Source organism: Eschrichtius robustus, chromosome 6 (assembly GCF_028021215.1).
Source record: "Eschrichtius robustus isolate mEscRob2 chromosome 6, mEscRob2.pri, whole genome shotgun sequence".
Taxonomy (NCBI): Eukaryota; Metazoa; Chordata; class Mammalia; order Artiodactyla; family Eschrichtiidae; genus Eschrichtius; species Eschrichtius robustus.
Genome location: NC_090829.1, coordinates 141,479,747 through 141,551,835, shown reverse-complemented (window position 1 = coordinate 141,551,835; position 72,089 = coordinate 141,479,747). Strand labels below are relative to the sequence as shown.

The window sequence follows — 72,089 nt, the reverse complement described above, 5'->3', positions numbered from 1 at the left end:
GGTTTATCTCTGGGCTTTCTATCCTGTTCCATTGATCTATATTTCTGTTTTTGTGCCAGTACCAAACTGTCTTGATTACTGAAGCTTTGTAATATAGTCTGAAGTCAGGAAGCCTGATTCCCCCAGCTCCATTTTTCGTTCTCAACATTGCTTTGGCTATTCGGGGTCTTTTGTGTTTCCATACAAATTGTGAAATTTTTTGTTCTAGTTCTGTGAAAAATGCCAGTGGTAGTTTGATAGGGATTGCATTGAATCTGTAGATTGCTTTGGGTAGTAGAGTCATTTTCACAATGTTGATTCTTCCAATCCAGGAACATGGTATATCTCTCCATCTATTTGTATCATCTTTAATTTCTTTCATCAGTGTCTTATAATTTTCTGCATACAGGTCTTTTGTCTCCTTAGGTAGGTTTATTCCTAGATATTTTATTCTTTTTGTTGCAATGGTAAATGGGAGTGTTTTCTTAATTTCACTTTCAGATTTTTCGTCATTAGTGTATAGAAATGCAAGAGATTTCTGTGCATTAATTTTGTATCCTGCTACTTTACCAAATTCATTGATTAGCTCTAGGAGTTTTCTGGTAGCATCTTTAGGATTCTCTATGTATAGTATCATGTCATCTGCAAATAGTGACAGCTTTACTTCTTCTTTTCCGATTTGGATTCCTTTTATTTCTTTGTCTTCTCTGATTGCTGTGGCTAACACTTCCAAAACTATGTTGAATAATAGTGGTGAGAGTGGGCAACCTTGTCTTGTTCCTGATCTTAGTGGAAATGGTTTCAGTTTTTCACCATTGAGGACAATGTTGGCTGTGGGTTTGTCATATATGGCCTTTATTATGTTGAGGAAAGTTCCATCTATGCCTACTTTCTGCAGGGCTTTTATCATAAATGGGTGTTGAATTTTGTTGAAAGCTTTCTCTGCTTCTATTGAGATGATCATATGGTTTTTCTCCTTCAATTTGTTAATATGGTGTATCACATTGATTGATTTGCGTATATTGAAGAATCCTTGCCTTCCTGGGATAAACCCCACTTGATCATGGTGTATGATCCTTTTAATGTGCTGTTGGATTCTGTTTGCTAGTATTTTGTTGAGGATTTTTGCATCTATGTTCATCAGTGATATTGGCCTGTAGTTTTCTTTCTTTGTGACATCTTTGTCTGGTTTTGGTATCAGGGTGATGGTGGCCTCGTAGAATGAGTTTGGGAGTGTTCCTCCCTCTGCAATATTTTGGAAGAGTTTGAGAAGGATAGGTGTTAGCTCGTCTCTAAATGTTTGATAGAATTCACCTGTGAAGCCATCTGGTCCTGGGCTTTTGTTTGTTGGAAGGTTTTTAATCACAATTTCAATTTCAGTGCTTGTGATTGGTCTGTTCATATTTTCTATTTCTTCCTGGTTCAGTCTCAGCAGTTTGTGCATTTCTAAGAATCTGTCCATTTCTTCCAGGTTGTCCATTTTATTGGCATAGAGTTGCTTGTAGTAATCTCTCATGATCTTTTGTATTTCTGCAGTGTCAGTGGTTACTTCTCCTTTTTCATTTCTAATTCTATTGATCTGAGTCTTCTCCCTTTTTCTCTTGATGAGTCTGGCTAATGGTTTATCAATTTTGTTTATCTTCTCAAAGAACCAGCTTTTAGTTTCATTGATTTTTGCTATTGTTTCCTTCATTTCTTTTTCATTTATTTCTGACCTGATCTTTATAATTTCTTTCCTTCTGCTGGCTTTGGGGTTTTTTTGTTCTTCTTTCTCTAATTGCTTCAGGTGCAAGGTTAGGTTGTTTATTCGAGATGTTTCCTGTTTCTTGAGGTAGGCTTGTATTGCTATAAACTTCCCTCTTAGCACTGCTTTTGCTGCGTCCCATAGGTTTTGGGTCGTCGTATCTCCATTGTCATTTGTTTCTAGGTATTTTTTGATTTCCCCTTTGATTTCTTCAGTAATCACTTCGTTATTAAGTAGTGTATTGTGTAGCCTCCATGTGTTTGTATTTTTTACAGATCTTTTCCTGTAATTGATATCTAGTCTCATAGCGTTGTGGTCGGAAAAGATACTTGATACAATTTCAATTTTCTTAAATTTACCAAGGCTTGATTTATGACCCAAGATATGAGCAAGATCCTTTTTGACCCAGCTCCTAGAGAAACGGAGATAAAAACAAAAATAAACAAATGGGACCTAATGAAACTTACAAGCTTTTGCACAGCAAAGGAAACCATAAACAAGACCAAAAGACAACCCTCAAAATGTGAGAAAATATTTGCAAATGAAGCAACTGACAAAGGATTAATCTCCAAGATTTACAAGCAGCTCATGCAGCTCAATAACAAAAAAACAAACAACCCAATCCAAAAATGAGCAGAAGACCTAAATAGACATTTCTCCAAAGAAGATATACAGATTGCCAACAAACACATGAAAGAATGCTCAACATCATTAATCATTAGAGAAATGCAAATCAAAACTACAATGAGACATCATCTCACACCAGTCAGAATGGCCATCATCAAAAAATCTAGAAATAACAAATGCTGGAGAGGGTGTGGAGAAAAGGGAACACTCTTGAACTGTTGGTGGCAATGTAAATTGATACAGCCACTATGGAGAACAGTATGGATGTTCCTTAAAAAACTACAAATAGAACTACCATACGACCCAGCAATCCCAATACTGGGCATATACCCTGAGAAAACCATAATTCATAAAGAGTCATGTACCAAAATGTTCATTGCAGCTCTATTTACAATAGCCAGGACATGGAAGCAACCTAAGTGTCCATCATCGGATGAATGGATAAAGAAGATGTGGCACATATATACAATGGAATATTACTCAGCCATAAAAAGAAACAAAATTGAGATATTTGTAGTGAGGTGGATGGACCTAGAGTTTGTCATACAGAGTGAAGTAAGTCAGAAAGAGAAAAACAAATACCATATGCTAACACATATATAGAATCTACAAAAAAAGAAAATGGTTCTGAAGAACCTAGGGGCAAGACAGGAATAAAGACGCAGACATAGAGAATGGACTTGAGGACACAGGGAGGGGGAAGGGTGAGCTGGGACAAAGTGAGAGAGTGGCATGGACATATATACACTACCAAATGTAAAATAGATAGCTAGTGGGAAGCAGCCGCATAGCACAGGGAGATCAGCTCGGTGGTTTGCGACCACCTAGAGGGGTAGGATAGGAAGGGTGGGAGGGAGGGAGATGCAAGAATGAAGAGATATGGGAACATATGTATATGTATAACTGATTCACTTTGTTATAAAGCAGAAACTAACACACCATTGTAAAGCAATTATACTCCAATAAAGATGTTAAAAAAAAATGAAGCTGTCTGACCCCAAAATCAGTGCTTGTACTGCTGTGTTATAATGTCTGCTTGTGCTTTGGCACAGCCAGAAAAACTTGGAAATAGACTTTAACCAATTGTTTATGCCTAAAGCACATGCATGCATCATGAAGGGATAAAACAACAGGTTGCTGGGTTTTTTAATAATGAAAAGTGGGGTAAAAATATGATTGACCCAATGCCTGTACATTTCTGTTTTGAAAATGACTTTTAGCCAGGAGTTATATTCTAACTTCTTAACAATTTCATGTCATGGGGCCAACCGGTGGGAATGGACAGTGGCCAGGACTTTGGAACAGGGTCCTGGGGGCCCCCTGTGGAAACGGGTGCTAACCCTTTAATTGCTGGATTGAGGGACAGTGGAGAGGAGGGTGTCCCAGGGGAGGAGCCAGAGCAGTATGCTATTTACCTACGGCTGCAGAAGTGTTTCACCATTTTGTTCATCAATAGGAGCAAACCAGTGCATCCCAGCAAGGTCAGCTCCATTTCCAGCCCACCTGTCCTTATCCTGGCCCTGTGCGCCACACTGAGCTCTGGTAGCAACTGCCTTCCTATATTTCACGCCCACTTGAAGGAGATGGATGGATATAAAATCTTGAACCCTGGATCCCACAAAGATCTCTTTTTTCCTCCAAAAGATTCCCACGGCTCAAGAAAAAGGCTCCAGAATACAGAATAGCCAATGAACATGGTGGAAGTGTTATTTATTGTGAATCAACATGTGAAGAGCCAGATAATTAAATTTCCACAAGATGGCAATGGAGAATTCGTTTAATAGCCAAACATTGATAACATGGACAATGCAGGCAAAACTGTTAAACCCAACTGATGATTCTCTTATTTTTAACCGTATATCATTTACAACAGTAAATGATACAGCATCCCAGGGTTATGGGCTAACCTTTAGAGGCCATCGCAGCAGGATCTGACTTGTGTCTGTGGCCAGAGAGGCTCCACTGATCCCACAGAGGCTCTCTGGAGAATTTAAGGATTTTCCCACAAATTAAACTGCCTTAGCTGTTTGAGGAGGGACCAAAAATAGTAGGAACAAATAAACCTGCCCTTTGGAGTCAAAGAGGGTTTGAATCCTAGTTCTACAACTTCCTAGCTGTGTGCTCCAGGGTTGACCACTTAACTTTTCTGAGCCTCCATTTCCCCAGCTGGAAATAAAATTCTGTAAAAATAACACTTAGGTCTTACAGTCATTGGAAGGATTAAGTAAGGCAATCAATGAAAAATCCTTTAAAGAGTATCTGACACCTAGCAAACATTCATTAGGTATTAGTTCTCTTTTCTGACCAAGAAATTCACATAACGCTTGGGCTCAAGGCGCTGTGCTCTGGGTCACAAAGGTGAATGACAGATGCATTCTATAATGCATCTACAACCGAAACCTACAATCGAAACTCCCTTACTTGGTATTTCCTCAAGAGAAATAAAAAACATTTGTGTACAAAACAGACTTGTCTGTAAATGTTCATGGCAGCTTTCTTCAAAATAGCCAGAAACTGGAAATGACTCAAATGTCCATCAACAGATGTATAAATAAACAAACTCTGGTAATCCCATACTCAGCAGTAGAAGGGTACAAACTGAAATGAGAGGCAAGGGGGCAGGGCACAACCATCAAAAGAATGACATAGGGACTTGCCTGGTAGTGCAGTGGTTAAGAATCTGGCTGCCAATGCAGGGGACACAGGTTCGATCCCTGGCCTGGGAAGATCCCACATGCTATAGAGCAACTAAGCCCGTGCGCCACAACTACTGAGCCCAAGTGCCACAACTACTGAAGCCCATGCACCTAGAGCCTGTGCTCTGTGGCAAGAGAAGCCACCACAATGAGAAGCCCGTGCACTGCAACGAAGAGTAGCCCCCAGTTGCTGCAACTAGAGAAAGCCTGTGCGCAGCAATGAAGACCCAACGCAGCCAAAAACAAAACACAAAAAATATGACATAGCCATAGGACATGACAAAAACTGGTTAGAACCAACTAGGTCCAAGATGGCAGAAGTGTTGACTTCCAGTGGACATTGAGCCTCATACACTCACTGTAATACATTAAAATAAGCTAAATGGCACACCCACCAGCAGCATGACAGTTCTGAGGCCGACCATCATAGATCAAAAAGAGGGCAGTGGCCCAATTCCTGGAAATCTCTGCCCCTCCCCCAAAATAGCTGGAATAATCCTCCCGCTCATTAGCCTATGAAATTACCCAGCCCATAAAAACTAACCACCCCATATTTCAGGGCCTCTCGCCTTCTGAGATGGCCCACACTCTATCTGCGGAGGGTATTTCTCTCTAAATAAATCCACTTCTTACCTATCACATTGTCTCTCACTGAATTCTTTCTGCAACGAGACATCAAGAACCTGAGCTTCATTAAATCCTGAGACCAGGTGTGTGATCTTAATTAAAAGACAGTGGGACTTCCCTGGTGGTGCAGTGGTTAAGAATCCACCTGCCAATGCAGGGCACATGGGTTCAATCCCTGGTCTGGGAAGATCCCACATGCCGCGGAGCAACTAAGCCCGTGCACCACAACTACTGAACCTGCACTCTAGAGCCCACGAGCCACAACTACTGAGTCCGTGTGCCACAACTACTGAAGCCCGTGTGCCTAGAGCCCGTGCTCCGCAACAAAGAGAAGCCACCACAATGAGAAGCCCATGCACCACAACAAAGAGTAGCCCCCGCTTGCCACAACTAGAGAAAGCACACGTGCAGCAACGAAGACACAATGCAGCCAAAAATTAATTAATTAATTAAAATAAAAAAAGAAAAGACCATGGGTTCAAGTCCCAGTCTGGGTTGCACGGTTTCTAAACTACTGATTCAAGCACCAACATGGATGAATCTCCGAAACATTTTGAAGAGGGAAAGAAACCAGACAAAAAAGAGTAAAGAGTTGTTTTACTCATTGATATGAAGCTCTAGAAAGGGAAATCTATAGTGCCAGAGAGCAGTGTCCTGGTTGCCTGGGGATGGGCTGGAAGGGAGGGATTAGCCGCGAAGGAGCACAAGGGAATTCAACCAGGTGATAGAAAGGTTCTGTATCTTGATAGGGGTGTTAGTTACACGGATATGCACATTTGTCAGAACTCATCAAACTGTGCCCTTAAAATGGGTGCTGTGGTATAATATGAAATATTTCTGGTCTTTGTCTCCAGTTCCTGGCACAGGGCTCCTAAAACCCTTGGAATTTCCTTAGTGATAAAAGTGGATCAAAAGAGCCCCTTTGAATCATGAGGTGACTCATTGAGGAGTTGGGGGGGGTGTCTAGATGGCTTCAAGATGGGAGCTGATGGACAAGAAAACCAACCATGTGATTAGAAGGTTAGAACGCTCATTGCTCCCCACCCTACCTCCCAGGAACCGAGAGGAGATGGAGATTGAATTCAGTCACCAGTGGCAATGGTTTAATCAACTGTGCCTACATAAGGAAACCTTAATTTTTCTATTTTATTTATTTATGTTTAATTTTATTGGAGTATAGTTGATTTACAATGTTGTGTTAGTTTCAGGTGTACAGCAAAGTGATTCCATTGTACATATACGTATATTCATTCTTTTTCAGATTCTTTTCTCATATAGGTTGTCACAGAATATTGAGCAGGGTTCCCTGTGCTGTACAGTAGGTCCTTGTTGGTTCTCTATCTTATATATAGTAGTGTGTGTATGTTAAGAAAAAACAACAACTCAGATAAGTTTCGGGAAGCTTCCTGGTTGCTGAACACGGTGATGTACTTGGAAGTGGTGCTGCCCTACTCCTTAGGGACAGAGGTTCCTGTACTCAGGACCCTTCTGGACCTAGCCCCATATACCATTTACCGAATAAAGTTTGTGTGCCCAACACACAGTGAGGCCAAATAAACTGAAACATCGGAGTTTGGAGCAGAAAAAGGTTTACTGCAGGGCCAAGCAAGGAGAACAGGTGCTCAAAAAAAACCCTGAACCCCCCGATGGTTTGGGGGGAAAAGTTTTTCTAGGCAAAATTTGGGGTGAGGGCTGCAGGGTGTGTGGCTGTTTTCTGATTGGCTGGTGAGGTAACAGGGCGGGGCTCCAAGGGAATCTTACCCTCGGCCTGAAGTTACCATCCTCCACCCGGGTGGGAGCTCTGGTTCTACAGAAGATCTCAGAGATATTATTATTTATATTGTATCCCTTGAGGAGGAGCCAGGACCCTGCCCCAAGGCTGCACTATTGCTCCTTGACTGCTCCTCCCTTGTCTCCCCATCCCCTCCCTTCCCTGATTAGCAACTGTTTGAATCTAACCCTTTGGAACTCAGGGAAGGTCAAGGAGGCTGAATGAAACCTATTTCCTACAAACAAGAAACAGGGGACACGGAAGGCTTTTGTGACCAGGAGCCCCACAGGGTCCTGCAAACATTTTTTATAACAGACCACAGAGAAAAGTGACCTGCTACAAAACAAGCAAACTAAAATTCATGTCCTGGGACTAAGGTATACTTTACCTCATTAAGTCATTCTAGGAGCCTGAAGGAACCATCCCCTCAGCTACAACTACCGTGAGGGTTTGGCTGCTATGGGCGCATCACTGGACGGTGGTTGACGGGTAAGCCCCAGAGGACTTCTGGGCACTCCTTCAGCATCAGTGAGTGGAGTGTACCCAAGGACAACCAGACTGGAAAAGACAGATGACAATTTTTAGTTTTTCTCTCTGCAACCTAAGACTTGGGGTCTAAAGCCACCAATCAATTTCTAGAGTATTGTCAGCTGTCGGTGGTTCAAATCCCTCTAAAACTGGGGCTGGCATTGGTGGCCACAGTGAGCAGCCCAAGAACTTGAGAACGAGGGGAATGGAATTACCCTCTAATGTTTTTTTCTGTTTGTTTTGGGGGGTTTTTTGTTTGTTGGTTGGTTTCGGCCGCTCGGATTGCGGGATCTTAGTTCCCCGACCAGGGATCGAACCCGGCCCCGGCAGTGAAAGCACCGAGTCCTAACTACTGGACCACCAGGGGATTCCCATTTTATCTTATTTTATTTTATTTTTTTGATGGTTTAGCTAAAAACCAGCACACAGTGGATCACAGCCAACAAGTACGACTCACCTTGCTCCGGGGCCTGGCACTGAGTCTAAAGACAGAACACGTGGACCAGAGGAGGCCAGGGAAGGAGGAGCTCTGCGGGCAAGGCCCCACTGCCCACCGCCTGGCCAGGGGCGTGGCAGTGGTCAAGGGCAGAGAGGAAAGTGTTTGTTGGGAGGCTGGTCCTGGCCTTGGATCAGAACACACATAGACCTCTGTCCCAGCGTGGCCGTTCTCAGGCTGTGTAACCTCACACAAGGACTGGACGTCCCCGTGCCTCAGTTTCCTCATCCGTGAAATGGGTACTGTGTCCACCTCACCAGGTTACTGCAGGGATCACGTGGAGCCCTTGATACAGAGCCCGACTCACAGCGGGCACCCCATAAATGTCAGCAAGTAAAAATACTATGAAACACAATATCCAGCAGCCTAATTTTAATCCTAAACGGTGAGTTTGCTTCCCGTGAGTCGGTGAGGAAAGGCGTCACCCTCCTGAGCTGACAAGATGCGTCTGCTGGACTTGACCGAGTTCCCCCCGCGTTCTTCCCTGACCCCCGCACCCTCCACGCTACTCACACCCACCTGGCGGAGCCCTTTCCCAATTTGAATCTTCCACCCCTGAGAGCATTACTACATCTGTAACAATCTCCAGATGTCTGGTTCTGGAAGACCTGTCCGACCGACTGATGTGTTTTAGAGATTTCACAACTCATTTTTTTCTACTTACGAGAAAGTCCTTCCAAAACAAATAGTCAAAAAGCCGAGTATCTCAGGCACCCGTGAAACGAAGGCTTTTGCAAGGATCATGAGTCTACTTCCAAACATTTGGAAATATGTTGTATTAGGATTAAAAGGCTTAATTAAAACAGGAGAAGACAATCAGCCATTTGGTCAATCGGGGTTCTGTTTACAGTTCAGTGAGGAGCTAGAGCCATTTACAGGCTAAAGGACAATCCTGTATCTTGATCAAAATTGTCAGTAGGCAATCAGTTGTTGACCGACTTTAGACTCCTTCTATGTAACGCAAGGGTGTGAAATTCAAACAATCAATGACTGGTTTTAATGGCTTTTAAGAATGCACAACATTTTGCCCAAAATTAATTGTCTTGGATAAAAGCATTATAAACAATATACTGATTAATTGGCCAATGGGTTTGGAGGGGTTTTGTTTGTTTTTCTTCTGTCTGGTGGACAAATACTTTATGCCCACCTTCTTTTGTGTGTGTGTGTGTGTGTGTGTGTGTGTGTTTGCTTTAATCCAATAACTTTATTCCTTGGCATGTATTATAAGAAAATACTCCATTATCAAATGCTTTACATACAGAGACGTTTGTCATAAAATTATTTGTAAGTGTAATGATGTATGCCCACCTTCTGATCTCAACAGTACACTGACCCGCACGCGTGGCCAGCGGGGCTCCAGGACAGCGATGCTGTATCAAGGAGCTTGTCTTTTATCACCACCTAGTGGTCCTTCTCTGTTATTACAACTCACTAGGGTCGTCTTACCCTCACCACCCTTGCACAGGTTTGACACTTAACATTGTTTTTTAAAGAAAACTTTTCTAGATATTCCTCAAGGAACTTTGTAGGCAAAACATTCCACTCCCTTTCTACACCTCTCACATTTAATCTAGAAAAGTCGATGACAACGATAAACCCTCCTTATTGCATACCTTGGATCCTTGTACCAAAGGAAGATTACAATCCAAAGAAATGCAAGGAAACCCCAAAGGGGAAATGTGGAGAAGGAAGTATTTACTGTTCAGTGGTTTAAAAATGCACTCAAATTTTTGTGTACTTGCTTTTCAAATTAAAGAATAAAAAAGAAACAGTTACTTTGAATGTTCAGGCCCTCTGTAGACTAATCAACTCTTTGAAACTCTATTAGCTTCAGATCACCATAGAATTGCTCCATGTCTCTGGTCTTTTCTCTTTTTTTGCAGACGGATTTTGCTTATTCACTTGGGTTTTTCTTTTGAGTTATTCTTTTTTGCATATTTATAATGCTGTTTAGTTTCTAGAAACTTCCTATATTGATAAAGCATGTGGATTTTTTAAACTATATTTTGATATCCACAGCCCATATTTGTCACTGTGCCACTGGACCCACTAGCCACTGGAGGTTATAGGTGAAGCCAAATCTGGAAGAGAACTGATACTAGTTACATGGTATTATTGACCTCAGTGATTTTTGCATTTTAATAATATTTAATAGAAAATGAAATGTGAGTGACCAAATAATATTTACTAGAATATCAATTTCCTAACTACAGAAAGACAACATAAGAAAAAATTAATTCAATTTAAATAAGTGGTCTACTCTGCTTATTATTAGCGCAAATATTTATCTTCATTTAAAAATATGAGAAATAGGAGGGAAATTGGCACCTAGCTAAATAAATCTATCTCCATCCTACTCTACCACAAGGGCTAAGAGTCAGCCCAAGCAACAGCAAAAACTTAAAGCCTATTTGGGTGTGGAGGTGCTATAAAATTGTGATGCTTTTTAGACAGGATATAATTTAGTGCAACGAAGTACAAAATAGGAACTAATTTTTAATTATATGAATTTCCATCCCACTGCAGTCTCTCACCTTATTTTTAACTAGGGAGAAATGTCTTCAAAGTAGTCTACTTCAACAATTTGGAATAAAATCATCTTCATTCTCTTCAAAATGCCTCTTTTTGTTACTAGGGTAACAAGAAAAGAGCTGTTTGCCAGAGTTCCTGTGAGCCACGCGACTTCTGCCACCAGAGACTACATTCCCCAAAGACACCAACAGGCTTAGCTGCAAAATCAATAGGCAGATTCAGAAGGAGGAAAAGATTATGGCCACTCCAAGCTGATGGCCATCATTGTCCTTAATTAGGAAAACAGCACGGGGAAGGGCCCTTCTGAGAGTACAGAAGCAACGTCACGTCGGCTGCAAGAAAAATACACGGAGCAGCACATACGCAGATAGGGGAGAGATGTCAGCAACATCTTACCATAAAGAAAAACATAGCTATCAGACACTGAGATGGGGCAGGTGAGCAGAGAATCGCTTCAGACCTACCTGGTGAACAAGTCATGGGGCCGGACCAGCTCTTGCTGAACAGACACTCAGCGTCAAGAGGCAAAATTACAGTCACGGGCTTTGCACGTAGCAGCCACGACTGCAAATCAACCAACGCAAGAGAAGCAGAAGCAGCCACTCCCTCCAGCGTAGAAACGAGCAAAGGGCACTGGGGTGGCTAATTTATTTGTCTGCATCATGACCCCCACACATGTGGACGGTAGTGACATTTAAACAAGGCTTCGGAGACAATGTATGCAGCCGTGTGAATAATATAAAATACGACATAACAAGACATAACATTTGAAATCATGGACCAAATAATCAGTGCAACAAAAAGGATCCATCCCAATGGAGACAGAAAAGTTCTGCTGAGCATTCAGACTCTGCAAGAGACAGATTGAGTTCAGGTTGTACACAGAGAGACTAGAAATGAAGAAATCTCCTCCTTGGGACAAGATATTTGCTATTGATCTTTATTAGTATGATTGTTCTCTATGAATCTCTTCATTTTCAAAGCTAATTCTGAGAAAAGTAGCATAAGGCACATACAAAGAAATACTTTTGTCATATCACAAAGAGAAGTTCTATATTTTGAAATTTTTTTCAGGGTATTAGAAGGTCTATTCATGCAGAGCAAAAAAAAAAAAATTAAGCAAAGGCCACAAATGTCAGGCCCATGAAGGTAGGCATGTGTTGTCTTCACATTTGATTTCATGTTGTATGATTAAGCAGGTATATGCATGGAGATATAACCGTGTCGGATCATACAATTCCTCGGTGAACCCTGGATGTACTGACAGACGTGTGCTAGCTTCGGGCCAAAGCATTTTGTTGAATTTGGTTTGTGGGAAGAGAGTTGAAATGGTGCTTCGTGGCTTGGGTTTCCTAAAAGAAAGGGGAAATATTAGGGAGAAGACTGTTAAAGAGAGACAGAGAATGTTTATCAAAAACTGAACTCTTCAACATACAATCAAGGGAAGTATTGCTTTTTATTCTAGAAACCACTACTCATCAAGTGCAAAGAAAGGAAATTAAATTTTTCTCATGGAAAACCAAATGATGTTTATATCCTTTCTCTGTGCTAAACTATCAAACATAGAAGGAAGTTGATATCTTCCACAGACGTAGAGAACAAACTTATGGTTACCGAGGAGGGAAGGGGGGGCTGGGACTAATTGGGAGACTGGAATTGACATATATACGCTACTATATATAAAATAGATAACTAATGAGAACCTACGGTATAGCACAGGGAACCCTACTCAATGATCTGTGGTGACCTACCTGGGAAGGAAATCCAAAAAAGAGGGGATATATGTATACGTATAGCTGATTCACTTTGCTGTACAGCAGAAACTAACACAACATTGTAAAGCAACTATACTCCAATAAAAATTGATAAAAAATTTAAAACTTTTTCAATGCAGAAGGAATTGAGAATGATTAAAAGGGAAGTGTTAAGTAAATACTAAGCAGATATTATCGTAAAAGGGACGTAGACATTGTCTCCTAATACTGGTAGGAATGTCTGTGGGCCGTTTCTCTTATAATTTTGAAATTAAATAGTCATAAAATACCATTGCTTAAGGCAAGAAAATGTAAGAATGTAAAAATAAAGACATAACAGCCTTTGGAAATAAATTGGATTTATTGGATTTCAACATTAAAAAAAAAAGAAGGAAGTTGACATCTTCAATTATAGTTTCCCCGCTGCATTTTCATAGAAAATGGAGAGGCCGAATTTACAGCTTAGTCCTGGGGGAAGAAATTGAAATGGTCCACAGCTAGACTAGAGGTCAGTATTAAGCATCAGCCTGTTAGGAGACAGAACTCAGTCTCAGACTATACACTGCTTCTCCTGGGGCATCAACTTAGCATCAGTTTCAAACACAGGAAATGAGAAATGTTTCATAGTTCCATTCATTGCCACAGTCCTAGAACCATCTTTTCCAATAAAATGTCTGGCAGATCCGTGAGCCATGAGATGGGTTTGTCTTTAGACACTGAATGGTCTGCCCAATGAAATGCATGACTGCACTGCCATGTTGCATTTTCAAGAAGGACATTGGCTCTCTCCGGGGGTCGGGAGTGGGATTTAGGAAGCTGTCTGATTCCCTCCTTCACTGTCAGGCATTTTGACCTCATGGCAAATATAGTAATTCCAAACTAGAAGCCATCAGAGAAACAGTCAAAATGGGCTGGCCACAGCGATATTTGCCTTTCTTTTTTCCATAATCAGCCTATAAAGCCATCTGGCTACATGAAGGATTCCCTCTCAGCTGTGTCATTTCACAATCATTATTTTTTTATAAGTACATTAAAACTGAATAATTTTAAAAGAACATTACAAACGGAGTGAATGGAAATGAATTTAAACAGTACTTATGAGTCTTTTACTGTTGGGGGAGTTGGTATAATGATAAATATTGGCATATTTTCCTTTCCCATCATTCTTCAGATAAAATTTCTAAAAGTAAACTCGCCACTTTTCTTTTTTTCCAAAACTGAGCCCCTATTCATTCCTTAGAAATGGGATTAGGGACACTAATCAGACTGACAACAGACTGCTCAATAGTAATGTTTTATTTTCTTTTATTTAGAAGAAAATAAAAAATAAAGAAAGGAAATGGGATCACTTCCAAAAAGACAATCATTTGGCCCTAAAATCGATGTCTATGTGTCCACAACTTGAAAGAAACCACCTGGGAAAACATCAAATGATGGGCTGGGTTTGTTTTGTAATTTGAATAAAGGAGTGATGAAACTTTCATGGTCCGATAATACAATGTGATGGTTACTCCCACCAGCTACAAGATTTCCTAAAAATATATTCATTTTTTAATAGTAGTATTTTATGTATAAGTGTAAGTAAATTAAGAGGGGAGATTCATAATATTCAAATTGGTCTTTGGTACATAGAGCAGAGCTGTTTGTTAGCCGATATTTACAAGCACTGGGGATTTCTTTTTCCTTATCCAGTTGAACCCTTTTGTCCGCCCTTCACTAGACAGGCTCCAAGTGTGACCGCAGACCTTAACTGAAGACCTGCTGTGTGTCCAGGGCTCACTCCCTCATTCTCCTCTTCTTCCTGCTCCCCTGATATCAACAGCCCCCAAATCTATCTTACATGTTTCAGCAGAGGCATAATATGGACAGAAAGGAGACTAAAATTTTTTTTATTTTAAATTAACAAGAACACTTATGGCACCAGAGCAAACTGTAAGCCTCACTGCCCCCTAGAGAATAAACAGCTGCCTTGGTTGCAAGGTCAAATAATGTCAATAAAAACATAACATTTACATGGGTATTTGCTAACTGTCTGTTAAACCAGATATTTTTATAGCTCTTAATGATCTTTCGATGTTTTCATACCTACCGTCTTATCTGAATGGCCCACAATATTTGAGCATTTCCCCTGTGATCTCAATATCCACTATCATTATCTTATTAATATATTTATGTGGCACTCACCAGACTATTAAGAAGTACATAATTCTTTTTCATCGTCAGTATAAGTTTAAAATTACAAGGCAGCACTATGGAGAACAGTATGGAGGTTCCTTAAAAAACTAAAACTAGAACTACCATACGACCCAGCAATCCCACTACTGGGCATATACCCTGAGAAAACCATAATTCAGAAAGAGTCATGTACCACAAGGTTCATTGCAGCTCTATTTACAATAGCCAGGACATGGAAGCAACCTAAGTGTCCATCATCGGATGAATGGATAAAGAAGATGTGGCACATATATACAATGGAATATTACTCAGTGATAAAAAGAAACAAAATTGAGTTATTTGTAGTGAGGTGGATGGACCTAGAGTCTGTCATACAGGGTGAAGTAAGTCAGAAAGAGAAAAACAAATACCGTATGCTAACACATATATATGGAATCTAAAAAAAAAAAAGGTTATGAAGAACCTAGGGGCAGGACAGAAATAAAGACGCAGATGTAGAGAATGGACTTGAGGACACGGGGAGGGGGAAGGGTAAGCTGGGACGAAGTGAGAGAGTGGCATGGACATATATACACTACCGAATGTAAAATAGATAGCTAGTGGGAAGCAGCCACATAGCACAGGGAGATCAGCTCGGTGCTTTATGACCACCTGGAGGGGTGGCACAGGGAGGGTGGGAGGGAGATGCAAGAGGGAGGAGATATATGTATATGTATAGCTGATTCACTTTGTTATAAAGCAGAAACTAACACACCATTGTAAAGCAAGTATATTCCAATAAAGATGTTAAAAAAAAAAAAATTACAAGGCAGCAAGTGTACTTGTCAAAGTTACCTCAAGTGACTTCACCATATTCCAAAGTGTTTCTACGTGAGTGTTTGGGCTAATATTGAATAAATGAATATTTTGATATAAATCAATGAATATAATTGATTAAATGTAATATCAAGCACTTATCGTTGAATCTCTAGTAGCAATATCTTTTTTCATGAGCAGCCAGCTTTGTGGTATTTTTAGGTTGTAATTTCTTGCCATCATTATGAACATCGATTGTAAACTCTCCTATGGATACGTAAGTATGTTGGTCAGTAAAGGAGTCCATGTGATAGAACGCTGATAACAGAACACGTCCTGTGCTTTCACTTAAATAAAGAGGAAGAGGAGGGAGTAAGTACAAAACAAACTCTTCCTCACCTCAAAGTTATGCTTTTTCCTAGAAATCATACCAACCACAGGCCTTCCTCGCCCTAGCGCCCAAGAAACGGGTCCGGTAGAGCTCACCAGCCCTGCGGCTCCAGGAAGGGGCAGCCCAGGGCCTCGGGAAGACAGACAAATAGATCGAATTGAAATCCACTTCTATCACCAAGTGAAATGTGGTCTACATGGCAGACGGTAATAAACAAACCTTCAACCCCAGAGCGATGTGGCTACCTGGACAAGTGGAAGAATAAAGCATGAAAAGGCCTAAGAATCTTCCTCCTCTTCTCCTTCTTCTTCTTCTCCTGGCCCCTCCTCTTCTCCTTTCTCAGCTTCCTCTTCCTCTGCTTCCCCTTCTGCACCCTCCGCGGTTATTTCTTCCGTCTTATTTTAACAAAAATTACATTATTATTGAAAAGTGTAAGGGTCAACAGATACAGTGAGGAAAAGAGTGTAAAACATCAGACTAGAGTTGAGGGCCTCCTACACACCCCACCCAACACACACACACACTGCACACATACAACACACACACACACACACACACACACACACACACACACAGACATCATCTTCCTAAACACAGACCCCACAATCTGGGATGGTTCTGCAGGGCAAAACATTAATTCTAACAAGTGTCATGACACCTCTTAAGCATAGAGTCTTTACTCATATTAACAGATTGCTCTCATCTTGTTGCCTTTAAAAATTCAGAAGGCAGTTGGAAGAATAAAATACAAAAAGAATCTCAGCAAATAGAATTTTGTCAGAAAGGATGAAGGTTTTAAATGTATAAGCTGGTTATATTTGTTATAGCGAGCTAATTTCTTGAAGCCAAAGTTATCAGCAACCTACATATATAATCTGAAACTACTTTCAAATTAATAATACGTTTGTCTTATTTTTATATACAAAAATGGGATTTTAAAAAATGGAAGCTTGTCTAGTAAGAGAGAAACTAAAGAAATTATTATTGGAAAGACATATAGATAATGAAAAGTCGCTGTATGGAATAGGCTAAAAATAACTTTTAGGTCTAAGAATAGGGATTAGTTTGATAAAATAATATTAAAAATAATGAAGCAGATCTATATTTACCATCCCCCCATAAATATATAGATTAATTACATGAACAAAAGTAGATTACAGAAGCGTATTCATCAAAGTTTGATAAATATGTGTATGTGTATGTGAGTATGTAGCTAGTGGTTCTCTCTGGGTAACGGGGTTATAAGATATTTTTATTTTCTGTTTTTATCTGTATTTTCTAAATTTTCTATAAAGATTATGAATTTTTTGTAATTTCAAAAATCAACAAAAGTTTTGGGAAGGAGTTTCTTTTGACATTTGGGACCTTCTTTAATGTTGATGACCTTCCACTGAAATACCTAGACAATACACGTGACTTTTGGTAAATATTCTCTCTGTCCTTGAGTTTTCATTTTTAATTTAGCCCTCTGATTAGCATTTTTAAATGATTAACCCAAAAATGTTCAAAAACAATATTCTTAAAAGTCTTGATTACAATAAAGGTCACTGAGATTTGGCTAACATGAGAGGATGGAATAGAAGTAGGGAGAATCCGAGAATGTCACTTTGGACCTGCCCCCAGAATCCACTAACGTCCTCGGAAAAGATTCATCCACACATTGACACGATGCCGTCCCTGTTAGGGGTTAAAGTTAAAACTCCCCAACGTCCAGATAATAAAGTGCAGATTCGACAGGCAAGCCAACTTGAGGCTCCCACACAGTGGGGAAATGGCAAATGTCACCTCTGAGGTACTGCCTTGGGTCTGGGCACAATCATTGGAATTCTTCGGAGCATGGTTAAATGCACACATCCTGTCATGAAAGCTACTGGGCTTCATCGCTTCGTATCCAACTTCATCCAGTCCTGAGGCTGCTGACACTTGACACGGGGAGCCATTTATTTAGTGCAGGGTGCCCATATGCATTTTGAGCGAAGAAGCAAGGCCTGGGGGTTGGGGTAGGGGGACGGGGTGGGAGCCAGTACTGAGTGCCTGCAGCATCTCCTATGTCTTCACTATTCAGAATTTGTAACTAAAATATTTAAAGAAACTGATTTTAAATGCAAATTAAAGGGCAAATGCTCCCAAACAGGGTTAAAAAAAAAAAAATTCTTCTCAAGTCGTTAGTGCTCCCTTGTGGGAAGGGATGAATTAGGAGCTCAGGATCGACATATACACACTACTATGTATAAAACAGATAACCAACAAGGACCTACTGTATAGCAAGGAAACTATACTCAATAGTTTATAATAACCTATAAGGGAAAAGAATCTGAAAAAGAATATATATATTCTATATATAGAACATACTGAATATAGATATGGATATATATATTCTATATATAGAATATATAGAATATATAGAATATAGATATGGATATATTTTTTTCTATATATAGAATATATAGAATACAGATATGGATATATATATTCTATACATAGAGAATATATATATATTCTATGTATAGAATATTTAGAATATATATATATATTCTATGTATAGACTATATAGAACATATGGATATATATTCTATGTCTGGAATACATAGAATATATATATGCATATATATATATTCTACATACAGAATATATAGGATATATATGGATATATATTCTACACGTAGAATATATATTCTATATATAGAATATGTACAATATATATATTCTATGTGTAGAATATATAGAATATATATGATATATATATTCTATATATACAATATATAGAATATATATGGATATATATTCTATATATACAATATATAGAATATATATGGATATATATATTCTATGTATAGAATATATATATGGACATATATATTCTATGTATAGAATATATATGGATATATAGAGAATATATATATCTCTCTATATATATATATCACTTTGTTGTACATCTAAAACTAACACAACATTGTAAATCAACGCTACTCCAAAAAAAAAAAAAAAAAGCCCCCCCCCCCACACACATACAAATAATAATGCTCCCCCTGGGTAGATCCCCACTAGAAATCCTGGAACCATGTGGTTACCTAATGTCAAATATCTTCCAGATGCTAAGCGATGAGCTGCATGTTTAAACCTCATGGTGTCTAAGGTACACACCTGTGGTGCAAGACCTAAAATTAAGACTCAGTATCATCTGCTGCCTTAACATCTGGTAAAATAGGGAAGACTTAAAATGGCCTGACCACTGGTTCACCTCCCCTTCTGCTTCCACAGATTGGGTCTCCCACCTGAGCAGCCCTCCTTATCAAGGGACCAGACACAGTGCCTGCTTATCCCCCAGAATTATGCAAACAGGCCAATCACATCCTCCATGTGGACCAGGGGACACCCCACCCTGTTGATACTACAAAGCCTGCCTCCTACTGCCCCCAATTGTTCACTCTGGTCCCAAGTGACCCCCCCTGTGGGGCCCTGCATGCGTGGATAGCCTCATCCCTTGGGCTTGGAGAACGTGTGACTAATAAACCACTGTCCATCTCACCTGTCCAGTGGCAGGTGTTGTGCCATTCCTGTAACCAGAGGGAGAGAATCCCTCCCTCGCCAACAAAGTGAATAGGAGGCAATCAAACAACACCAGTAAGCACCATGCAAGCTGCATAAAGTGTGTGCTACTCAATGGGGTGGGAAGAAAAAATAGAGAAGAAATCTCCACTGAAGGACTTGGTCCAGCCTGGCCTGACTTCACTGACGACATCTTCACCACAGGAGGCTCAGCAAAGAGTCCAAAGCCACACCCTGTTTCCCCATCAATCTCCCTTTGATAAATGTATCTCCATCTTATTTTATTTCTCTTCTTGGCAGGCTAAAGGAGGACTTTCTGGGAGTGTGGGTTGCATCCGCTTCTCTGTATCGTGAAGAACAAGGAGAATGTGGCTAAAGCTGCAACTCTCTCACCTAAAAGATGCTTTTATTAAGTACAACATGACTGTGAAATATGCTACTGTACCTCTTCTGTTGCTGTCTCTCCCTCTTCTTCCTTAAGTCCATAAACAGAAATGAAAGAAAAATATAAATTCGCCTAAGTTTTTAAGTTGAATCTAAAAATTAAGCAAACTGTATAGCCAATATTTTGTAATAACTGTAAATTAAAAGTGACCTTTGAAAATTGTATGAAAATAAAAAAATTAAAACACATAAAAATTTTTTAATTTAAAAAATAAATGAAAATTAAGCAAACTATAATAAAATGCATGTTTCTCAAAATGAAAGGCATCTATTTATTGAGAAAACATATCAATAGCAAAGATATGATAACTGAGCAATGCCTCCTTATTTCATGCATTAGATTTCAAGCCCTTGGAATATTATGAAATTAAAGACATATTTTCATCACTCTTACTCCTGAGAAAATATAACTAATTAGTAATACTGCTTAATTATATGTTTGATTCTGTATCTCTATCTAAAGCATATTGCAGACCTATAGAGCTATCAGGGAAATTTCAAACCATATACATCAGCAATTCGAAAATTTGAGCAAAATTGTGGCTTTTTGGCTTCTATGTCCTTATAAGCATGCCTTTACTTCAGTTCTGAACCAATTAATAAAAACAGATCAAAAGCTTTTTCAGCATCAGAACAAAATGATAACATTTCTGAACCATGTAATATTTAAACACTGATTTCTGGTTAAAGAAAGAAACTTTAAGGTAAGAAAGAGTGAGGCCATCCTGGGCTCAAACAGGTCTCCACTCTGCCAACCGACTGGAATTTCTATTTCCCCCAGATCAAAGTGGGAGAACCAGGCGATATCTCCTAAAATTGCAAAGAAATAAGAACCTTCCCATCCCTGAGCTCATGGAATTTTGGACTCAGGGAGTTGAAAGCAATCTCATATTTGCTTACATCCTCTTACCCAGTCCCTTCTATGGACAGATGAGGACACCAAGACCACAGAGTTAAGTAATGTGCCCAGAATCAGAGCACAAGTAAGTAACATGACCAGGACTCACTTCAAGATTCCTTGTTCCTAATTTAGTCTCTTTCCTGCTCTTCCATGCTGCCTCTCAAGATTCTCATGGAAGGCAGGTGGTGGAGGACCCAGCACACTGCCACCTTCTCTGGCCCAGCCTCACGTTTTTGGCCAGCTCCAGAACAATACTCTCAGATTTCTGAGACTGGCAAAGAAAATTCAAAATGTGAAAACCTGATCCAGCCAGCCAAGACTGAGTCAGCCCAAGAGGTTCTCCAGCACTGGGAATCTCCAAATTAATTCTGGCAACACAGCAAGTTTTAAAGCTAAAATCAAGTCCAGGAAAAGAGAGTCCTGCACTTGTTGCAAAATACGGGTGTTGGTTTCTCAGCGATGTGTTGATTGCACCTCTTTAATATTGTCTCATTCTGCCCATGCCTTGTCCTTCCTTTGCCAGGACCGCCATCTTCTTTCACCGGGGTTACATCACCTCTAGTCTTCCTTATCTCCAACCTGTTCTCCGCACAGTAGCCAGAGATGCCACTCTAAAAGACAACCCACCTTACCATGCTGCCCTCGTGTTGAAAACTTTCCATCGTTTCAAGATAAATCCATAATCCTTAGAACGGTTGAAAGGCCACCATGATCTGGCCCCTGCTCACCTCTCTAGCCTCATGATTCTTTATTTCAGCTAACAGTCACATTTCTCACATCAGCGACACCTTCCAGGACACTGCTTAAAATGATCTTTTCAAGGAAGACTTTCCTGACCCATAAGCCTGAGTTAAGGGACTCCCTTATTTGCTACCATAATCATCATTTATTTATCTGTCTCCCTAACTAGTCTGTGTACTCCTTGGGGCACAACTTGTGTCTTTATTCATTTTTGGATCTCCAGGACCCAGCCACTGTCTGGAACCAAGGTATAAGCTCAATAAATGTGTTAAGTGACTAGATAAATGAACCTATAAAGTCTCCTATTAACTCTTTAGATCTCAAAGAACATTGATTTTCTTCTTATCCACATGAGATCAAATTAAAATTCACTATATGCAACACAGAATTGTTAGCTATGTAGAGTTTTACACTTTTCTAAATCCAATTATTTTTATTAATTGTGTACAGCTGAAACAAATGAATTAACAAAAAACACACTATTAAAAATGGGATTATCCTTAGAGCTAGGCTGGAGGGCAGTAGGGGTTCTTACAGGAATAAGTGCTAATCTCAAGTTTTACAGGTTAGCTAGCAGCAATTACCGAGGGACCTAGGGCTTTATCAATATCTGAATTGACCTTAATTTCTTGAAAGAGACATTAAATAGAGAAAGTAACTGCTCAGAGAATTTATAGAAATACTTAGCCTCAAAAGGTCAGGTAAGCTTTGAAGAACCTTGGCTATGACCATCACCAGCTCCACCAGAATAGAAGCTCATTTTCAGTCCCTGGACTGCCCGGCATATGGCAGCGTTCAGTCTGTCAATAAAATGTTGAATGAAGGTATTTATGTATGCCACTCATGCCTCAAATCTTTCTTAGGAGGAGGTGTGATATATTAATTAAATAAAAACTTAAACATCCATCCTTAGCTCACAGAATTATAAAGTGTCAGAATTAGGTAGATCTTTAAAAGTCATCTATGTACAATGCTTGGATTGATTTTTATGGTTGGCCAATAATTGTATTGGCAAAATGTTATTTTTAAGATAATTATAATCACATGGTCAATTAAGTTGAGATTTTGCAGGATCTTAGCATAGGGTATGAATCATTCACTTGACGAAGTTACAACTTAAAATCATTTTACCTTGTTGTTCTTCTAAGAAAGCTAATCAGAGGAAGCCTTCAGAGTCTTAGAACCTCACCAACAGCTATTTCTGTTGGGAACTTGGCCAGGGAGGCAGGCTGCTGATGTGGCACGTGGCCAGGACTAAGGACAGGTGTCAGCCACGGTGAGTGTCAGGCAGTGGCTGGTTAGGACAAGTGGCTGGTGTGGAAGGAGGGCGGGGGCCAGTCCAGAGGGACCTGAGGAGGGCAGCCAGCCTCAGAGAGGCTGAAGGTCAAGGGCAAGAGCAGGGTTCTCTCCATCTGCAGACAATAGAGGGACGCAGCCTTAGACTCACGAGCTTGTGGAGGACCTAAACCAATGCCCACCCCTTGGTTGAGCAACTATCCTCAAGACAGATTTTGGAGGAAGCAAAGTGCGGAAGATTTATAGACCATAATCATGTAGTCAGTCAAGCCAAGGTCTTAGAAGATTTTGGAGAGGACCATTGAGTTAGCAAAGAATACCATGTAAAATAATTTGACCTCGATGGAAACCAAACACCAAGATGAACAAGCTGCGTCTTCTCCATTTCCAGGGTTTCATAATGTTCTCATGACACCCCCAGTCTGTAGTCCCCTTCTCAGTGTGCCCAGAAGCTGAGGTGACCTGCTTTCCTCCTTTACTCCTCTGGTACTGTCCACAAGCCTCCCCTCTCCTCCTTATCCCCTCATCCCTCCCTGGGTCATCAGGGAAGGGGACCATGAAGTCCCCTCTCTACAGGGGGATTGAAGCTACAGGTGACATCTTCTGAGGCAGGAATGAGCGATCTTTTCAGTGTGCACCATCTTGCCTCCCAAACGCTGCCCCAACCTGTCAGCAAGGTGGAAATATACACCTCAGCATCTTGTGTGTAAGAACCCCAGAGGCTTGGGTTGGTGGTCAGAGGAAGTCCACCTCGCTAAAGGAGATAACAGTTTCTGTCCTCACCTCTTTTTTTCAAATCAATGTGATATTCTTCGGTAAATATTTTCCCCATTAAAATGGCATCCTTTGAACATTTGCAAGTGTGTACTGAGTAAACATGTGCAATAGTTGAGATCAGATGAACACAACTCAGACACTCACTTAGCTGGTGTGTCACTCGTTTTAACACCGCCAGCCGCTGGAGGGAGCTGTTACCACTGCACACTTGAAAATGGTTCTTAACACACAGAGGAATGACTTTTAACATACAAATGAAAGGTTTGAGAAAAATGGCCAACCCTGAATAAGGTCTGCAAGTCTACTTAACAGAGATGCACCAATGTCATACTCCTGGTTTCCATCTCCTACTGCAGCCATCTGGGATGTCATCATTAGCGGAAGCCAGGCAAAGGGCACACAGGACTCTGTACTATGTAATCATTTCATACTCTGTAATCATTTCAGAATAAGAGGTTAAAATACATTTGTATTCCTTGTCATGAATAGTATGACTGTATATACCAGGATAAGAATTCTCATTTTGTTCTCCCTACTACCCAAAATTAGAGGGAGGGAATAGAGTTACTGTCATTCCCCACACTCCAAGAAGACAGCCTCATACTTGTTCTGGTTCTCCGCCTCTAGGGAAGAAGTTATAAGCCTTGCTTATCAAAATCCTGGGCTGAAAGAGGCGAGGAAGCTAGATAATCCCTGGAAAAACGAGCTTGGAGCTTAGGGCTTGGAGCTGAGGAGATGAAGCAGCCAGATTGAAGAGAGAAGGGGGCAGAAGGAGGTGGGTGTTCCAGGTGGCGCTACCCAGGCCCTGCTTGATGTAGACGCTGAACCAGGGACCACTGGGGCATCTGGGTAGCACCTGGGCACGATGTACGAGGAAGCATGCGACTGGTCACTGTGAGAGGCATGGCCACGTCCAGCCAGGGCAGAGGGCCTGAACCAAGCTGAGGGACCAGCGTCAACAGCTGCCAAGAGGCAGCAGGAAACCCACGTCAGAAAGTCACCACCACAAAGAACCAGGGCCCTCTCCACTCCAGTCACCACTGAAGACCCCATGATGACTCTAAGGCCCCAAGGAGGAGTGAGTCTCCGAAACGCTTCGCCCAGATTGAATCTCCTGCCAGCCAGGAGGTGGGGGCATAAAGCAGATATTATGGCGTCTAGAGAAATTAGTGAAGCTGACGGTCCACGGCCAGAAGTGTTATGAACAAAATCTGGAGCCACAAAGATTATGTTATTTATATCCCTCACGGAATGTTGGTTAGAGAAGGAAGCACAGGGAGCTGCGGTTTAGATACAATGGGCTGGAGGAGCAAAAGGTACAAATCCATGAGATTTCCCCAAAATGGTTTCAACAGAGCCAGAGATTTTATCTAAAAACCTTGGATTTATCTGAGAAGAGTCTACTGGATGTGACTGGTACTTTAAAAATTCGCATTAACAATTTATTGGGTTGGCCAGAAAGTTCGTTCGGCGTTTTCCCATAACATCTTAGGGAAAAACCCAAACGAACCTTTTGGCCAACCTAGTACAATAGCCAACACATGGAAACAACCTAAATGTCCATCAACAGATGAATGGATAAAGAAGATGTGGTACATATATACAATGGAATACTATTCGGCCATAAAGAAGAATGAAATAATGCCATTTGCAGCAACGTGGATGGACCTAGGGACTATCATACTAAGGGAAGTAAGTCAGAAAGAGAAAGACAAATACCATATGATATCACTTATACGTGGAATTTAAAATACAACACAAACGAACTTATCTACAATCAAAAACAGATTCACAAATATAGAGAACAGACTTGTGGCTGCCAAAGGGAAGGGATGGTGGAGGAGGGAAGGATTGGGAGTGTGGGGTTAGCAGATGCCAACTATTATATAGAGAATGGATGAACAAGAAGGTCCTACTGTACAGCACAGGAAACTATGTTCAATATCCTGTGATAAACCATAATGGAAAAGAATATGAAAAACGATATATATATAACAGGTATAACTGAATCACTGTGCTATACAGCAGAAATTAAACACAACATTGTAAATCAACTATACTTCAATAAAATTTTAAAAATAAAATAAAATAAAAAATCGTGTTAAAGAGCTAAAACACATGATCTAATTGGCCTTTCTGTTCATCACAAATAAGCCCTTGTAAGCCTGGGTGCACAGCCGGGAAAGATGTGATGTCAGATAGCCAAGACGCCTTCCCATCTTAACCTTGAAAAACAATCCAAAAACCAGAAAAACAGACAGAAGGTGTTTGAAGCACAAAATGCAAGCATCCCAAATATCAGATCGTTTTTGTCTCTTTTTTAAATTTCAGTCGAGTTTCCTATATATTCAGTCCCAAAGCTAATCATGTTATGTCATTTTTAATGTTCACTGACTAATCATAGTTTTTTCCTTATTTAACTGAATTACAGCAAGTCAGAGAGCATGTACCACTTGTCAAATGAGAACAAGTCAAAATCTCTCTTTATGTAGAATAAATATTATTAAAGAGTTGATCATTAATGTTAATACTATATTCACCTAAAATAAAAGTCTTCTATGTAGTCATTTCTTCATCGCAGCCCAAGCAAAAATAACACAGCGATGTTTTTAATTCCTATGAGGATTCACAAGACTATAATTTACTTTGTAAAGGGCTCACGATTTTTAAAAATATTAGCAAAGAGAATTCCCAAGCTGGATGGCTTATCACTTCATTGAACTAACCAGCCCAGCGGCTGAGAAGCTGAAGCCAGCCCTGCCCTTGCTGTAGAAGTCAGGGTCTGATTTTTAAAATGCTGTCTTCCTCTTGGTCTCATGGGAGAAAGGGATTGGGGTGTAATGTTTTTACCTTTGTCTCTCTGTCTTAAAAGGAGCAAACTGAATTTCAACATGTAAATCAATAATGCTGTACCAGTGCATTAGGCAATTCATGGAAAGTTCAAATTATAAAACGTTTTTAAAGATTTTTATAAATTACAGGATAATTAAATTGTCACTCTATTTCACCTTAAATTGATTATTTCTGAATTATACAGGCTGCCATGAAACCCCACCTAACTTCTAGGTCAAGACTGACGATTTCATCTTTCTTCAAAACAGAAACGTCAAAGGGTCTTAAATCATCAACATTTTGAAATAGCAGTATTCAAACATAAGGGAATTTACTGCCTTGGTTCCTCCCAAATTTAAATTCCTTATGATAAAGACAAACTGATGCCACCCCCATTTTCCACAACGTGGTTGTCAGTCTTGGCCCCTTTCCTAGTCAAATTCCATCTGCTGGGAACAAGAATCCAGTGATCTTAAAAGCTGTCCACATCTCTCCTGGAATCAATAAATAGGTACAAATGCAAACCATCAGGGTTTGGTAAGTAGTCTTTGCTACAATTGGCCCAAGGCAGAAGCCCACTGAAATTCTCCCAAGAGGAGGCTCAGCCCATTCGGGCTCCCTGGTGGCTCCAGGGTTTCCCCTTTGCCTGGCTTCCCAACCACATTTTCAGAATTCCCTGAATAAGTAGCCCATCTGATCCACCATTATCTTAGCTTGGTGCTTCCAGAACCATATTCTCCCCTTGGCCCTTCACCCTGCGGGCCCTGCATTGGAATGCTTTAGAATTAGCTCACAGGTCTTGCATCAGCGGGGCCCTGAGAGTCCCCTGATTGGCTTTGCATTGGTGTCAGTTTCCCTCCCCCAGGGACCCTATGATCCTCAGCTCCCATTGGCTTCCCACAAATCCTCTTGGAGTACGCCAGCTACAAACTGGCACTTGCCATCTGCCTCTGCAAGGATTAAATCAGGAGCTGCTGCAGCTGCTGACCTTCAACACCCCTTGAAAGGAGTTCGGTGTGGAGATCAGGAATGAGGCACTCTGTGCTCTGGGAAAGACTCGCAGAACAGGTCTTCAGATAGTTAGATGCTTTCAGGAGAAGATTTTATGAGCCCAATTCTTGCATCTCTCATCATATCTAGAAAAGCACTAAAATCCTTCATGCTGACATCTGCTCCTCGTGACTAGCAGCAACCTTCTGCCAAAAATATGTTCTTGATTGCACGGACTCCCCTTTACCAAAATCACATGTGTACTGACGTTTCCCCCTACCTCTTCAGAGCAGTTCCTCCGAGCTGTCTGAGATGCTATCTCCCGGGCTATAGTCCTCATTCTGCCCCAAATAAAACTTAACTCACAACGCTCACATTGTACATTTTTTTTAAGTCGACAAGTGTGATACGAGTCCATCACTACACATGACCAAGGCATAAAGTCCCTTGCTTTAGAAAGAACATGAACCCAACCTAACCGCAACAACACAATGACAAATCATTAAAGCCTTGCGTAGCCTGTCACTCCAGGCCTGGGTTCAGGGTCCTTCCTCTGGCTTCCTTTCAGCCCTCTACCCACCTTGAACACAGCAGTTAACACATTAAGTGAAAATTACCTGCTGCCTCCTGGCTAAACCCTCAGTTCCTTACTTTCACGCCCACTCTCGTGTGCCCAGAAAGATTCCTGGCACCTGGCAGAGCTAAATAAATGCTTGTTGAACAGAACTGAATCCACTGAAACTACAGTGAAAAAAGCAAACACTCACATTCTTCTCTGGGGATCCGGTGAGCTCGCCCGCATCTTCACTGCCCTCTTTCTGTGCCTCGTGCTGTCCACTTTCTTCAGCCTTCTCTGTTCCCTGGTCATAAAGGAAACCCATGGTATCACTAACCTTGGTTAAGCTTCTAAGGCAACACCAGACCACACGTGCTGTGGTTTCCTTATTTAGATACACAATACATAAACAAAGCAAACGTGGACGTCTGTGTATTAGTCACTTAACCCCTAGAGTATGGGATCACCAACCCTCGACATTGCTGATTGGATCTGTCGGTGTAAGTCCATAGACCTGACTCATGTGCATGGTAGAGTAATAAAGACCCTAATAGGAGTTAATTCACCCATTTAAGGCTTGTGAAGAGAAGTCCAAAGGATTCCATATTTAGGGAGTATTTATTTTCTATTGCTTGTGTGGAAAGAGGCTTTATAATTTTAGAGATTAAAAAAGAAAGATAGATGATAGATAGATAGATAGATAGATAGATAGATAGATAGATAGATAGATAGATAGATAGATGAGGTAGACAGATAAACAAACAGATATGAAAAGATTAGAACCTAGTAGACATTCTGAGTAAATGGGTCTCCAGGAGATGGTTCAAGATACCAGCTCTTACCTCTGTGGTGCTCTGTGCTTCTCCTGTCACATCACCATTGGGAAGGGAAGATGCTTCCTCGGGAGATTTTGTCACCTGCATCATAGAAATTGAGAATGTCTGAGAATTTTCTTGAGGATAAATAGCTTGCATTTCAATACCATTTAACTATACAAATTATGTTTGTCTTCATCCCTCATTTTATCTTCACTACGACACTGTAACCTAATTTCATAGGACAGTCACCACCACTCACACCTTAGAGGCAAGGAAATAAAGGCAAAAAATGTCACATTGCAAGTTAGGGGCAGGGCTAGGATACACCTTCTACTTTATGTTCTCTTGACTTAACCAGTGGTTCCCAGTCTCTTAAAATATTAGGTAATTTTTCTCATCAGAAGGAAAAAAATTGTAACTATGTGAGGTGATGGATGTTAACTTATTGTGGTGATCATTTCACACCACCTACATATATTACATCATTAGGTTGTACCCCTTAAACTCATACAATGTTACATTTCAATTCTATCTTAGTAAAAATGGGGTGGGGGTAGGCGTCGGTGATTTTTATTACAAAGGCACTTCAAGCTCACGGGAAAAAATTAAGCCATATACACAATTTCCAGTCCCAAGCTTCTATGATACTCAATATTAAAAATTTTATATGTACCTCAATATTAAAAATTTTATAGGTACATATGAAGGTATCACTCTACCTTAATACATACATAGAGGCTATTTTTGTTTCATTTTTGTGGGTTTTTTTTAAACAGATATGGGAACATACTATGCACAATTTGGTTTTTTAGCTTAGTACATCGTGGACATTTGTCCAGATTAATTCATATGGTTGTAACTCATTGTTATTAACATCTGCTTAATATTAAATATATAACAACTTATTCAAATATTTCCCAGTTGATGGTTTTTCAGAAAGTTCACACGTTTGTACCTGTACAAACAACGCTATATTAAAATGAATAAAATGGTGGGGAGGATTAGATTTCTTTCTAAAAAAAGAAATTGTAGCAATTTACATTCTCATCGTAATATGTGCCTGGCCCCTTTTCCTTTATCTCCATGAGCAATGAAGATGATTGCTCTTTTTAATCTTTGCCAACCGTTGGGAGAAAATGGAATTTCATTTTTGTTTTAATTTACATTTTCCTCATTACTGGAAAGGAAAGGCATATTTTTCACGAGTTTTAGCCACTTACATTTGCTATTCAGATAAATGCCTTCATATGTTTTGCCCATTTTTACGAGTTGTTTGTGTTTTATTATCAACTTTTAGAGGTTCTTTATACAACAGAAATATTAGCCCTTTGTCAGGTTACAAGGTTTTTTTTCCAGTCTATAACTTTTTACAAATTTTGTTGGGGTTTTTTGTTTTGTTTTGTCGCCCTTTATGTACACAAATTTATCTGAGTTTTATTCTCTGAAATGTATTTCTATTATTTTGTATTAATTATTAACATCTAGAGACTTAATCCACCTGGAATCTAATTTTGTATATGATATAAAGTAGGGCTCTGTTTTCTTCCAGATAGATGACAAATTATGCCCATACCATTATTTTTCCCTTGAACTGAGATGTTATTTTTGTCGTTTATAAAGTTCTATGTATACATTTGGATCTGTTAACACACAAGTCTATATATAAATATATAAACATATCCATGGATGTATTTATCAGTTCCCATACCAATATACAGCTTTTATCACTGTAGTTTTTAACATAAATTTCAATATTCAGAAAGGCAAGACTTTGCTACACTAAGTCTCCTTTTTCAAAATTTTCTTGGCTCTTCTCAGGCATGTATTATTCCAATTCATTTTAAGATCATTTTTCCTAGTGTCAAAAATATTAAATAGGCTTTTCATTGAAATAGCACTAAATGTATTTATTAGTTTAGAATTATCACTTCTTATTGTTAAGTCATCCTACTCAGGGCATCATAGGTCTCTCCATTACTTTAGTATTTGTTGGTGTCTTTCAGATAAATTTATTCCTAAACATTTTAGAGATTTTTATCACCATTGTGAGTGAGATATGTTTTTTACATTTTAACTTCCTATCCATTATAGTTGATATAAATAAAAGCTACTAATTTTTGCATTTTTTTAATCCAGAAACTTAATAAACTATAATACTAATTCTAATGGATTTTATTGGAGTTTGTTGAGATTTCTAGGCATACAATTACATCATACACAAATAAAGATAATTTTTATATTTCATATATGCTACATATATATGAGATATTTCATTTTCTTACTTTTTTGTAATAACTACAGCTTCTAAAACAATGTTTAATAATATGGTGATGACAGGCATGCCTATCTTTCTTCTGATTTTAATAGAAATGCTTCAGTATTTCATGGTTCATTAGGATATAGTTTTCTTTTGATAATTGGTTTTTATCATATTTACTCAGTTTCCTTCTACTTATATTTTAATCCATGTTTATTTTAACTAGGAATGTCTGATGAATTATATCAAATATCTTCTTGGTATTTATGGACACAATCTTACAGTTTTTCTCCATCAGTAAGTTCATGTAATGAACTACTTTGATAGAAAAAATTCTGCTCTAATTTGGTGTATTACCTTTAATTCACTGCTGGATACAGTTTGCTAATGTATTATTTAGACTTCCCATCTGAATTCATAACAGAAATTGATCTAGGTATATAACTGAAAGTTTTCTAAGTAATATATCAACTGGTCAGGGATTTCATCTATTTCATTTGTCTGTTCAAATTATATATAGTCAAATTACATATAAATGTATTCAAATTATATATATTCAAATTATATATAAATTGTATTCATATATGCACACACAGAGGCACACAGACACACACTTTCTCTTTTGTATTAAATTAATCTTGGTTTTTCTTTTTATTGATTCACTGCCTACTCTTTTTTTTTCTATTTTCCTAATTTTATAAGTTGAATATTTATTTTACTAAGTTTTTACCTTTCTGCTTTAATTATAAGAATATTTAAAGTTAACAATTTTCCTCTGTATAGAGATTTGGCTGTATATTGGGGTTTGTGTATGAAATAATATCTTTTGCTTATTATTTGATGACTTGTAATATCAGTTTTGTTTTCCCTTGGATATGGAGTTATTTGAAATGGCATATATTTATTTCTTAAGTTTTTATGATATTTCTCTTCCAGATTGTAATTCTATACTTGGGATAAAAATGTATCTTGTAAAATCATCCCTTTTTGAAATTTATGAAAGTTTCCTTTGTGACCAAGAACATAATAGATTTGGAAATTGTTTAATAAGTGTAATAGAAGAATACATTCTATTAATATCTATCTAATATATTCTTATTCTTGTGTGTGTATACATATATCTATACATATCTATTAAATTGTTTGCTGTCACAAAAGACCCCAAATAGCCAAAATAATCTTAAGAAGGAAAGACAAAACTGGAAGTATTATGCTCCCTAGTTTCAAACTATACTACAAAGCTACAAAATCAAAACTGTATGGTACTGGCACAAAAACAGACATACAGATCGATAGAAAAGAATAGGGACCCTGAAAATAAACCCACACATTTAGGGTCACTTAATCTATGACAAAGGAGGCAAGAATACACAATAAGGAAAAAACAGTGTCTTCAATAAATGGTGCTGGGAAAACTGGACAGCTACATGGAAAAGAATCAAACTGGACTACTTTCTCATACCATATACAAAAATAAACTCAAAATAGATTAAAGACTTAAATGTAAGACCTGAAACCATAAAACTTCTAGAAGAAAACATAAGTAGTATGCTCTTTGACATCAGTCTTAGCAATATTTTTTTGGATCTGTCTCCTCAGACAAGGGAAGCAGAAGTAAAAATAAATAAACTGGATTACATCAAACTAAAAGACTTTGCACAGCAAAGGAAACTATCAACAAAACAAAAAGGCTGCCTACTGAATTAAAGAAGATATTGCAAATACTACATCTGATAAGGGATTAATATCCAAAATATACAAAGAACTCATATAGGGAATTCAGTGGTTAGGACTCCACTCTTCCACTGCAGGGGGCATGGGTTCGATCCCTGGTTGGGGAACTATTGATAAGCCCCCACAAGCCACATGGCACGGCCAAAAAATAAAAATTAAAAAAAACTCATGGGCTTCCCTGGTGGCGTAGTGGTTAAGAATCTGCCTGCCAATGCAGGGGACACGGGTTCGATCCCTGGTCTGGGAAGATCCCACATGCCGCAGAGCAACGAAGCCCGTGTGCCACAGCTACTGAGCCCATATGCCACAACTACTGAAGCCCACACACCTAGATCCTGTGCTCCACAACAAGAGAAGCCACCACAATGAAAAGCCCACACACCACAACGAAGAGTAGCCCCCGCTTGCCACAACCAGGGAAAAGCTCACGTGCAGCAATGAAGACCCAACACAGCCAAAAATAAAATAAATAAAATAAAATAAATTTATTTTTTTAAAAAAGTTAAAAAAAATAAAACTCATATAACTCAACATAAAAAAATGTTAAATGGGCAGAGGACCTGAATAGACATTTTTCCAAAGAAGACATACAGATGGGCAACAGGCACATAAAAAGATGTTCAACATCACTAATCATCACGGAAATGAAAATCAAAACCACAATGAGATATCACCTCTCACCTGTCAGAATAGCTATTATCAAAAAGACAACAAATAACAAGCGTTGGTGAGGATGTGGAGAAAAGAGAATCCTCATGCACTGTTGATAAAACTGTAAATTGGTGCAGCTACTAGAGGAGACAGTATGGAGATTCCTCAAAAAATTAAAGGTAGAACTGCCACACAATCCATCAACTGCACTCCTGGGTATTTATCTGAAGAAAATGAGAACACTAATCTGAAAAAATATATGCCCCAATGTTCATTGCAACATTATTTACAATAGCCAAGGTATGGTAGCCACCTCAGTGCCCATCAATAGACGAGTGGATAAAGAAGATGTGGCATATATATATATATATATATATATATATATGGAATATTACACAGCCTTATAAAAGAATGGAATTTGCAACAACATGGATGGACCTAGAGGGTATTACGCTAAGTGAAATAAGTCAGAAAGAGAAAGACAAATACTGTATGATTTCACTTAAATGTGGAATCTAAACAACAAAGTAAATGAACAAACATAACCAAACAGAAACAGAGTCATAAATACAGAGTGGTTGCCAGAGTGGAAGGAGATGGAGGGAGGAAAGAAATAGGTGAGGAAGATTAAGAGATACAAACTTTCAGTTACAGAATAAATGTCACTGTTATGCAATGTACAATATGGGGAATACAGTCAATAATTCTGTAATATCTTTGTATGGTGACAGATGGTAACTAGACTTACGGTGGCCATTTTGAAATGTACAGAAATATTAAATCATTATGTTGTATACAGGGAACTAACATAGTGTTGTTGGTCAATTATACTTCAAAAACAAACAAACTCATAGAAAAAAGTCTGTGGTTACCAGAGGCAGCGGGTGGGGAGAGGGGAATTGGATGAGGTAGACAAAAGGTACAAATTTCCAGTTACAAGATAAATAAGTACCAGGGATGTACTGTACAACATGATAAATATAATTACCACTGTTGTGTGTTATATACAAAAGCCGTCAAGAGTTCTCACACAAGGAAAAAAATTTTTTTTCTAATTCTTTCATTTTGTATCTGTACAGGATGATGGATGGTCACTAAACTTCATTTCACGATATATGTAAGTCAAATCATTATGCTGTATACCTTAAACTGCAGTGTTGTATGTCACTTATATCTCAATAAAGCTAGAAGAAAATTTTTTAATTTTTAAACTTTTAAAAATTAGGTTGGCTGATTACATTTGTTTGTATGCTTCAAATTGTGCCTGATCTGTAATAAGTACGATATATTTATTGAAAGGTATGTTTTTAACAAGTTTTCATTGTATGTCTAGGAGTTTCTGATTTATGTATTTGACTGCCATGTAGTATGATCCATAAAGATCCATGACTACTATATTTTCTTTATACATTTTTACCATTTCTCATAATACCTCTTTTACCTAGTTAATGCTCTTGGTCTTGAATTCCTCTATATCTAATATTATTAATGTCACTCCAGCTTTCTTTTTGTTTGTTTAGGCCCTTCATTTCCATTTTTCTTTGAATTATTGTTTTATTGTTATAAATAACATATGTCTCAATCTATGTTAAAATCTGATATCACTGACAACTCCAATTCCAGTGCAGGCAAGTAATATCCTATAAACTCGCTAACAAATAATGACTATAAACTCTGGGTGAATTTTTAAAAATAAATTTTCTTTAAAACAGAAGTAAAGGAAAAACAAGAGGAGAATGAACCAAAGTAAGAAGATTCAAGAGGAAGTTGACTTAAAAGATGAGAACGATTTGCACACTCAGGTTCACAGCTGCATTATTCACAATAGCCAAGAGGTGGAAACAATTCAAATATCATCAGTGGATGAACGGATGAGCACACATCCAATGGAATACTATTCAGTGTTAAAAAAGGAGGAAAGGAAATCCTGACACATGCTACAACATAGATGAACCCTGAGTACATTATGCTAAGTGAAGTAAGCCAGTCACAAAAATACAATACTGTTTGATTTCACTTATATGAGGAATCTAAAATAGAAAAATTCATAGAAACAGAAAGCAAAAGAGTGGTTACCAGGGACTGGGGGGAGAAAAGAGGAGTTGTATGAGTATAGAGTTCCATTTGTACAAAATGAAAAAGTTCTGGAGATTTTTTGCACAACAATGTAAATATACTTAACACTACTGAACAGTAAAGTTTTTTAAAAATGTTTTTTAAAGTTTTTTTTAAAAAAAGTGAGAATGGCACTGGGTGAGTTGCTGTTCTCAGGGCTTAAGCCTGAGAATAAGCAAATCTTGTGAGAGACATAAAACCACAACAGTAAACCCACAGTTTAATAACGTGTATGAGATATGTTGCATTTAAGTTGACCAAAGCCAGAAAGGTATTTCATTAAAAGGGAAATACCTTTATTTCCCCGTATAGAACCATTATCCCCTTATAGAACATTAACCAACTGTAAAATCTACATGTTACCATTTGGAGAAGGAATTCGTGTTACACCTGCATGTGTTAACCTAAGCACTAAGAGACCTCAGGTGTCATTACCTGAAGAATGCGGACACATGGAAGACAGCACATCCACATGCTTCTGAGACACACCCATCTCTATAAGGTAGGATTTTTAGTTGTGTCTCCTATGTTGAGAATTAATTGGGACTCAGTCATCACAAATCTCTTTTGAAATGAAGCTGGGCACAAACAGATTAGTTAAGAAATAAATGAATTAGACAAATGTGTGCTTGACTTGTATCTATGGAGAGTCAGGTATGAGATGCTTGGTAGAGGTGAGGAATGCAGTGAAGGTAAGGAATAAAACCTGGTGATCTCCACCAGACATTCAAATTCATGGTATTTGCTTTATTAGCATAATTCTTTATTTAATTGATATAATTATACATAATCAAAGATGAAACACCAGAGGGGAAAAGAAACCTGATGAAATTTATCTTGTTCTGGAGTCTAGATCTTACTTTTTCCCTCCTCATCAGACAAAAAAAGCAAAATCCAATTCATTTTAAATAGAAATAATTAATATAGGAGTACATATCATTATAAAATTAACTAACATAAGCTGTCATGAGAAATTCATAACAAAATAATTTCATAGACACAATCTGAGAATTTATATTTTTACATATTTAACTAACGCACTTAAGATTATTGAATGCAATGATATTTCTTAGGTATTGTAAAGCTTACTATAACAAGGTGTAAACAGAGCAAAAATAATAAAAGCATAGTTTTGAAACGTGCTTTAGTAGAAACCATGCATTATCTCTATGCATACGACTTCATCAGAATAAGAAGTGTATTAAAATCATGTTAATTTAAAAATCATCACTTATTAAACAGTGTCGGAGCTGATTTTATCCTCACTTCTTATGACCTATATTGGACCCCAAGGGGGTATTCAAGCTTACCTTTGAGCCTGGAGGGGGAGGCAAGCCAAGGAAGGAATAAATAATATTCTCTTCTTTTGCAGAGAAGAAAGAGTCAAAATCCTTGAAGCAAAGAAAAAGAATGATTAAACCGAGTGCACACTTGTGAGCCAGTATATTGACCTAAGTTAATATTTTTTATTTATTAGTCATTAAGTGAGGAGCTAACACAAAATGTTATCCCCATTGGCTTTGCCAAAATGATCAAGCCCAAATTTAGGAAACTGAACCATGAAGTTTACATTTGTTTTTACACACCTTCATTGTGCCTATTACAGTACAGTGAGAACACACACACACACACACACATACACACACACACACAAATTGTTCCTGCTCAGGAATTGCTGACAACACGCATACATACTGAGGAAGAACCTAGGGGCAGGACAGGAATAAAGATGCAGACGTTGAAAATGGACTTGAGGACACAGGGAGGGGGAAGGGTAAGCTGGGATGAAGTGAGAGAGTGGCATGGACATATATACACTACCAAATGTAAAATAGATAGCTAGTGGGAAACAGCTGCATAGCACAGGGAGATCAGCTCGGTGTTTTGTGACCACCTAGAGGGGTGGGATAGGGAGGTGGGAGGGAGACACAAGAGGGAGGAGATATGGGGATATATGTATATGTATAGCTGATTCACTTTGTTATAAAGCAGAAATTAACACACCATTGTAAAGCAATTATACTCCAGTAAAGATGTTAAAAAAAAAAACAACATACATAGTGGAAGTCTTCTCTAAAAGTTTCACATCTTTAGCTGGTTTCCTTATAATTTGACCCTATGGATTTGGACCTTAATCAGGGTCCAAACAACACAGGACTAAAACAATTAAACCAACACAGGATTTCTCTGTTGTTATTATAGTAGCTTCTAAGGGCCCAGACCTGTCTCAGGCCCTTCTGATATCAGGAGCCACAAGATTACGGAGGGTTTAGAAAGGCGCTTGTTTTGCCAAAATGGGAAAAACTGCACAGCGATCTGAAACCTGGTAGCAGATAGAAACCCGAAGCTCAGTGAAACTCCACCCCCATGCCAGACCACATAAAGGTCAGTGCTTCACCAGGTGGGTCCAGCCCTAAACCAACTCTCCAGTAGCGTATTTGTCAATAGCTCAGAAGAGTTTCACTTTTTATCATTAAACATAAAAGATACTCCCTGGCCACTTTCTTACTGCCAATCTTTGTCACTGGGGCTGTGATGCAATTTCAACAGTGTTGCCAAAAGGCTCAGAAGGTACAGGGTCAGTCTGACCTGAACTGAACAGGACACTCAAACCAACGTGGTCATGTTATTGCCTACCCTCCTCTTACGTGTGTTAAGAGCTTAAAACCAAAGACAGGCCACCTATATTGGGAAGAAAATGTTATGTACTTCTCGTGTGTTCATCTTAGCCTAAGATTTAATTTCCTATCTATCTGTAGCCCTGATTCTCTCAGGGATTAATTTTCTTCTTTTGTACTGAATGTATTTTTGTAAGCTGCCTCAAATCTTAGCGGAGGGAAATATAGCATGGTAAGTGATTCTTTGGTATCAGAAATTCTCACTAATTCCCAGAGCACACACTTACTAGGTGGTTGTTAAAGATTACATGATAGAATTCATTAGTAGTAGTAGTACTACTAAGTAGGTAAAAGGTAATAAAGTAAATTTATGCCAGTTTCTTAAAATTCCATAGATAAATATCTGACGATCTCTAGTTGTCAACTCTAGAAGCTTTCAAGTCAAGATAAGTTTTCTTATAATTGAATAGATTGTGTTTTGCTTCAACTTAAGTCCATATAGCTTCTTCAGAATTTCAGAGGACTGAAGAACAGTTTTTCCATATTTTTTTCCATATTTTTTCCATATTTTTACTTGATGTTAACAAATAGATATAGAAAATAATGAGTATGAAATGGTTTTTCAACTTCCAGTTACATTAGTGTGGCAGATTAGATGCCCTAAAACACCATCTTGAAAAAAAAATTTTTTAAGCCAGATTAAGAAAAAAAGTATAAATGCATTGCTAAGCTGGTACCAGAAAAAAAAAAAAATAGTATAGCCAAGTGAGTTCAAGAATCCTAAGAATAAGCACACAACAAGGCCACCATCCACGTTGAGAGTTTCTTACAAAACCAGGAAATCTTTATCTTCCACTCTGATGCCACAGAGAGAAAAGAGGGACATGGATAAAGCCTGGGCCTCCTTAAGGTGGGGAGTTCTATAAAACGCACACACATAAACATACACACACATACATACACACACAGAGATATATATTTGCACATACAGACACATACATACATACACATACATGTGCTCATATAAACACATACATAGATGTATAGATACACATACAGACACATATATACACATGCATGCATACGCACATGCATACACACATATACATAGATACACACATACATGCACATATATACATATATACACACATATACATAGATACACACATACATGCACATATATACATATATACACAGACACACACCAGAACCCCACTGAGGGCTCTACCCTCAACGTAAATATAAATGAGAAATAACCTTGCCATGAAAAATAGAATGGAAGAAAACTTCCCTGCTTCAACTTTGGTGCTCAGTGAAAGAGAAAACATTCTCTGAGAATTTATAACTACAAGCCAAAATTCATGAGAGTTTTTGATCCAAATTCCCATGACATGTGTGGTCCAGAAAATCTTCAAAGGAAATCAGGTTAAAAGGGTTCTAACTTTTATAGAGCTCCCAGGAAACTAGCAGAAACAAATTCCAGGCTCAAAGAGTATCTGCAAATAGCATTTTTTTAAATGAGCAATTCAGAGTCAAAAATCACAAAATAAATAAGGAAATAAAAATATACCATGAGTGAAAGCCAGCAGAAATAATGGAAAGCAGAATCAGACAATTATCAGGCAGAAAATATCAAATATCTATATTTAATATACACAAAGAAATGAAAGAAAAGCTTGAAAACACAAGAAATAAACTAGAAAGAACAATTAAGCTAATTTGGAAAGAACCAAAAAGTCCTCCTAACAATGAAAATGTGGATTAAATAGCTAATTAGACCACATCAGAAGAAAACAATTTAGCTAACTGGGAGATTCAATCAAAGACATTATCTGGAGAGGGGGGAAAAATATGGAAGAAATATTATTATAGGAAGACAGAATGAGAAGGTCTAACACACATCTTATAGGAGAAGCTAACAGAGATAATGGGGGGAAAGCCATACTCAAATATATATGGCTAATAATCTTCTAGGCTTGCTGAAGATACCAATCCTTAGACTCAGGAAGCCCAAAAATAATCCTAAACTGGATAAATAAGAAGAACTCTAGGGAATTCCCTGGCGGTCCAGTGGTTAGGACTTGGCGCTTTCACTGCCACATGGCAAAAAAAAAAAACAACCCTCTAAATCTAGACACATCCTAGAGAAAGATTATAATGCAGCCCATGGAGGGAGAGGTAGAAGGGGGGGGGAAGGAAAAAGTTTCCCCCGCAAAGTATGGCATTAGATTGACAACTGGCTTCTCAATAGAAGTCAGAAGAAAGTAAAATAATTTCAACATGCTTACAAAAAAAATAACCCCTGACTCAGAATTCTAGACTTAGTGAAACTATTTTTCATACATGAGTGAAATAAAGACACTTGTCTGGAAAAATGTCTTTTTTAAACAAACAAAAATTTAGAGGATTTACCACCAACAGACCCTCACTTAAAGAAACTTTTATAGGACGCATTTAGGCAGAAGGAAAATGATTCCAGGTGGATTATCTAAGATGCAAGAAGAAATAATGAGCAAAGATATTAATAAATATGTGGGTAAATCTAAATCTAAACAAACCTTGACTATAAAAACAACAAGTAGAAATGTTGTGTGGTGGTATAATGGCCAACAAATTAAAATACTAAAATAACTGAACACATGTAAATAGGGAAAGGGTGATTAGGGTTAAAGTAAAGATACAATCTTACCTAATTTAAATTAAGTATGGTTGTTAAAATAACTAAAGTAACCACTAAGAGAACAGATAGCTTATATTAAGTAAAGGGGGAAATATAATTAGGAAAAAAGACTTTAGTCAAAATAAAGTCAAGAAAAGATGAAAAAAGAAAGAAACTGCAAAAGTTGGAAAAATTAAAAGTACATAACAAAATAATAGAAGTAACTCCAAATATATCCAAATCTCAACGCATGGGTCAAAAAAGAAATCATATTATGGACTACAAATGTTTTAGAAACAACAATGAAAATATTGCATATCAAAATACATGGAATGAGCTAAAGAAGTACTCAGAGGGCAATTTATAGCCTTAAATATCTACATTAGAAAAGAAAAAAGCTTTAAAAGTAGTGAGTCAAGCATTAAAGTTAGGGGAAAAAAGAAACCAAAGAGTATGGAAGGAAAAAATAAAGATGAGCAGAGATTTAGCAAATAGGAAAAAAATTATATAGAGATAGAGATGTATATAGATATAGATCAGTAAGAATCAATAAGACCAAAAAAATGAAAAAAAAATTGAAAGTTGCTAAGAGACTAGATTGTATAAGTTCTCATCACAAGGAAAAAATGGTAACTACATGAAGTGATAGATGTTAACGAAACTTATTGTGGTAATCATTTTGCAGTATATACATATATCAAATCATTGTGTTGCACACCTAAAACTAATATAATGTTATATGTCAGTTACATCTCAATTTTTAAAAAAGAAATAAGGGTAAATTTTTTAATAATTATTTTAATTTTTTTAAATCACCAGTTATTTCATCAAATTGTTTCATCCACAGTTATTAAAAAAGTCCATTCTTTCCCCATCTATCTGCCATGCCAGCACTGTCATAACCAGTTGTGTATCGTGTGGGGGTCTATTTCCGGACATGAGGTCTACCTGTCTGTTTACCCTCCAATATCACACTGTCTTCGTGATCACAGCTTTATAATGAGACTTGCTTACTTTCTGCTTCTTCTTGTTATTCTTAGACCTTTCCTTTTCCATTTTAAGTAAATTATCTTGCTTGGTTCTACAAAAATTCTTTCTGGGATTTTGATTGAAAAAGTGTTGGATCTATAGATCAATTTGGGAAGAATTAGGATCTTTAAGATACTACCTTTTTATAGAGATGGTCAACCCAAGGATATGTTCTACAGCATCATCATTTATTTAAGTCTTCCATAACATTTAAATTTTCTCCAGACATCTCTTGTTAGATTCTTTTGGAGGGACTTCACAATTTTTATGCTCTTCTTAATTATGTGTATCTATATATATGTGTGTATATATATATATATATATATATATATATATATATATATATATATATATATATATATATATATATACACATACATATATATATAATATATATTATGCTTGTCCTTTTTCCATCATAAGGAGAAGGCAAAAACTCAATAGAAAAATGTTCTAAATATATACAGAAGAGGACACACAAACATGAAGAGCTTTGCAATCTCTTTACTAACGGCCACAGTTAAAGAATGTCTCCTGTGGGGCCTCCCCTGAGCTGCCACAGGGAGCCAGAGCACATGGTTTAGAACATTTTTTAAATGGGAGAGGGGTTGAAATAGAGTTGATGGATTATTTTGTTAAGGAGGAAAATATTTTTAAACTGTCAGCCACTGTCACCATCTTTTTTCATAAAATTGAAAAATATATTTTACCAAAAAAAAAAGTGGTAAAAATGTGCAACTCACAAAGGTTCTACTCCACTTGACCCCAGTCCCGACTCCCAGGACCTAGAGGGAAGGTCAGATCAAAACAACAACAAAAACCTTCTTAGAGTGACTGGAAATGTGGGGGTGATCTCACCAGTGCTTCAAACATCCACAAAGCTGTCTTCCCTCTCCTGGAATCACTGCCATCACTAGTTTTGAAGTGTGACCATCCCTCAGCTCAGCTTTAAAAAACTCTTTGTATTGTCTGTTAGAGCTAAACATACTGAGAGTGATGACCTAGGTCATGAAGGTGGAGTCTTCGTGAATGGAATTAGTGTCCTTTATGAGGAGACCCCCCCCCCCCAGAGCTCCCTCACCCCTTCCATCACGTGAGGACAAAGCAAGAAGGCACCAGCTGTGAAACAGGGGGCCCTTATCAGAACTCAACCACGCTGACACCTTGATCTTGGACTTCCCAGCCTCCGGAACTATGAGAAATAAATTTCTCTTGCTCATAAGCCACTAAGTCTGTGGCATTTTGTTATAGCAGCTCGGACGAACTAAGACACACACCAGTGTCCACTGTGAAGCAATGAAAATGAATAAACTAGGACAACACCAATCAACATGGTTATATCTTTGAGATATGTTGGTGAAAGAAGCAACTCAAAAAATACAGATAGTATGACTCCATTTATAAAAAGCTTAAAAATAGCCAAAACAAAACAATGTATTCCTTGGGTGTGTATACATGGGAGATGGGAGAAAAGGAAAGGAACGGTAAACACAAAATTCACTACCCTGGCTCCCTCTCGTGCAAAGGGAGCTGGACACGATCAGGGAGAAGCACGCAGTGTGCTTTTAAATTTCTGGAGATATCACGCTACTCAGACCGATGGTGTGCACATGGTTGTTCATTTTTATTATCCCTCTTTAAACTACATATTTTTTATCATCTATGGCACATTTCATAATAAAATTTTAATAACATAAAATAGCTTGTTCAAGACTTGTGGTTGCCAAGGGGGAGGGGGTGGGGGAGGGAAGGACTGGGAGTTTGGGATTAGCAGATGCAAACGATTATATAGAGGATGGATAAACAACAAGGTCCTACTGTAGAGCACAGGGAACTAGATTCAATATCCTGTGATAAACTATAATGGAAAAGAATATGAAAAGAATATATATGTATAACTGAGTCACTTTGCTGTATAGCAGAAATTAACACAACATTGTAAATAAATTATACTTCAATAAATTTTTTTTTAAAAAGGCAAGGAAAAATTGCCCATAATGGCAAAACAAAAAGTAATTTTTATTAACGTGTTGGTATATGTACTGTCAAAGTTATATATAAGATATAATAAAATTGTGATCATACTGAAAAAGAAATTTTAATTAAAAAATAAAATAGCCTGTTCAGTAACATCAGTGTGTTGAGAACGCCCTCCCCCTGCCCTAATTGGGCAGGCATCCTGTCCTCCCTTGCAGTCCTGAGTCCCCACAGATACTTGCCTCTCTGCTGAATGGTCAAGGTCCCCTTTGGCTGCTGCGTCCAGGCCCAGGCAGGCACCCCAGCCCTCACCTAGGCAAAAATGCACAGAATCCGACTTGGCATCAACAGACAAGTTGGCTACTTCCTGTTAGTGTTTTTCTGCCAGGCAGGTGACCCGGCCTCCACTGTGCTGGCTTCCCGGTGGTGTCCCCTTTCTGTAGCCAACAGTTGTCTGCCATGCCCTCACGATAACATCTTCATCTATTCTGCCCAGAGCAGCAGGGGTTCAGGCTGGCAGGGACACGATGGTACTCAGAACTACCTGTGACACCCAGCCCTCTCACTGCCCTGGTGCAGAGAAAGCCACTGCTTGCCCTTGAGGTCCCCTCTCCCTGCTGCTATCATCAGGTATGGCATATAGGTGACCATTCAAGAATCCAGAGTCCAGTGATTCAACTTAAATGGTAGCATTATTCTGACAGTCCACATTTCAATCGTGTGGAAAGATACATTGGCCATCCAGATTTATGCCATTTTATGTTTTTTAAGCAGGTTTATCACTTTCTTTTTTTATTTAATTTTTATTTTATATTGGAGTATAGTTGATTTACAATGTTGTGTTAGTTTCAGGTGTGCAGCAAAGTGATTCAGTTATACATACACATATATCCATTCTTTTTCAGATTCTTTTCCCATATAGGTTATTACAGAATATTGAGTAGATTTATGCCATTTTAAACCTGACATATCCTTCATAACCTTTGAGTCTCCTTTCAAAATCAGAACCTACAATACAAATAGTCATTTTTACCTACTTTCTGAAAACAAAGTCCTTTGCCTCATTAATGAACTTTTGTTAAGAATATCCACAGACTGCAGAAAAGCAAATTTAGCAAAGTTGCTAGTAAGAAAAACTTCTAATACTTCTCTAAAGGCAGAACTGAAAAGAATTAAAAACAGTTAAACATAAAATAATTTGTATGCTTATCTCATTAGAGCCATACTTGTAATAGGAAAATACATCTTAAAAATAGAAGCCTTTTTTCTTACTTGGGAATTCTTTTCTTCTTCTTCCACAATTAAAATGAAAAGCATTGCTAGATCACAGCAAAACAGAATAAAAAATGCCTTTGAGGTTTTATTTTTATAGCAGAAAATAACTGCAGAACTTTTACCCTGGAAGTTAACATAGGTTGAAAGAAAATGCTTCAATATTGTTTCTACCATAACTAGCCTTGATTGAAAAGGACAACTAAAATAAGCAAAAGTAAGAGGTTTTAAATCCTACTTTCACTGGAAAAGTACTAGAAGAAAACATGAGATGATTCCTTTGATAATTTTAGAGTGCAGAACAATTTTCTAAACAAGAGAGGAACCATTTTTTTAAAAAAGATTAATAGATCTGTCTGTACAAAAAAATTTTAAGTCCTGCATTCCAAAAAAATCTCTTTAAAAAGTCAAAAGACAAATAAGAAACATGGGAAAATATTTGCAATGGTAGTGACAGGGCTACTTTCCTTCAAAAGTAAAGACTCTTACAAACCAGTAAACGTTACCTGGAACCAAATAGAAAACTAGTAAGTCATAGAAAAAATCACAAAGAGCTTATAAATAGAGAAAAAGATGTTCAGCCCCACCCATTAAGACAGAAATCCAAGTCAAAGCAATAAGAACACATTTTTCACTTAACAGATTGGCGAAGATCCAAAAGTGTGCCTATAGAGTGTTGTCAAAGTCACAGGGAAACAGCCACACTCAAATTACGTTTGAAAATGTAAATTGGTGCAACTATAGTCCAGGTTTAATATCTATTGAAGGGTGAGAAGCGTTTATGCTGTAACTCAGCACACCTTCTAGGAATTTATCCTATACATATACTCAGACTGAGTACAAAGCACTGTACCCATAAAGAGGTTTCCTGCAGCATCGTTTGTAGCTGAGAAAGACTGGAAACAACCTGAATGTTCCCCATTAGAGGACTGTGCCAATAAATTATGTCACATGCAATGGAATGTTTTGCAGCCATTAAAATAAACAGTATATGATCCAGCAATCCCACTCCTGGGCATATATCTGGAGAAACACATGGCTTGAAAAGATACATGCACCCCAATGTTCATTGCAGCACGGTTTACAGTAGCTAAGACATGAAAGCAACCTAAATGTCCACTGACAGATGAATAGATAAAGAAGATGTGGCACATATATACAATGGAATATTACTCAGCCATTAAAAAGAATGAAATAATGCCATTTGAAAAATGACAAATAATGAATCGATCAATCAATAAATAATAAAATTAAAAAATTAAAAATGATACAAATGAACTTATCTATAAACAGAAATAAACTCACAGACATAGAAAACAAACTTATGGTTACCAAAGGGGACAGGGAGGGAGGGATTAAAAAAAAAAAAAAAGAAATAGTGCCATTTGCAGCAACATGGATAGACCTGGAGATTATCATACTAAGTGAAGTAAGTCAGACAGAGAAAGACAAATATCATATGCTATCACTTATATGTGGAATCTTAAAAAATGATACAAATGAACTTATTTACAAAATAGAAACAAACTCACAGACCTAGAGAATGAACTTACGGTTACCAGGGGGGAAGGGTAGGGGAGAGGGATAGATTGGGAGTTTGGGGTTGACATGTACACGCTGCTATATTTAAAATGGATAACCAGGGACTCCCCTGGTGGCTCAGTGGTTAAGAATCCTCCTGCCAATGCAGGGGACATGGGTTCGAGCCCTGGTCTGGGAAGATCCCACATGCTGTGGAGCAACTAAGCCCCTGTGCCACAACTACTGAGCCTGCGCTCTAGAGCCCACAAACCACAACTACTGAAACCCACGTGCCACAACTACTGAAACCCACATGCCTAAAGCCTGTGCTCCGCAACAAGAGAAGCCACCGCAATGAGAAGCCCACGCACCGCAACAAAGAGTAGCCCCCGCTCGCCGCAACTAGAGAAAGCCTGTGCAGCAACGAAGACCCAACGCAGCCAAAAAAATAATTAATTAATTAATTAATTTAAAAAAAAAAAAAACAGATAACCAACAGGGACCTACTGTATAGCACAAGGAACTCTGCTCAATATTCTGTAGTAACCTACATGGGAAAAGAATTTGAAAAAGAATAGATACATGTATATGTATAACTGAATCACTTTGCTATACACCTGAAACTAACACAACATTGTTAATCAACTATACTCCAATATAAAATGAAACTGTTTTTAAAAAAAGAGTATGTGCAGCTATGCAATGATCTCTGAGATATGGTTATTAAGTGAAAAGAACAAAGTGTATAGAGTACACCCGCATTTTTAAGTGATATGCAATTGTTAATGCACATAGAAAATTCCTGGAAGGCCAAACAAGAAATTGCCAGCATTGGTTGGTCAGAGCAGGACCGGCTACATAATTTGCAGGCCCCAGTGCAAAATAAAAACAAGGCTTCCCTTGTTCAAAAATCATTACGAATTTCAAGACAGCAACAGTAGAGCGTTAAACCAAGCTGAGAGCTCTCTTGAGCGGGGTCTGGTGTGACTTCCCAGATGGCAGATCCATGAAGCTGGCCCACCCGAGAGGAAGGAACTAGAGGGGGCTGAAATGGGAGGGAGAAGAATCTTCACTGCAGGCAACTTTGGAACCATTTTAATTTTTCCATGTGCACATCTATTAATTTTTCAATTGTTAAAAAATTTTATGAAAAATAAAAATTGCTCATCACCACTACCTCCCCCGAAAAAACTTATTCTCCCTTGCTTTATCCAAGAAGAGTTGCAGTTCTTAAAAATTCAGCTCAGGGACTTCCCTGGTGGTGCAGTGGTTAAGAATCTGCCTGCCAATGCAGGGGACACAGGTTCGAGCCCTGGTCAGGGAAGATCCCACATGCCGCAGAGCAACTAAGCCCGTGCGCCACAACTACTGAGCCTGCGCTCTAGAGCCCACGAGCCACAACTACTGAGCCTGCATGCCACAACTACTGAAGCCCCCGCACCTAGAACCCACGCTCCGCAACAAGAGAATCCACCGCAATGAGAAGCCCGCGCACCGCAACCAAGAGTAGCCCCCGCTCACCACAGCTAGAGAAAGCCCGCGCACAGCAACAGGGACCCAACGCAGCCAAAAATATAAATAAATAAATAAATAAATAAATAAATAAATAAATAAATAAACAAACATAAGGTCAAATTCAAAAAAAAAAATTCAGCTCAGGGTTGAGGGATGTCCGGAGGCCAGGAGGTCTGGAGGGGGTGGGGAGAGGAGTGTGGGGTGCAGGGGAGGGACTCTTCCTCACAGAGCAAGTGCTCTCTACACTCTGGGAAGCCCCAGCTTCAATCCCAGGAGAGCTGGACTGGACCATATGTTCCACTAAATAACTGCTTGCCACGTTAAGACTGTTTGAAGACACTCCCACATCCACAAGACTTTGAGCTAAGCCTCTGAGGAATCCTAACACAGCCATGTAAATTCACACAGCCTGTACTTTCACCTATAAAGCAATGTCCACCCAGGACCTCAGAAAGTGACCTCATTTGGAGATAAAGATATTTACAGATGTAGTTAGTTATGATGAGGCCGTGTTGGACTAGGATGGACTAGGATTCCAGTGAATTTTTGTCCTTATAAGAAGGCCATGTGGGGACTTCCCTGATGGTGCAGTGGTTAAGAATCCACCTGCCAGTGCAGGGGACACGGGTTCGAGCCCTGGTCCGGGAAGATCCCACATGCTGCAGATCAACTAAGCCCCTGTGCCACAGCTACTGAGCCTGTGCTCTAGAGCCTGTGAGCCACAACTAATGAGCCCGTGTGCCACAACTACTGAAACCCACACACCTAGAGGCTGTGCTCTACAACAAGAGAAGCCACCGCAATGAGAAGCCTGTGCACCGCAACGAAGAATAGCCCCCACTCGCTGCAACTTGAGAAAGCCCACGCACAGCAACGAAGACCCAACACAGCGAAAAATAAATTAATTAATTAGTTAATTAATTAATTAATTAATTTTAAAAAAAGAAGGCCATGTGAAGACACAAAGAGACCTGCAAGAAGACCATGTAAAGATGGAGGCAGAGATGGGCATAATATGTCAACAAGCCAAGGGATGCCAGAGATTGTTGTCAGCCACCAGAAGCTAGGAGAAAGGCAGGGAACAGATTTTCCCTCAGAGCCTCCAGAAGAAACCAACACTATTGACACCTTGATTTCAAACTTTGGCCTCCAGAACTGTGAGAGAATAAATTTCTGTTATTTTAAGACACTGTAATATCTCGGGCTGCCATAAAAAAATACCATAGGCTGGGTGGTTTAAATAACAGAAATGCATCCTGGGTGCAGCATAGTTGGGTTCTGCTCTCTTCCTGGCTTACAGACAGTTGCCTCTGGCTGTTTGTTCACATGGTAAAGAAAAACCGTTCTCTCTCTCTTCCTCTTCCTGTAAGGGCACTAATCCCATCATGGGGACCCCACCCTCAGCACCTCATCTAACCCTAATCACCTCCCAAAGGCCCCATCTCCAAACACCATCACATTGGGCATTAGGACTTCAACATATGAATTTGGGGGGGACACAAACACACAGTCCATAAGAACCACCAGGTTTGTGATGTTTTGCTACATCAGCCCTAGGAAACTAATGCAAACCCCCAACAACAAAACAATTCATGATTCAAATAAAAGGCCCGAAAGCTTTTCTGTAAATGGGCAGATCATAAATATTTCTGGCTCTGTGGGACATATGGTCTCTGTTGCAACTGCTCAACTCTGCCATCATGCAAAATTAGCTATAGGCACTAGGGAAGTGAATTAGTGCAGATGTGTCCAATAAAACTTTACCAAAACAGGCAGCTGCAGGCCTTGGCTCTCTGGCTATAGTTTGATGACACCTGCTTTAGGTGACAAACGTAACAGTAAAGAGAAGCTAAGCTAAAGGACCAACAGTTTTGTGCAGCAAGAAGAGAAGAAGTGAGTGAAGATTCCTACACCAGGCTACAGCCTTCAGAAGTAGTCAGCTCTGGGACTTCCCTAGTGGCACAGTGGTTAAGAATCCACCTGCCAATGCAGGGGACACCTGTTTGAGCCCTGGTCCAGGAAGATCCCACATGCCATGGAACAACTAAGCCCGTGCGCCACAACTACTGAGCCTGCCCTCTAGAGCCCGCGAGCCACAACTACTGAAGCCTGCACGCCTAGAGCCCGTGCTCTGCAACAAGAGAAGCCACCACAATGAGAAGCCCATGCACCGCAACAAAGAGTAGCCCCCACTCACCACAACTAGAGAAAGCCCATGTGCAGCAACAAAGACCCAATGCAGCCAAAAATAAATTAATTAATTAATTAATTTAAAAAAAAAAAAAAGTAGTCCGCTCTTCAATTGATTCCTTCTGCCTTCCAGAACCCTGATTGTTGCATCTGAAAAACGGCCTAGAAGACTTAGATGACCCCTAAGATAACTCCAGTTCTCATGCTCCAAAGCCCTTTGAGTTTTTAAATGTTTCCTTTCAACAATTTAATTTACTAAGCAGAATCTATAAACTCTGAGGAAAAAGTGATTTTATGGTAAAATGGACTACTAAATGTATAAAATAAAATTGCTATTATAATTAAATGTCCAGAACAGTTTTTGTTTTTTGTGTTTGGGTGGCTTATGAACAACAGCTATTTATTTCTCACAGTTCTGGAAGTCCCAGATCAAGGCACCAGCAGATTCAGTGTCTGGTGAGCCCCCTTCTTGGTTCATAAATGGCCATCTTCTTGCTGTGTCCTCACAAGGAGGAAGGGTGTCCAGAACAGTTTTTAAACTGTTTAGATATTATTTACACCAAACTCTACTTTTGCAAATTATTCTTTACAAAATTGAAAACATACCCAGTGTCCCTGTGGGAGCATGTATGTGTACCCTGCAAGGTTGACCATCTTTCCAACTAAATGTGTATTTTGCTTGAACAAGGGACCTCAATTCTTCAAAACAAAATAAGGAACCTAAAAGAATCCCAAGAACTTCTGAATCATTATTTTATTGTTCCCATCATTTTGTAAGTCTTAACTATTGATCCTTCACCATGGATCTACCATCCAGGTACTGAATGGTAGAAATAGATCATGACCTGAAAAATGTCCAAAAATTCAAATGCTGCCTCAAAATTGATCTGCTTTAAATGACTTCTGATAAACACACATGCAGAAGACTTTTCCAAAAAATCAAACCTCACCCCACAGTACTGCTCTTCGTTGAATATCTGTGGGGGCAAAGGAATCCCATTTTGAGGTTTCTTCTCTCCAGGAACGTTCTCTCTCATCCACCTCCGATTGTCTTCATCTCCAGCAATATCAAGCTCCTTAAAATCGATTTTATTAGCTTCCAAGAAGCCCACTACTTCTTGCTGTTTCTTCCTAATCTGGTCAAGAGTAGAGAGATTACTATTAGACAGTTTGTAAAACAACATTTTATTTATATGTACATAAATTAAGCCCTTCCTTCAACTATACCATACAACACAAATAATATCGCTAAATATTTAAACAAGGAAATCCAGAAAATCACAGCTCTTCATTCCATAGGATCAACAGGGTCATCATTTAAATTCTGAAATCTTAATCTCATCAATGTTTAAATCACTGATGTATAATTGACATAATAAAAATAGCAATGCTCTCATTATAGCTTTTGTTTGACGCCTTCAAAATACTTTTAATTCTCTGCTAAGCTTTAAAGCCAAAAAATAATTAAGAATTGTTTACAAAGAAAAAGATGATAGAGAGAAGAAAAAAAGACAATTTACTATGAAACTCAAATACCAAGTATACCCACATTAAAAGGCACTTTATTCACAGTTATGAAAATAGGAACGAGTCACATAGAACAAAAGTAGTTTTAGAAATAATACAGGAACTGAAAAGCCCACATGGAGATTATTAGAAGAGAAAGAGAGAAAAAAAGCTAGAAAAGCTGGTGGATATTTCTCCCAGAATATTGAAGAGTAATGCAGTAAAATAACCCTGTTCTCCTTTCCCACTCACACCCAGCTCTGCAACTGAGATCAGAGTGCCAGCCACACCTAAGAGAGAACATCCTAGGGCCCTTTTCTCTACCCTTGGTTCACGTACAAGGACTGTATCTACCAAATGCCATTTCTTTGTGAATGTGGTCATCTTGAAAGCTTAGAACTCCTTCCCCAGAAACAATTACAATTTTCTCTCTTCAATCAAAGAATTCACTCCCAGAATGAATGATGCCCTCTTTTATTTTTTTTATAAATTTATCTATTTTTTATTTATTTATTTTTGGCTGCGTTGGGTCTTCGTTGCTGTGCACGGGCTTTCTCTAGTTGCAGCAAAGGGGGCTACTCTTCATTGCGGTGCACGGGCTTCTCATTGCAGTGGCTTCTCTTGTTGCAGAGCACGGGCTCTAGGCACACGGGCTCAGTAGTTGTGGCACGTGGGCTCAGTAGTTGTGGCTTGTGGGCCCTTGAGCACAGGCTCAGTAGTTGTGGCGCATGGGCTTAGTTGCTCCACAGCATGTGAGATCTTCCCGGACCAGGGCTCAAACCTGTGTCCCCTGCATTGGCAGGCGGATTCTTAACCACTCAGGCAGATATACTTTTAATTAAATATTCAGAAGGCAACATCCTTTATTCTGTCCAAAACCCTGTCTTCCTTCCCCCTCAAATACCCTCCCGGGAGCCTCAGCCTGGCTGAGGTCCACTCCCTCACCAGCGTTATTTCCATCTCTATTAATCATGCCTCAGGACTTAACTGAATCACTGTGCTGTACACTTGAAACTAACACAACATTGTAAATTAACTGTACTTCAATTTAAAAAAAGAACTTGAAAACAAAATCATGTCTCAGGACCTGAGGTGGGATGGAAAAGGATTTCATTTTGTTCCACAGTTTCTATACAGATGAACATTTCCCAAAGTCTTGACTTAGGTTTCTTCTGCTGGAAAGTCAAAGAAAGATGGAGAAAATAGGAGAGGAAGATCTGTTTATTATCTAAAAATAGAACTACCGGGCTTCCCTGGTGGTGCAGTGGTTAAGAATCTGCCTGCCAATGCAGGGGACACAGGTTCAAGCCCTGGTCCAGGAAGATCCCACATGCCACGGAGCAACTAAGCCCACGAGCCACAACTACTGAGCCCGCATGCCGCAACTACTGAAGCCTGTGTGCTGGGAGCCCATGCCCCGCAACAAGAGAAGCCACCGCAATGAGAAGCCCATGCACCACAATGAAGAGTAGCCCCCACTCGCTGCAACTAGAGAAAGCCTGCACGCAGCAACAAAGACCCAACGCAGGCAAAAATAAAAATAAATAAATAAATAAATATTATAAAAAAAAAAAAAAGAACTACCATACGACCCAGCAATCCCACTACTGGGCATGTACCCTGAGAAAACCATAATTCAAAAAGAGTCATGTACCACAATGTTCATTGCAGCACTGTTTACAATAGCCAGGACATGGAAGCAACCTAAGCGTCCATCGACAGATGAATGGATAAAGAAGATGTGGCACATATATACAATGGAATATTACTCAGCCATAAAAAGAAACAAAATTGAGTTATTTGTAGTGAGGTGGATGGACCCAGAGTCTGTCATACAGAGTGAAGTAAGTCAGAAAGAGAAAAACAAATACCATATGCTAAGACATATATATGGAATCTAAAAAAAAAAAAAAGAAAAAAGAAAATGGTCATGAAGAACCTAGGGGCAAGACGGGAATAAAGACGCAGACCTACTAGAGAATGGACTTGAGGACACGGGGAGGGGGAAGGGTAAGCTGGGACGAAGTGAGAGAGTGGCAGGGACATATATACACTATCAAATGTAAAACAGATAGCTAGTGGGAAGCAGCCGCATAGCACAGGGAGATCAGCTCAGTGCCTTGTGACCACCTAGAGGGGTGGGATAGGGATGGTGGGAGGGAGACGCCAGAGGGAAGAGATATGGGGACATATATATACGTATAGCTGATTCACTTTGTTATAAAGCAGAAACTAACACACCATTGTAGAGCAATTATACTCCAATAAAGATGTAAAAAAAAAAAAAAAGAATCTGTTTATTATGATTCCTCTCAAGACAAGCAATTACGTCTACAGGAAGCTGACTGACTGTTGGGTGCACTGTATTGTGCTACATTTTATTTCTCAGCACCGCCCCCAAATAAAGAAAAGAAAAATAAAATCTGCCCCTCCGGACTCCCCAAACACCAGCAACTCAAACTCCGTCAAGAGTATGGCTCTCCTGGCTGTTTGGAGCACTTGACTTCTGCCTGGGTCTGGAGAAGGGTCTTAGGATGAGCCCAGAGGAGGGAGAGGGGGAGCAGGGAGTGCACGAGCTCACCTGGCTGGCACGTGGCCTTTGCCTGCACTCTGATGCCCACCTGAGCGGGGCGCACCCCCCGCCCCCCCCCCGGTGGTCCTTGTTCAAGGGTCCCTACTAGACGCCGCTCCCACCACAAAGTACAGCCTTTCTCCGTGTGGCCTCCTGAGCTGACCCTAGGGACACGGCATCAGTCCCCAAAGGTCACCCCCCTTTATGGTTTCAAGGGTAGGGGTGTGCACAGCACCCCAGTAGCCCTCACCACAGATGCACTCCCCCCTGCACCTCTCACCCCCTCTCCCCTCTCCAGGGCGCCATGGCCATTGCTGGTCCCACAGGCTGCACCGTCCTTCTGGGCAGCCCCTCTGGAGGATCCAGTGTCCTTGGGGTGTGTGTCACTTGGAGGCTTTGGGACCTCAGTGGAGGCTGAGAGAGTTCTGTTTTCTTATCCTGTTACAATGGGAATTCCCTGGCGGACCAGTGCTTAGGACTCCGTGCTTTCACCTCCTATCCTGTTACATTGACTCACAAGAATGTGCCATTCTCCTACAGAACAGACGTGTGGTGGCCAAGGGGGAGGGGGGGTGGGGGAGGGACGGACTGGGAGTTTGGGATTAGCAGACGCAAACTGTTACATAGAGAATGGATCAACAACAAAGTCTGGGGCTTCCCTGGTGGCGCAGTGGTTGAGAGTCTGCCTGCTAATGCAGGGGACACGGGTTCGAGCCCTGGTTTGGGAAGATCACACATGCTGCGGAAAAACTGGGCCCGTGAGCCACAATTACTGAGCCTGCGCGTCTGGAGCCTGTGCTCCGCAACAAGAGAGGCCGCGATAGTGAGAGGCCCGCGCACCGCGATGAAGAGTGGCCCCTGCTTGCCGCAACTGGAGAAAGCCCTCGCACAGAAACGAAGACCCAACGCAGCCATAGATAAATAAATAAATAATTTTTTTAAAAAAACAACAAAGTCCTCCTGTAGAGCACGAGGAACTATATTCAATATCCTGTGATAAACCATAATGGAAAAGAACCTGAAAACTGAATCACTTTGCTGTACAGCAGAAATTAACACAACACTGTAAATCAACTATACCTCAATAAAATATTTTTTTTTAAAAAAAACCGTCATTCTCTGTCCTGAAGTCACCAGCCACTGTTGGTGACGGTGCTGCATCTGAGTGATCTTTGGGTCACTCGCTGGGCATGTTCCGTTCATTGTCTTGTACAGTTAGGAACCTTTCCAAACAAGTTCACTGTATTGTAGTAAAAAGCACGCTGCATTTGAGTGACAGGTGACCTGCATTTCCATCCTGGCTGGGAAGGTTGCTATCTGAGCACAAGCTCTGCCCGTCCATTGCCTCATCTGCAAAATGGATAGAACGCCGCCTTCATCCTGGGTGCTGGTGAGAAATGAGGAAAGCATGGAAAAGCATTTTGCACCACAGGTCGAGAAGCTGTGCAGTCAGGCACCCTGGCATGACTCGTCCTGATTGCCATGCCAGGCAAGAACTCTGATCACCATTTTAAGATAACAAAGCTGAGGTGCCAGTGAATTAAAGAATTTTCCAAGGTTCACATCCAGATCCATCTAATTCAAGAGCCATGTTTTTCCCTCTATATTTACACTCAATCAAGACTGGAAAAAGGATTGCAAAATCCGGGGGCCACCATTAGGGTCTGTCCTTAAAGGTGGTGGTCCAGGGGCTGTGCATCTTGAAAACAAGGAGGACCGTCCTCTCTCCTTTTGTCCCCCAACCCCTGTGGCGATGGCCTTCAGGAGGAGAGGAGGGTCATCCACGAAGATACAACAACTTTCTCCCCTACTCCCAGGGTCTCTTCACCCAAATCTGTGTGTAAAGTGGTAAAACACGGAACCACGCTTTGGCATCAACTGTTAAAATAGAGATGTGATACACAGCTGCATGCTTAAACCTCATCAAGAGATTACAATTGGTTTTTTCCTTTTTCATTTATTTCATTCATCCAACAGAAGTCATAATGCCCTCTTTGATGAGGTCACAGGCAAGAACCTGTTTTTAAAGTATACAGACTGAAGAAGTAAGTAGCAAAGACCAACTGCCACACACACAGCGTAAGTACTGGCAGCTGCTCTGGGGTCGTCCTGCAAAGAAGTTTCTGGGTGAAATTCCCCAGCTGGGAAAAATCATTAGCACTGACACCGTGGAAAAAATCAGTTCTCATTCTTTAGGATAAGACAGAAATTCTTCCATTTATGTGGCTTGAGACAATTCTGAAACATCGTCACAGATGCAGATCTTCTAATATTAACTAATAAATATAACTACAAAAATATTGATTAATATTAACTAACATTAATAACCAATACTTATAATAATTATAATACTAACTAACCATAGCTGATAATTATAACATTAACTAATAATGATAGGACTTCCCTGGTGGCTCAGTGGTTAAGAGTCTGCCTGTCAATGCAGGGGACACGGGTTCGAGCCCTGGTCCGGGAAGATCCCACATGCGGCAGAGCAACTAGGCCCGTGCGCCACAACTACTGAGCCTGTGCTCTAGAGCCCGTGAGCCACAACTACTGAAGCCCGTGCACCTAGAGCCGGTGCTCTGCAAAAAGAGAAGCCACCACAATGAGAAGCCCGTGCACCGCAACAAAGAGTCGCCCCCACTCGCCGCGACTAGAAAAAAGCCCGTGCGCAGCAACGAAGACCCAACTCAGCCATAAATAAATAAATAAATAAATAAATAAATAATAAATAAATACTAATAATGATAATATTTATTAAGCACTTGACACTCTGCTGGGCACCCTTTGCTTATTTCCTAAGTCCTCATGACAACGCTATGAGATGAGTACTATTCTTATCCTCATTTTACAGTTAAGGAAATTGAGGCTTAGCAAGGTGAAATAACTTTCCTCAGGTCACATAGTCCCAAGTGGCACCAAAACATTTGCTTACGGCAGCAGAATGAACTTGGATTTTCTAAGATCCTGGAATAAACAGTACCCCTCCAGATCCCCCCAAGCTAACTAAATCATGCTCCCAAACTTCAAGAATGTAGGACATCAGATAATCCTAAGAAATCCATCAGTTTGTTCATTGTCTCCGGAAGGATGCATGGGGCCACTCAGACCTGATCTATGGAACATGCAGAAGATTGGCAGGTTAGTGGTAAAAGTTTCCAGCAATGAGTGTGTCAACAGCATATTTGAAGCCCACGAAAGCCATTTTCTACAAAAAAAAATTTTTTTTAATCTAAACAATCAAAAAATGTGCTTTTTGTAGATCAACTAAAAGTTTCCGAGGTCATCAACAGCCACAAAAGATTTTGCAGTTTTGCATTTGGAATTGTTCCTCATCGTTTTCTGTTAAAAGATGTTCAAGAGATCACTAAACAGTTGCCCACCAGCTGTGCTCAGAAGGAACAACCAGGCTCTTTTCTCGTGTTTTCCTCTCGTCCTCTCTGGAAACCGCGTGAACTTTCAGGGCTGGAGGGGGCGAGGCGGGGGCGCCGCGGGTGGATTCAGGAGCTGCCACTAGGACAGTTCCCTGGGCCAACCATTTGTCTAGGCTATCATCCCTGGCTGAGGGACCACTGAAACCCAAGCTGCAACCTGAGAAGTTCCAGGAATCAGATATAAAAGGAAACAGCCCCTTTGCTGGTCTTCAACTCTCAGGATTAATAAAACTCTTTTCTCTCCACAGCCTCCTAGATGCTAAAATGCTGGTCGAAATGTCGGTCCCAGATAGGCACTGCAGGTTCAAGCCTAAAATCAAAGCCTGAATCATTTCCAAGGATAAACGAGTCCCTCCCTTGCCCCTATTTCTTAAGGCACAGAATGAAAGCTGGACTTAGAGAGATCGATGGGTGGTTCCCAGCCTGGTCCCAAGGAAATCAGACAAAGCAGTGTTTTGGAGGTCGGCTTTTAGTACCTATTTTTGGTCTGTTTGGATTCCTAGAGCATTTAAATCTTTAGCCTTAGAGATGTTTGTTCTTGTCACTGTGACATCATTATTCTCAAATAATAGTATTACACATGCTAACTTCACGCTTTCGTTAGGATTACATTGCATACACAAGTAATTATACTCAGGAGTCGTTTTAGTAATCTGGCCCATCATACGCTCCAAATATTGTTACACAAAGTGTCATTTATTTGCAATTTTAAATTAGTCTAAGTCTTGCAGAAGGAATGGCAGAAACATTCCACCAAAAAAAAGCCTCCCATTCTATCATATATGCGACATAACACGACACAAATCACATGTTAAAAGTTCTAGTATCAAACACACCCCCTTCCCTGAATCCCCTTCCACATCCAGCTGTCCCAGATCACACACACCTCTTCAACACCATTCAAACCAAGGCAGAAAGCAAAGGGCTCACAGGCTTACTTACACACGCTCCAAAAAAACATGTAAAGCCAGCGCTGGGCCATACCCGCTCCTTCTACTTCCAAGTCTGAGTTATTCAGAAAATAGGACAGGAAGAAAGCCCCCAAATTCCATCAGACACCTACCGCTATGGACCCAGATGATGTAGCAACAAACACTTTGATAACCATTTTGAGAGTCGCAAAGAGGACTCCCCCCCAACACACCCCTGCGAGGGAGCGCAGAGTCAGACAAATCCTGAAAGTGACACAGATAAGTGCCAGGTGGGGACTGGCCAGGGGCCCAAGGCTGTCTGAGCTCCCGCCTCTCAGCTCAACTGAAGCCCTGCCTCTCCCAGGAGCGGCCCAGGCACCTCGGGCTCTCCCCGCCATTGGCCAGGGAATATTTGGGGATCTGTCAGGACAACAGTTGATTGGTTGATATAAGCAGCCGCTGGACCCTTTCCCTTATCACTTTGAAAGCCCGACAACAGTCCCTAAAAGGCAAGGCTGCGCTCCTCACCAATCAGAGACCTGCGGGGAGATGCCTCGGGCGGAAGGAGGTGGAGCCCGGGTAGCAGAGGAGGAGAGAAGAGGAGGAGGCGCTCCCCGGAGCTGGAAAAGCCCAGAAAACACCAGCACGGGTGCGGGAGGAGGATTTGTTTACAGGGTTTTTTGGCAAACACACAGCAAGGGTCAGAACAGCTACAGAAGCCTTTACCTAAATAAAGAGTGGCTTCCTTACTTTAAAATTTTCTGGCAGATTAAAAAAAACTCAATGACCTTCAACTGGAGTCAGCTTTAATTAATCTCCACTTTAATTCCGTGATGCATATGTCATGCTTTATTATATTTTGCTTCAGATAAATTTCACTGAGCAAGAAAAATCAAGGGAGCACAGTGGGTGAAAATTTACTCAAGAAATTAAGTTTGTCATTAATACAAATGATAGGCCATCTGGATCAGCAATAACGGTCTGTTACTAAAGAGTGTTTTTAAAGGGTGCATGATTTTTATCCTTAAACCGCTCAGCAATGGCACCTAATGTACAAAGCGTGTATTTTAATCAGAGAAGGGGGCATGCTAATTAAGCAATACTTAATAATTGTTCATTATCATTTATGAATACTCACCTTTTACCACATTCAAGTCTACTCTGAGGAATACCTGGAAACTTAATGAAACCTTCAAATACAATTCCTATGGATAGAGTTAAAAAGTAAAAATAATGATTGTTTTGCATTGAAAAAAAAAAAAATTCAATGAACTGTCATACAATAGATTCCTTTAGGAGTGGCCTGTTCCCAGTTTTCCCCCTTTACCACCTGTTTCTCCTAAAGAACAAAGGCTGACAAGCTGAGGACCGTGTCAGGTTTGACTGACATCCCCGACCAGGCAGGGAGGGCTGGCTTACAAGCAAATTGCTTCCACTGTTTTAGAGACATTGGGGGGAAGAAATGAATGACCTGTTTGTAACAGGCTCTCTCTCTGTCGTATTTGTATAGATAATTTGAATTGTGTTAAACGTTAGAGGCATTAAAAATCTACTAAGAAGCCCAAATGGTAGCCACTCCACTCTCCTGGTGGGTTTCAAAGTCAAGATGAAGGGCGTTAGGGGCAAAGGTGGGAGGATATATTTAGTCTTAAGATGGCTGAGTCTCTCTCTTAGTTTAAGTCCCTGGGTGCTCATGAAGGTCGTGGCTGTAAGATCCCGGGAGCGGGGAGGGATCTGGTGGGTTTTGACCTCCAGCCCCTTCACCAGAGCCCAGGAGGTCTGGAGGCCTTCTCCCCTTCCCCTCAGGTAGGTGCCCTCCACGAAAGGTCACCCTGACCCTAGAATATAGCTCAGCTTCATTTAGATCAGGATGAATGGTTGAGATGACCCCACAACAATTTAACTTAGGGCATGCAAAGTTTACTCCCCAAATTAGGTGAAGATGACTCATGGTTCCCCAAATTTAAGTCACAAGCATTATAAATTTTATTTATTTTTTAACATCTTTATCGGAGTATAATTGCTTTACAACGTTGTGTGAGTTGCTGCTATATAACAAAGTGAATCAGCTCTACGTATACATATATCCCCCTATCCCCTCCCTCTTGCCTCTCCCTCCCACCCTCCCTATCCAACCCCTCTGAGTGGTCACAAAGCACGGAGCTGATCTCCCCATGCTATGCAGCTGCTTCCCACTAGCTATCTATTTTACATTTAGTAGTGTATATATGTCCATGCCACTCTCTCACTTCGTCCCAGTAAATTTTATTTTAAAGCCCACCAAAGATTATAGGTCATTTTTGCTTTTCTTCTTTGCTGTATTTTCCAAAATTTCTACAGTGAGTATATACTATTTTTGTCATATGAAATATTTTTTCAAACACCTTAGTCTTAAATCTACCACATGAGCATACTATTTTGCTGCAAATATTATTTAAAAAAGTAATAAGCTCTGTGTATTTCTTAATGCCTTTGTAAGTTAGTGACATAAACTGTAGCTCATGTGCCCTAGAGAATATACATTTGCTGATCATATAATATAACTGAGGAAGACCCTATGGGGCCTCCCTGGACAGACCCCTCACCCCATATCCTCTGCCTGCCTCTTGTCTGTAGAAAACCTATAGTTATCTCAGGCCTCCCCTGAGTCACAAAAGCCTGGCTCAAGAATTAATGATTGAAAGGATGCGAACATGTAGTGACAAAAGTATCAGTTGGGCCAGGAGAACTGGTAACAATTTAAACAGTAAATTAGCCATGTGGCAGTCACAGAACCTTTAGTTCCTCCCTGAAGGACATAGATAAGAGTATTTGATGCACATTCCTGGGCTGTTTTACAGATACTAAAGCCCCCACCAAATGGAAGAAGCTAACTGCATGATGATGGTGAGCACGTAGCCCCCAGACCAACTGGAGCCTGAGGATTGATGATGTTAACTCCTATGACACCATCCTGACGATTGGTTCCCTCACCATCAACCAATCAGATAATTGTGCACAAGCTGATCACCCACCCTACAGCACTCCCCTCCCTCACTTTACCCTTGAAAACACTTTCCTGAAACCCATCAGGAAGTTCGGGTTTTTTGACCATCAGTTGCCCACACTCCTTGTTTGGTGCCTACAATAAACCCTGCACATTCCTTCACACCTGCACACCACAACCTGGTGTCAGTAGATTGGCTTTACTGCACACGAGGCCAGAGGACCCAATATTGGTAACAACAGGGCAAAAACTACTTCAGTCTTGACACCCCCTCCAGCTGCCTGCTCTAGGGAGAAACAAATTTCCTACTTGAAATAATAGCTAACAATTTTGAGGTGTTTGCCAAGCCAGACCTGCTCTAAGAGCTTTGCATAAACCACTCCCTTAGGGGCTTCCCTAGTGGCGCAGTGGTTGAGAATTTGCCTGCCAATGCAGGGGACACGGGTTCGAGCCCTGGTCTGGGAAGATCCCACATGCCGCGGAGCAACTAGGCCCGTTGAGCCACAACTACTGAGCCTGCGCGTCTGGAGCCTGTGCTCTGCAACAAGAGAGGCCACGATAGTGAGAGGCCCGCGCACCGCAATGAAGAGTGGCCCCCGCTTGCCGCAACTAGAGAAAGCCCTCGCACAGAAACGAAGACCCAACACAGCCAAAAACAAATAAATAAATTTTTTTTAAAAAAACCACTCCCTTAAACCACACAACAGCCCTAAAACCGGGTTCTATTACTAACCGTCCCCACCGGTGAGGACTTAGAATGGGAGATGAGGGAATTCCCTGGCAGTCCAGTGGTTAAGATTCAGCACTTTCAAAAAAAAAAAAAAAAAGATTCAGCACTTTCACTGCCGAGGGCCCCGGTTCGATCCCTGGTCAGGGAACTAAGATCCCACAAGCCTCGGGGTACGGCAAAAAAAAAAAAAAAAAAAAAAAAGCATGGGAGATGATAGGAAAGGTAACGGTGTATCCAGCATTTGAACCCAACTCCGTTTATGTCCACACCACACCAGAAAAACTCCTGATTTCCTACCCTCAAATTCCTAGTGCTCCTTTATTTCACTATGAATTACTTTTAGAAGCTTATCCTTTTAATAATGACCATGAAAATGTACAAATCAGAAATTTGAAAACTCCAGCTGACAGATCTTTTGTTACAGTGACATCAGTGAGCTTCAAGATAATTAATAGGAATACAAAACATTCCAAATGAGTCTTAAAAGAAAGCTCAATGAATCTCCGACTTTGAAAACTCAATTCAGAAATAAGTTGTCTAATCGAATGAAGATGCAAGAGGCTAATTATTTCAGATCTCTAATCCTTGATGTTAAAGTCAAATAAAAATACTTTTAGATCTGACCTAATTTTTAACAGAATTTACTCTTTTTTTTTTAAACTTTATTGAGGTACAGTTCACAAATAAATTGTAAGATATTTAAAGTGTACATTGTGATGATTTGATATGTGTATACACTGTGAAAGGACGATTTGACATAATTTTAGTGATAAAAGTATGAGGTATTGGCTCCAAACTTTGCAGAGATCCTCAAGGGATCTTATAATAAATGACACCAGATGCTATGTTTTGTTTATTTATATAATTTTACAGGTAAAATAAAATGAGAAATAGAGGCTGATTTTTATTCTTTTTTAATTTTTATTACTTATTTATATTTTTTATTTTCCTTATTTATATTATTTATTTATTTTTTTATTATTATAACAGTGGTGACCACCATAGTAGCAGTAGTGGGTAGAATATTGTCCCCCCAAAATTCATGTTCCCCCCCAAACCTCAGAATGTGATCTTATTTGGAAGCAGGGTCTTTGCAGATGAAATTGGTTAAGGATCTTGAGATGAAATCATCCTGGATTTCAGGTGGGCCCTAAATCCAATAACTGATATCCTTATAAGAAGAGGAGAAAACACACAGAGAGACACAGAGAAAAACTCTATGTGAAGACAGAGGCAGAGATTGGAGCGATGTGGCCACAAGCCAAGGAACACCAGGAGCCACCAGGAGACGGAAGAGACAGGAAGCATCCTCCCCAGGAGACTTCAGAGGGAACACGGCCATGCTGACACCTTGATTTTGGACTTCGGTCTCCAGACCCATGAGAGAATAAATTTCTGCTGTCTTAAGCCATCAGTTCTGTGGTAATTTGTTACAGCAGCCTTAGGAAACTCATACAGAGCAAAAAAGGCCTATGTTAATATGTAGAGTGATGGAGGTGACCACCATAATTACTAAAAGGCAGTTCTTCAGCTTCGTACAGTAAGGGCCTCTCCCCCTTCCATAACACACAGACAGGAAAGAAGCACCTCTTTCCAAGGCAGAAGCAAAGGCTATAGACTGGAAAGAGCTAGCAAAAAAGAGAGGGAGAGACAGTTCAGATGGGAAAGGACGTTCTGAGGAGCCTCCATCTTTCAGGTTCCTCCAGTCCTGAGGACCAGGGTTGGGATGTTCCCTTAATAATTAACAGCCACTTTTGGACTTCCCTGGTGGCACAGTGGTTAAGAATCCGCCTGCCGATTCAGGGGACACAGGTTCAAGCCCTGGTCCGGGAAGATCCCACATGCTGCAGAGCAACTAAGCCCACGTGCCACAACTACTGAGCCCGCACACTACAACTACTGAAGCCCGCGCACCTAGAGCCCGTGCTCCGCAACAAGAGAAGCCACCGCTATGAGAAGCCCGCACACTGCAACGAAGAGTAGCCCCTGCTTGCTGCAACTAGAGAAAGCCCACGTGAAACGAAGACCCAACGCAGCCAAAATTAAATAATAAATACACAAACTTATTAAAAATAATCATAATAATAAACAGCCACTTTTGTTACTGTCTTGGGAGCACCAGCAGCAATGAACCAGCCATCTTTCCATGAATGACAAGTCTAGGGCAACACTTGTCTAATGTATGTCCACTTGGAGATGGTGCCCAGCTCACCCACAACAAAAACCACCACCCACCTTATATGAATAACTCACCACCCAAGGTTGTAGAAACACATAACGCACCAAAATTAAGAGTGGGCACTCTAACAGGATAGGGAGGAGCAGGTGGTGATGGGACAGGAAAGCCTTGCCCCACACCAACCCCTAAAAAGCTAGAATTAAATGGGGTCGGCTTGAATCCCACTCCTGGGCATATACCCAGACAAAACTATAATTGGAAAAGATATATGCACCTCTATGTTCATAGCAGCACTGTTTACAATAGCCAAGACATGGAAGCAACCTAAGTGTCCATCGACAGATGAATGGATAAAGAAGATGTGGTACATATACAAAATGGAATATTACTCAGCCATAAAAAAGAATGAAATAATGCCATTTGCAGCAACATGGATGGATCTAGAGATTACCATACTAAGTGAAGTAAGTCAGAAAGAGAAAGACCAATACCATATGCTATCACTTATATGTGGAATCTAAAATAAGATACAAATCAACATACCTAGGAAACAAAAACAGACTCACAGATCTAGAGAACAGACTTGTGGTTGCCAAGTGGGAGGGGGGTAGGGGAAGGAAGGAATGGAAGTTTGGGATTAGCAGATGCAAACTATTATATACAGAATGGATAAACAACAAGGTCTTACTGTATAGCACAGGGAACTATGTTCAATATCCTTTGATAAGCCATAATGGAAAAGAATATGAAGAGGAATATATATATATGTGTGTGTGTGTGTATATATATATATATATATATATATATATATATATATATATATATATATATATATATAACTGAGTCACTTTGCTGTACAGAAGAAATTAACACAACATTGTAAATCAACTATACTTCAATAAAATTAAAAAAAGAAAAAACAGGGTCTGCTCGGAGATGCCCACTGCCCCCTATTACATAAAAACAAAATGAAAAAACGATAAAGGGAAACATGATAAATTTGAGCTACACAAATACAAGATACACTATAAACAAAATTTAAAGGTAATTGACAAACTGCAGGAAATATCTGCAACATATACCATAGTCTGGGTTTTATAGAATGTCAAAAGTTCTAACAAATCAATTTTTACAAAGATGACCACCAACTGAAAAAGTGGGCAAAAGGCAAATCACAAAATAAGTACAAATGGTCACTGAAAGTACAACAAAAATGCCTATCCTTCCTAGTAATCAAAGTTGTGAAAAAAATCAAAGTAAGGTGTCACTTTTTGACAATAACATGGGCATACTTTTTTTTAATTTTTAAAATTTATTTGTTTTATTTATTTATTTTTGGCTGCATTGGGTCTTCATTGTTGCACAAGGGTTTTCTCTAGTTGTGGCGAGCAGGGGCTACTCTTTGTTGCAGTGCGTGGACTTCTCATTGCGGTGGCTTCTCTTGTTGTGGAGCATGGGCTCTAGGTGTGTAGGCTTCAGTAGCTGTGGCACATGGGCTCAGTAGTTGTGGCGCATGGGCTTAGTTGCTCCGCGGCATGTGGGATCTTCCCCGACCAGTGTCCAGCTTAAACCCGTGTCCCCTGAATTGGCAGGCAGATTCTTAACCACTGCGCCACCAGGGAAGCCGCTACATGGACATACATTTTTAAAAGATATAAGATTATCCGCAAATGTGGATTAAGGATTGGAGACATTTGCCTGGAAGGCAAACTTTCGTATACCTTCAGAAAGCCTCAAAGTGGGCCTATCCTTTGATCCTTCAACTTCACATGTAGGAATTTATCCTAAGAAAACAGTCGGGGTGACCCCTAGGATTCATCTACAAGGACATTCAACAGGGCGTTGATACAATGGGAGGGTGAGGAGGAGGAGGGAAGAGGAAAAAAAGAAATAATGTGAATGTTCGTTAAGTATGCCTACGCATCAGTGAAAACTCCTATGCAATCACTAAAAATCACCTATAATTTTTATAGGTGATTTTTACTTTTTCTTGGTACTTTCCTGTACATGGTAACTTCTCTACACCAAACATGCATTGCTTTGTGATCAGATTTTCTTCCACCAAGAAATCCATCTTTATAAAGGTTAACAGGGGGCTTCCCTGGTGGCGCAGTGGTTGAGAGTCTGCCTGCCAATGCAGGGGACACGGGTTCGGGCCCTGGTCTGGGAGGATCCCACCTGCCGCGGAGCGGCTGGGCCCGTGAGCCACAACTACTGAGCCTGCGCGTCTGGAGCCTGTGCTCCGCAACGGGAGAGGCCGCGACAGCGAGAGGCCCGCGCACCGCGATGAAGAGTGGCCCCCACTTGCCGCGGCTAGGGAGAACCCTCGCACAGAAACGAGGACCCAACACAGCAAAAATAAATAAATAAATAAATAAATAAACCCAAAGTTTAAAAAAAAAAAAAAAAAAGGTTAACAGAAGCGCTCTGCTCTTAGTCCACGGCCCTCCCAGGCTGGGAACCGGACATGTGCATCGGACTCAGATTCAAAACACCCGGTGCGCGGGCGAGAGCGACCGGGCGCGGGGTCAGCTCGCTCGGCCCGGGTGCGGCCAGGGCACAGGCGGGATCACGGGCGCCGAGGAGGGGCGGCTGGAGGCTTGTTTGCGAAAGTCTATGCAGCCAGCTGAGTTCACCCTCACGGAAGAGTCAGGTGAGACACGCCTCACAACCCGACCCTGCACACCTAGCCCGGGCCAGAGACGCTGTCCCGGGTGCGCGTGCGCGCAGGCCTCGCGGCCCGGCCTCTGGTTCCTCCCCTCCTGGCCGGCCAGTCCCATAAAGCCCCGCGCGCCGGTTTCCAGGGCGACGCGTCAGAGCCAGGAGGCCGCGGGGTTGGCGCTGCAGCGGCAGCCGCGCGGAGCAGGTAACAGACCCGCTGCCGCCGCGCCCCGCAGCCGGAGGTCTCTGCCCTGCCCCAGCCGAACCTCCTGCTAAACTTTCCGAGCCTTCCGGTGTCGCCCGGTCCCTCAGTCCTGGCCCCTGCCCAGCTCGGGCCTCGCTGCCTGGCTGTGGAGTTGGTAACGTAGGCGGGCCGTCAGGCCGCTTCCTCCTGCAAAGCGCGGCCTGGTGAAGAGCGGCCCTCGGCGTCCTTCTTCCCAGTTCAGACACTGTGACTGCGCCCACGCAACACACTCACAAGCCCACGCTGGCCCGGGGACCCGCGGACCTGCCCGCACGCGGACTGGCCGCTGGAGGCATTCGGGCAAGGGGCGGCCCCGAGCTGGCCCGGGTATGGCCCGGGGGCGGGGCCCGGCCCCAGTCACATCACCCCGCCTTCCAGCCCCGCCTTCCGGCCCCGCCGCCTTCCAGCCCCGTCACGCTGGGGCCGATTTCACCCCTTCACCAACTTGCAGCCTTTCGCCCACATTTTTCTTTTATCTCTGAATCTGATACCTTAAATTTTGCATCTGCCTGCTTGCTTTGTTTTTTCCTTCTACCCTTAGCGCAGACATTTCCCTAATCCCCATCCCTGGGAAATCTGAATCCTTTGCAGTGTCTTCTGTGTTTTTGTCCCTCACTCGCTCAACTCAGCCTTGGAGCCCTCTGTCCACAATTTCCCGGTGGTGCTTTAACATTTCCTTGCCACACGTGTGCCAGCGGGTAAGTTTTCAGGCCAGTTTTTCACTGCCACACATGACCTTGACCTTTTTTTTTTTTAATCTACCCTCACTTCCTAGGTGAATTCATCCAGTCTCATAGGCTCAAAACCCATCTAAACGCGAGTGAACCCCACATGTGTATCTCCAGTCCTGACCCTCCTCTGAACTTCAGACGCATGTCTGCCTGCCCATATCTCTGCTTAGATGTCTAAGGCATCTCCAGCACAGCAAGTCCAGAACATTCCCGCAAACCTGCTCCTCCCGTGCTTTTACCCACCCCAGTTACTGGAAGCCATTCTCCCAAGTTGTCTGGGCATTAGTGTCCTCCTTGACTCCTGTTTTTCTCCCTCCCCACATTCAGTCTGTCAACACATCCTTCAGAACGTATCCAACGCCCACTGTCAGCACCCTGGTCCAGGCCTGGATTATTTCAGTAGCCTCCTAATTGGTCTCCCTGCCTTGAGTATAGACAGCCTTATGCTGTTTTCTTTTTCTGTGTTATTTCATGTAAGTTTTTTTTTGAAGGATATGAATTTTATAGTTTCCATAGGTAAAAATACAACATTTTTAGTATGCATTTTTGCGACTTTTAAACAAAGTAGACGAAGCTACACAAGCACCTTACGATTAAGCTAAAAATTGAAAGATGCCCTTTAGCTTTCTGAGGTATATGACAGTGTCTCTGGATAGAACTATGGCAAGAACTTTAAAACTGACTTTACGGAAGAATGAAAGAATTCTGCCAAGTGAGAAAAGAAGTCACATAGGAATTTACGCTCTGTCTGTTCTGTATTCTTTCTTTTTTGGTTTTTTTAGAGAAGCACCAAAAGAGGCAAACTGAAATGAAGACCAGTGAGCATTCCTACGCTGATCACTTTGATAGTAAGTACCTGGGCGCTGATACTCCAGTCAGGCACAGAGTGAGGCAGTGATTGATATGACAGGTCCCTGCCCTCAGGGAGCTAATGGCCCCAGACACCTGTCCCCTTGCCAGTTGCAAACCCCCAGCCTCCGTTGTCTCTTTTTCCATCTAGTGAAACCCTGACGGACCAAAGTATAACAGTAGGGCAGCTGCAACTTGCAGAGGGTCTATAGGATGTTCCGCTCTCCAGCCTCCCCTTGTGCTGTCACTTCGTAGAGGCTCTTAAAGCCACCTGAGGGGAATCTCCTCCGTCTTCAGCTGCCACAACTGCAACCCCCCTGTGCTTTGGATCTCACCCCCTCCCACTTGCTGTCACTCTCGGCTGTCCATTCTCTTACCTGTGTCATCACCTCTTCCATCTTGACTGGCGCTTTCCCTCGGCTTTTAAACATGTTCAAGACCTCCCATCACAAAAGAAACAGAAACAATCTCCCTTGACCTCAGTTCCCTTTCTTTTTCCAGTTATTGCTCAATTTCTCATCCCCCTTGACAGGCAAACTTTGGTAAAGAATTGCCGTATTCAGTGTATCCATTCCCTGCCTCTCATTCCTCGACCCGCTCCAGTCTGCCCTCCACTCTCATCTCTGCACCAAAACCACTAATCGGACGTTCCCGGCCACGTCTTGTTCAGTCTCTCAGCAGCACACAGGTCTGACTCTGCTGCTCCCCTCCCACTCGCGAAGCACTGTCTTTCCTGGGCTTCTGCACCCTCAGCCACGCCCAGCCCTCTGCTCCTCCGGCTCCCATAGGCCCAGCTACTGGGCGGCAGTGCCTCTTGATACCTCTCAGACCCCTGCAACTCAACACGCACGAGACCTGGCAGTCTCCCACCGCCCCACCCACTGGGACCCCTTCCACCGGAAACCAGGATTCCTCCTTGACCTTTTCCCTCACCCCAGCATCCAGTGGGTCACCAAGCCCTGGTGACATTGTCCCCTGTGCATCTTTCACATCGTCACGGGCACCTTGGTCCAAGCTCCCGCCTTCCTTCGTCCCGCCTCCTGCATCCGCTGCTCTCTGACTCTGCCCTCTTCTGTTCTCCCCCGCCTGCAGCCAGTCACCTCTTCGGAAGGCAGCGCAGATCATCCCTTCCCCAGCCTCTCTCTCTTTTGCTTACTGCTAGCTGGCTGTTCCTCTTGGATGAAAGATCCAGACCATAAACATGCCTTCCAGTGACCCTGCAGCTGTTCACCCCACTGACCTCTGGAGCCCCATCTGGAACCGCTGGCCCTTGTCATGGGGCCCAGCCGCAGGGGCCTCCTCTACTCGCCAGCCCTGGCACTGCCTCCTCTCTCTGCGCTGTTCTTCCTTCCCACCCTCCATTCCTCTTTGCCCAGCCAATTCCCGCTGACCCTGCATATCTCAACTTAGAATGCACTGCTCTAGGGAAACTCCCAGGTCACTGTCTAGATCAGGCTTCTTTGCCATATATCCTCACAGAGTTGTAGCTCTTTCCTTTAAAACACTTAGAACAGTCACTGTTGTGATTATTTTATTACCGACGTATTAGCTTCACGAAAACAGACACGTTTCTGTGTTCATTATACCCTCCACACCTCACACGGTTGTAGCTCTTTCCTTTAAAACACTTAGAACAGTCACTGTTGTGATTATTTTATTACCGACGTATTAGCTTCACGAAAACAGACACGTTTCTGTGTTCATTATACCCTCCACACCTCACACAGCTCCTGGCACGTGGTAAGCACTCAAATGTGTGTTGAAAGAATGAATGAAATGGACATTCGAATGTGTAACATCAAATGTGGGATATTTTCGTAGAATTTTATTAAAATAGACAGAGTGAAAATTCTAGTAAAAAAGAATCAGGTCAACACTGTAAATTAAAAAGAAATGTGGCAGTGGCCGGGAGGGGGAGCTAAAAGTTTACGTGTCTGTGAATGTAGCCCTAGACCGTGGACTCTTCCTGTAGCCCATGCAGTAGCTGCATTTGCCGCCACCTGGTGGGAGTAGAGAGGCATAGCTTCTAACCCTGAAGGCTCTGCCTTGGGAAGCTGAGTCTGGTGATGAACTTGAGCTCTTTGTCAAAAATCAATTAAATATATAAAATTGTTAAATAACCAAAACCTACATAACTTGTCTATAACCATCCAAACCTTGAATGGCACAATTCCATGTTGTCCAATAAAGCCTGAGATTTCTGATGTATATAGGTATATTTAATTGATGGACTTTCGTGCCGGACTAAATAAACCTTAAACGTCATTGAAAACAGCAAATTTCGTACATTAAACCATTGAGGCCAGGCAGCTAGCTAGTACTGGCAGAGCTGGAATTATAACTCAGACGTCTTGCCACACAAGCCTTTTTCCTTCTGTAGCATACTTCCTCTCTTCTTAATTCCAGTGTTCATTCTTTTTTTTTTTTTTTCGGCTGCGTTGGGTCTTCGTTGCTGCGCGTGGGCTTTCCCTAGTTGCGGCGAGCGGGGGCTACTCTTCATTGCGGTGCGTGGGCTTCTCATTGCAGTGGCTTCTCTTGTTGCGGAGCACAGGCTCTAGGCACGCGGGCTTCAGTACTTATGGCACATGGGCTTCAGTAGTTGTGGCTCATGGGCTCTAGAGCACGGGCTCAGTAGTTATGGCGCACGGGCTTAGCTGCTTCACGGTACGTGGGATCTTCCCAGACCAGGGATCGAACCCGTGTCCCCTGCATTGGCAGGCAGATTCTTA

At 40.7% G+C, this 72,089-nt stretch overlaps 1 protein-coding gene across 2 annotated transcripts; it reads right to left on the bottom strand.

Annotated features, from left to right (window-relative positions):
* Positions 1–12,012: 12,012 nt before the first annotated feature.
* On the bottom strand, positions 12,013–59,303 carry SH3BGR (SH3 domain binding glutamate rich protein). 2 transcript variants are annotated; one of them, XM_068547102.1, is made up of 8 exons: positions 59,133–59,303; positions 51,508–51,693; positions 37,087–37,167; positions 29,044–29,118; positions 28,413–28,505; positions 20,110–20,139; positions 16,361–16,510; positions 12,013–12,352 (listed from the first exon to the last, which is right to left on the bottom strand). In XM_068547102.1, exons 1-7 carry the CDS (start codon positions 59,175–59,177, stop codon positions 16,394–16,396), a joined length of 627 nt encoding a protein of 208 aa, XP_068403203.1. In that variant the 5' UTR covers positions 59,178–59,303; the 3' UTR covers positions 12,013–12,352; positions 16,361–16,393. The 2 variants fall into 2 exon arrangements, with proteins under 2 accessions (XP_068403203.1, XP_068403204.1); XM_068547103.1 differs by lacking the exon at positions 20,110–20,139.
* Positions 59,304–72,089: the final 12,786 nt, after the last annotated feature.

Excerpts from the sequence above, each read along its gene's own strand:
- SH3BGR (XM_068547102.1), bottom strand. The coding sequence starts at position 59,177 with ATGGTTATCAAAGTGTTTGTTGCTACATCATCTGGGTCCATAGCG. Across the intron at positions 51,694-59,132 it reads CATCATCTGGGTCCATAGCG|ATTAGGAAGAAACAGCAAGA; the intron begins GTAGGTGTCTGA and ends ACTCTTGACCAG. Across the intron at positions 28,506-29,043 it reads AAGCACAGAGCACCACAGAG|GGAACAGAGAAGGCTGAAGA; the intron begins GTAAGAGCTGGT and ends CTTTATGACCAG.